Source organism: Ostrinia furnacalis, unplaced genomic scaffold (genome assembly GCF_004193835.3).
Source record: "Ostrinia furnacalis isolate ACB-3 unplaced genomic scaffold, ASM419383v2 OfSCF7244, whole genome shotgun sequence".
Taxonomy (NCBI): domain Eukaryota; kingdom Metazoa; phylum Arthropoda; class Insecta; order Lepidoptera; family Crambidae; genus Ostrinia; species Ostrinia furnacalis.
The window spans coordinates 162,000-222,062 of NW_021137483.1; the positions used below are offsets into that span (position 1 = coordinate 162,000).

General features: G+C 37.1%; 4 protein-coding genes across 7 annotated transcripts in view; 2 read left to right on the forward strand and 2 right to left on the reverse strand.

Moving 5' to 3' along the window:
• The window catches only part of Hpr1 (THO complex 1-like protein Hpr1), a 20,513-nt gene extending 15,461 nt beyond the window's left edge, over positions 1–5,052 (forward strand). The window contains exons 6-10 of the mRNA XM_028319532.1: positions 192–277; positions 1,150–1,307; positions 2,418–2,516; positions 4,708–4,744; positions 4,856–5,052. Coding sequence (XP_028175333.1) covers positions 192–277; positions 1,150–1,307; positions 2,418–2,516; positions 4,708–4,744; positions 4,856–5,052 — 577 coding nt within the window. The remainder of the gene's footprint in view (positions 1–191; positions 278–1,149; positions 1,308–2,417; positions 2,517–4,707; positions 4,745–4,855) is intronic.
• A 13,948-nt stretch (positions 5,053–19,000) lies between these two features.
• On the reverse strand, positions 19,001–41,757 carry Tmep (Transmembrane endosomal protein). Of its 3 annotated transcripts, XM_028319527.1 has the most exons (9): positions 41,486–41,757; positions 39,514–39,673; positions 32,659–32,824; positions 30,092–30,231; positions 29,832–29,918; positions 25,477–25,678; positions 24,357–24,592; positions 22,839–22,923; positions 20,365–22,117 (listed from the first exon to the last, which is right to left on the reverse strand). In XM_028319527.1, the coding sequence occupies exons 2-9, from the start codon at positions 39,670–39,672 to the stop codon at positions 22,083–22,085; spliced, it is 1,110 nt and encodes a 369-aa protein (XP_028175328.1). In that variant the 5' UTR covers position 39,673; positions 41,486–41,757; the 3' UTR covers positions 20,365–22,082. The 3 variants fall into 3 exon arrangements, with proteins under 3 accessions (XP_028175329.1, XP_028175328.1, XP_028175327.1); XM_028319528.1 differs by lacking the exons at positions 20,365–22,117; positions 29,832–29,918 and adding an exon at positions 19,001–19,193 and having other exon boundaries at positions 30,005–30,231; XM_028319526.1 differs by lacking the exon at positions 29,832–29,918 and having other exon boundaries at positions 30,005–30,231.
• A 3,940-nt stretch (positions 41,758–45,697) lies between these two features.
• On the forward strand, positions 45,698–52,139 carry Cdc27 (cell division cycle protein 27). The gene is made up of 4 exons (XM_028319522.1): positions 45,698–45,886; positions 45,979–46,054; positions 46,225–46,372; positions 48,046–52,139. The coding sequence occupies exons 1-4, from the start codon at positions 45,863–45,865 to the stop codon at positions 49,919–49,921; spliced, it is 2,124 nt and encodes a 707-aa protein (XP_028175323.1). The 5' UTR covers positions 45,698–45,862; the 3' UTR covers positions 49,922–52,139.
• A 361-nt stretch (positions 52,140–52,500) lies between these two features.
• Neos (nuclear receptor coactivator protein neosin) lies at positions 52,501–59,639 on the reverse strand. Of its 2 annotated transcripts, none has more exons than XM_028319523.1 (9): positions 59,536–59,639; positions 58,989–59,271; positions 58,475–58,590; positions 57,399–57,560; positions 56,962–57,067; positions 55,110–55,309; positions 54,257–54,429; positions 52,862–53,108; positions 52,501–52,649 (listed from the first exon to the last, which is right to left on the reverse strand). In XM_028319523.1, the coding sequence occupies exons 1-8, from the start codon at positions 59,540–59,542 to the stop codon at positions 52,863–52,865; spliced, it is 1,293 nt and encodes a 430-aa protein (XP_028175324.1). In that variant the 5' UTR covers positions 59,543–59,639; the 3' UTR covers positions 52,501–52,649; position 52,862. The 2 variants fall into 2 exon arrangements, with proteins under 2 accessions (XP_028175324.1, XP_028175326.1); XM_028319525.1 differs by lacking the exon at positions 52,501–52,649 and adding an exon at positions 53,647–53,760 and having other exon boundaries at positions 52,769–53,108; positions 54,371–54,429.
• Positions 59,640–60,063: the final 424 nt, after the last annotated feature.

The window sequence follows — 60,063 nt, forward strand, 5'->3', positions numbered from 1 at the left end:
AAAAGTATGAAGATTTTAGTTCTTTAAAGTAGCCACTAGGGGCGCTGTACAATTTGTCATGCATGTAATGTTTTTTTTTTACGCAGTCACTAGTGAGCACACCTAACGTAAACAGAACTCATGGTAAGCACACTGCTCAAAATTGATGAGAGAATATACAGAGGCAATAAAATAAAATGTTTTCTTTCCAGCAATGAACTTACAAAGCTGTGGAATCTATGCCCAGATAACTTATCCGCCTGTCGCACCAAAGAAAGAGACTTCATGCCGTCATTAGGTGAGTTGATTTTTTTTTAAGTTTCCATTCTCCAATAATTCTAAAGCACAACTTTTTTAAGAAGACACTTCTTTCTTGTCCTAAGAACTTAATTCATTTTTAATTACCTGTAAATTAGGATTTTTGTTTGCATTTTAATTGAAAAAAGTAGTTTCATTGAGCTGACAAAATTGTGACGTCACATGCTAGTATTGCCGTACAAAATCTATGGGAGAGTCTCGTTTTGACCGTTATAAAAAGTACGTCAATTGATTGGTGGTGTCAAATACCCTATTACGTTCTTCCTTAGAGTCCTACATGCTAAGTGGAGCTGGTACGGGCGGCAAGCGAACTAACAGCGGCGGGTGGCGCCGCTCGCTGCACTTCTTTATTTACTTATATTAGTGTAATCTGTGTGATGACAGACAGAGACAAAAAGATCGAACTCTTTTCTCTGTCGCGGCGCGAACCGCCGCCTTAGTATCGCGTTTAAGTCTGCACTGCACAAGCATGAACCTAAACGGACAGCCCCGGCTCGATTGATGCAGACCGTCCTATTTGCATTCGGTCCCATATGATCTACATCAAGCCGGCCCCGACTAATGACCTAATAATGATGGTGGTGAAGACGATAATGATGATGGTTTCTCCTTCCTTCGAGTCGTACATGCTAAGTGGAGCCGGGATGGGCGGCAAGCGTACTGCGGCGGGTGGGGCTGGCCCGCCGCTCGCCACACTTCTTTATTTACTTGTCCTAGTGGAATCTGTGTTAATTTCAGTCTTTTGTCTATCGCGACGCGAACCGCCGCCATAAGTGTCTCAGGCTTAAGTCTCTTCAGAAGCATATCGGCCGGGCCCGGCTAGTGATGATTCTTCTTTCCTTTCTTCCTTAGAGTCGTATATGCTAAGTGGAGCGGGCACTGGCGGTAAACGAACTAACTGCGGCGGGTGGGGCTGGCGCGCGCTTCGTCTACTGGCGCGTCGCTCGCCGCACTTCTTCGTGCACACAAACAACCCTATTGGACGCCTGCCCGACTATCTGGATGACATGGTGAGTGTTACAGAGACGTACAGGGAGCTTAGTGCGAGTTTACATCGAACTTACTCAGTAGTGAGCGCGTTAGCAAAATGTATTAAAAATTTCAGTTCTTGGACGTTGCCGCTAGGGGCGCTGTATAATCCGTCATACATTTAATGTCTTTTACGCGCTCGCTAGTGAGGACGTTTCATGTAAACTCACACTCAGCCCACTGGAGCCTTAGGCGAATATCACACTGCACCGCGCTCCGCCGCGGTCCGCGTGGCGACATATAACGAATCCCGCGCGCAAACGCGTTGTCAGTGTGTTGTGCCGCGCGTGTTTTCTATACAAACTGAGGTACTTGCATATAATGATTAAATCTGTCGTCCCGCGTACCGCGGCGGAGCGCGGTGTAGTGTGATAATCGCCTTAGTGCGAGTTTACATCAAACGTCTTCGCTAGCGACTACGTAAAAAATTACATTCAATGTATGACGGATTACAGCGTCTCTAGCGGAGAAGAAGACTTTTAGGAATTAAAATATTCATAGATTTTTGACGTACTCGCTAGTGACGACGTTCAATGCAAACTCGCACTAAGCACCGAGCGAAATAGTGATGGGAAGCGCAGTTGCAGGCTGTATCTGTTCATAGACGCGGAGCCAAGCAAGAAAGTATGCGGAGTGGAACGAAAAATAATGCGAAGTGATTTAAAAAGTATGCGGAGCAGGTGTTTGGACTGTTTTTTCCATACCGGAGCTAAGCCGCGAGCACGCTACGAGTCATTTGATTTTCCCACTTGTATCTCCGCTCCGCTTCCTGATTTCAATTTTTGAACTAACACGCAATTTCGCTCATCGCTCCGCTTCCGTGAACCGGTAGCCTAATGAGAGCTAGCACTTACGAGTTGGCGCCACTGCTGAGTTACAAAACTTGACTCTACAATGCGCCACCCTAGTAAATGCAAAATGCAATAGTCCCCTTATACACCGCTTTGGCGCTAATCAATTGACTAGACTCCAGTCCATTTGCGATTGACATAACTTACTTTACATGCCTACTTTACCTCTTACATTTCTATCCTGGCCACGGGCGATTGACAAATCCTTACTTTACATATCTAATTATTAATTGTTTCAAGGTGGACCGCGTGACGCGAGAAGTGGCAGCGAATGCCGCAGCAGCGAACAGCACCAACGGCGACTCGTCAAGTCTCTCCAGCGACAAGAATGCCAAACAGGTATGCGAGTAAATAGAATAGAATGGATTTATGTATCAGAAAACAGTTGTAATATACCTACCATCACAAAATAGTAAAAGTAGGCTAGATGACAAAATTTCAATTATTTGTCCGTCACAGACATTTAGAAAATATTACTCATATTTAATTATTTTCTTTCATAATTAAATAATAACAGTGCTACATCGAGTTGTTATGACGCGATACGTCACGCTTGAGTAGATTTTTTACTCAAAAGTGACGTCACGCGACATTTCAACTCAATATAATACCAGGCCTGTTCATCTCCGTGAGTTTACATCGAAAACAAAACACGCACGATGGCCCACCTACAGGATACTATTCGACAAGGCCTCACATACGAGCGAACATTGACTCACGCACGCGTATTCTTGTGTATGATGGAAGAAAATAAAGAAAATGGTGTACTAAATACTGTGCAGTATTTTACTGCCTAAATAATAATAAAAACACAGACACATTTTTTTCTTTTAAGTTGCCTCAAGATACTGAGAGGTAAATATAAGTAGTTAATATTATTCATGATAATTCATGCTAAATCATGTATTTCCTCCGCCATTTTCCGCAGTTTGGCACCTCACGTAACATCATTTTACCGAAGTCAGACCTATAGCTTCGGCGCAGTGCCGATCACTGACGTTTGTCAACAAAATGGTGCTTGACTCTTGAGACAAGCTAAATTACANTGCGTAATATGGATAACCTTGAAGTGTCATACGGATCATCTTACGTGAAAAAGACTATAATGTATTTTTCGAATAGAAATACTAAGGGTTCGGACAATATTTTCATTGATTAATGTTTCCGACAAAGGTTGTCAAATTGACTGACATGTTTATCGTATGGTACAGTCCACTATGAAAATTAGCTGTAGTCTGTTTCAACTACCTATTTTAAAGTTTTTTGTTACTTTCTAAGTTTTGAATTTTATGGAATTGGGAANTACAATCACACACCAAACGAAATAACAACCCAAGAGGTGTACCTAATTGTATATTTTAGGCTTCCTATTTTTAGGCCCGAGTTGACGGAGTCCAAATACAAAGTTGAAGGTATCGAAAATCCGTTACTTTTATATTTAGATTATATTAATAGGTAGCACTTTGTATTCTAACTTTTAATTCTTCAGTCGACATCTGTTTTAGCTTCCTGATGAATGTACCAATATATTGTCCGTAGCTTTAATTTGGCAGCATCCATTGGAAAGATACTAATTGCCTCTGTAGCCTTTGTTGCGGTACGACGCGGGACGCTTTATTTGACCTAAGTCCAAACAAGCCGGGAAGAAAATAAACTGCCAGTTAGGATGAAATAGTGTGCTAGTGCAGTTAATTGCATTGTCTTTGCAGCCTAATTTTGTGAGCCTAATACTGACGTCATCACTTTAAAACTAGTATTATTCTGTGGTTTAACCTAGGTAGATTACCGTACCTGAAAAGCCCATGCTTAAAAAATACATAATAAGTAGGTAAGTAATAGTATTACTTACTTGATAACGTTTAAGACTTCTCCTTCGTACTACTAATTTTATTCCGTACTTCAGTATCAGTCTGTATCAGCGTAGTCTGACCTAGATCTACGTATTGAATTTTATATTTTAAACTGATGAAAGTCGAAGGGTCATCACTTACCTACAGAATGTAGAAATAACGAAAGTAGTCCGTGAAAAGTCTTCAGCTTAGTAAAACTGGCTTTTTACGAGTGCCGGCCGTGTTTCATTTAGGTTGAGTGACGGCAGTCAATTGTAACGGCTGTTTTACCAGTTTTTAGCACGCTTTTAGATCGTTTCCCTACTGCGTATTGCGGTATCAACATCCAAATACTGACTGGAAACAGATAAGTGTACTCGTATGTTAGAAAATATCATGGTAATAACCTAAACCGTCTGCCCATTAATGTGTGAGACAGTTGAAGATCAGCGCAATGCGATCTGTTCAATCGATTTGATGTGAGATTGACGTGACATTTTCAGTGTGACGTCACAACCAAGACGCATAATAAACGGCTGGTTTTTGTCGAACCATTTAGTTTCTATCCTATAGATCAGCAACCACCAATGGAACTTCGGTCTATTCAGTTCTATTTTATGAGGTTCCGCTAAAACTCACGCGGGTCTATATCAAAAATATATGAGTAGCACATGCGTGACATGCGTGTGACGTGTTTCCAGTTTTCCACGCACGCGGCGGGAGGAGCGCGCACGCCTCGTAAGGGAATTCCCACATAACATCTGTGAGCATTCCCATGCATCAATATAAGGCGGGTTTTGCACCCGCGCAAGATTTAGCGTAGGCTCTTAATCTTTCATTGTCTTCCAGCTCCATCTCGACCGTCCCGTTCTGCGTCTGGGCTAAGCGTGACCCGGGTGACGGACCCGATCGGCGGCGGCACAGCAATGGCCGTCGGCGGCACGGAATACTCCCGGCGGCGCGCCGCCTCTGCGCCGGCCACGCCGGCTCTTTCGCCCGCCTCCTCGCCACCTGGGTCACCGCATAGAGGACCACACAATAGGTAGGTCACTTTTTGATGGGATCTCAAACTCAAGGCATTTAATTAGGCACCCGGCAGAGTAGGGACCTAGAAGGTAACACAAGGAAGAGGTCCACAGAATAGGTAGGTAATTTTTAGATGGAATCTTGGACTTTGATGGCATTGACTTAGAAGGTTACACAAGGAAGGCACATGTTCGTGCAAAGCTCATATCTGGACAAAAAAGGCACATGTCCGCTTAAAGGAAAATGACATCCAGAAGGACCTTACGGCACATAAATACTTGTTGTTTTCACCACGCGATATGAAGAAAGCTTCGATGCCAAGGTACCTACACACGATATCACATCAAACTAAACACAAAGGCATTTTATACCTAAGTTGTGATAGGGCTTGCTACAAAATTTTAATAGTCTTGTGTTGTCGACTGTACCTAATTATAAATTGCACTCACTTACCGTACTTATTTTAGCTAAGTAGGTACTTCAGTTAGAACGTAATGTCCCAAACCTGCTCGCCACAGTTATTTCCCTAATTTTCCAACCATACTGCGCTATTAGAAGGTTAAATAGTCTCATTTACTGGCTGGATAAAAACATCGTTAGTGAGTGAATTGCAACATAAAAAAGGGATTTTATTTTGCAGTCTCCCGAGATTAGTACGGTCCCATTAATTAAATTGACCCTCCTGCATTGAATGAGAAATTCCGACGTTAACCTTTTTACCGAAATAAATTCTTCGTGATAAAAATTAACTCAGGCTGGTTCCAGACAATTTCACAACAATTTTTTTTTCTTTTAATATGTAGGTTAGGTCGATCTTTAGTATTCAGATTTGATGACGTTGCATTATTTTTTGTTTGTAGCTTGCGGATTGATCACAAAAATAAAATCTATAACGATAAACCGATTCTAATATAAGGTATCGAATGTTTAGTTCTATATCCACTGTAGAGCATGGTAACCATTGACCATGGGAACTATTGTAGGTACGTATCTATAAGTTGACATTCAATTTTATATTCGGGTGTGGCGAACAAAATTAATGGTCATTTACGGCTCGCAACTAAATATTTTGGGCACGCCCCAATAAGTACGAGTCCCTATTTGTCACATACTTGCTACACTGCAACAATGAAAGTCACTAAACATTAGTGCTTAGTGTTACAAGTTATGACTGATACTGTAAAATAATTTTAATTAAAACATTTTTCTGGAAAAGATGGCGTTGATACCTACTTATAAGCTAGCATGCTTGTATTACGGACTCCACTACTCTACATGCAATGCAAATCACTGATTAATTCATAAAACGCTTGTAAACCATTTTTAATCGATGCCATAGTTAGTTCATTATTTGTGCATGCTATAATAACCATTGTGTTACATTTTAATATTGTTTTAAACTTTCATGATTATGTAAACAATTGAATTAATTATCGGCCTTCAGTTGCTGAAATTTTGTTGCAATATTTAAAAAATATAAGTATAATTCTGGTATAATAATTAATTTAATTGTTTTAAATTTTTCATTATTCTCATGTTATATCACTGTTTTGTTTTATTTTATGTCACGTGATGGTTGCACACCGAAAGGTCGCTTAATGTAAAAATGTAAAGGTCACATGTCGTAATAATGCAACAATGACGTAAAGCTTAAAGTTGAACCTTGCATTCTTTATTGTCGACAAATACATTGTTATATTACAACGACCCTTGCCGATGAGTGACCGTAGGCCTAGGATGCGCGCCACGATAAACTCTTATCGCGGCATTTTATCGATTTGTCCCGATAAAACCATACATTTGTCGTCAAAAACCGTCGATAAGATTTTATCACGGCGCGCGTCTTATCCTGTGACCACTTTTCCTTTATTTTCTGTTTCTGTAGAGGCGGGTGCGCGTGGGTAATCCCGACAGTGGAGTGGCACCCCGACTCCCTGTAATCTGCGCTGCCATAATCGCCACTTCACCCCAGGTTACCGCACTTTTTGTTTCGTAACACCACATACTGCTTTAAGCGCCTCTGCGGTATTGTAATGGAGATGCTTTATTTCATTACACAAATCATTCCGTTTGTTTTTGCCAGTTTTTTTTTTCAGGATAATAATACTTATAGCCAGTTGTGTTTTAATTTAGGAAATGCATGAAAAAATTGACTGTATGTCTAACAAACATCCTTCCATCGATTCCTCGTGAAATATCATAAAACCGACTTTTTGCTATGGAACAAAGAAGATAGTGTTTAATATCTCCCCTGAGATTTTCCTGCTATTATTAAATGCTCGTTTGGTTTTACCGGTAATTTACGTAAGTAGTAACACAAAAATATGGTGCGCAGCGATTCACCGTAATTATCTAGGTAGCTAATCCTACATGTTTGCCACAAATAGTTTCTTACTTGCATATCAGAAAGTATGTAGCTGAGCGATGTAACGCATTTTCCAAGATATTTTCCACTAATCTGATACAAACTTAGCTACTTATCAGGAAGTATCCAGCTAGACCGATGTAGCGCAGTTCCTAAGATCCCTCTTTGTCCACTAATCCGCTACATTTGCAGCGCTGCGTGTTTCCGTTCCCGCGCGCGAGATAAAGGGTACTGTCATCGTTAAAAATCTTCTGTATTTCTAACGTGTTCTTCTAATTATTTGTTAAACTAAGTAGTGCCAAGTACATAATAATAAAGCCAACATCGCCAAATCGATTAACTGGAAAAGTAACACTATTCAAACTTTTGCAAGTGAAATGTTTTTACCCGACTGCGCCAGAAGGAGGGTTATTGTTGTTATTTTTTTATCAAACATTGACGAGCTTCTTTATGAAAGACAAATTGTAAATATTGATTTCCATGTAAATTCTAAAGAAAACATTGCGTTAATTTAAAAGTCGCTACGTTTGAAGTTTAAACAAAATATCCTGAAACTTAACTGAATCATAATAATAATTATACATATTTTTTCCTAAGTATTTTGAGGCCGACTGTACATAAGCCGCAAGCGGCCTTGCGTTCTAGCCTAGACACTTTTCAAATAGCTCCAAGATGGCTTAAGCTTCTGCCTCCTGAAAGATTCACGTGTAGTTTGTAACAGAATTGATTCAGCCAATAAAAATAAAAGGCAGTTGAATTTATGTCGGTGTTTTGGGTTACCAGGCTATTTCTTGTAATTTAAGTAGGTTACACTGTAAGTATTATAACTCTTTCAAATCTACAACATGATTCTAGTTTTCAAATGGACAGAGTTTTTGAATGGGACCAGAAAATACAAAAACACAACTACTAATAAAGACCGGTGTTATGTTATAATTTTCAGGAGTCAGTATTTAAATATCTCATAACAAAAGGTTCGCTTTTGTTTCTTTGCACGACGAAAAGAAAAAGATAATAAGAATAAGAACATATTTTTATCAGCATAGATAAAAATACAGTACATACATACTTATAACATTAAACTATGATCCATCTGGCCGATTTCGGCCATGGCGACCACTCCGACTCCTAGCTGTCTTGGCGGCGCGGCGCTGGTGTGCCTGAAGATTAAACTATCTATATAAATAAAAGAAAGTCGTGTTAGTTACTCCACTTATAATTCAAGAACGGCTGAACCGATTTAGCTGAAAATTGTCAGGGAGGTAGTTTAGAGCCAGGAGAAGGACATAGGATACTTTTTGTCCCGTTCGAAATTTAAAAAAAAGTCTGCTTATTTATTGCCATTAAGGCGGAACAAAGTTCGCCGGGTTAGCTAGTAAAGTAATAAAATATATTAAAAATTAATTATTCGTACCTTAATTTCCAGATCCCGCCCAGTCCAGAGGTGTTCGTAGCAGAGATGCCTCCGGCAGGCGCCCGCCCGCCCAGACTCGCCTCGGCACCACGTGACCACATAGCACGTAGCTACAGCTGTTGCTACGAAGAAATCTTGACTATTACCCCCGCTAGGTGGCGACACTGTGAGCGGTCCAAGGAGTAAGCCTGGATGACGCGCGTCAGATTGAAAGTGACTTGTTCGTTACCAGATGGATGGATGATATTATGGACAAATCATAAGTGCCCGCGCCCAGAATGCTACGTTTTGGGCGCCCTGTAACATTGTGTTAATTTCTATGCAACGAATCACATCAAGTGCTGCACTACATAACCATTTTATAGGGCACCCGAGGCGCAGTGTTCTGGGTGTATAGTTCAGGCGCCTGTTATGGCTAGTCCCGAGGGTTGATTATCTTGTGCGTGAAGCTGGAACTTGACAGATTGTCGTTGTTGAATCGCTTTGCTCTGTCAAAAGCTGTTACGCCATATGTACAGTCAAAAGTTTTTTTTGAGTCACGTATACCTGAAACTGTACTATACTCACTGAAAGTCAGAACCCAGTTAATGTCTTGTATGGGCATGGACCAGCCGGCCATGGTGTAGGTAAGGTTATGGCCGCAACAGCCGTCCGACATTTCGCGGCTACGGAGTACGGAAGCATTTTGGTGTAATTAATATTTACACGAGAATAACCACCTATAAGTGAATATTTTTCGTGAAGTGACTTTTCAGTGCTTTATGTGTTCGACCACTTTTTTTTCGTGTCTGAGGACGGGAAATAAGTTAACTGTAGTCACGTTGATGTTGTTCCGAAGATCAAATAAGTTGACTGACCATCTGGAATTCAGGTCCGTATAAGATCGGTGGTGTTGACATAGTAAAATATGAAATGTAAAACATCTTTATGGCAACGGGCTTCTATCACTTGAACGGATCGCACAGTTGTGCGGTTAAAATGAAATATGTAGATAAATATTGTCGTGAAAAAGGCCATATACTTCAGTCGTTTATTACAGCGGGACGCTATTAAACCGAACCCGATCGGCACAAGTCAAACATTTGTAGGTAATAATTCTTCGGGTCGGTTTTTCTATTCAATAAACACTGCCTGACCGACCCTTATACATTTAGGTAAAACACTCGTACACAAACACGTTTACGAGCGCAAACTCTACATGTAGGTATACCTACTTTTACCTTTACGACTACGACCCAGTGTATCTAATTAGAAATTGTACTGTAACTATCTACTACTTAGGTACTTATACGTTTTAGTAGTTACAAACCTGTGCTGTATGTAATTAATAGATTACTTTAAATAAAAAGGCTCAAGATGTTTTACATTTCTTTTTACTATGTTATTCGACAGTGAGACTTTGACGTCACTTTGTATAAAATGATCAAATAATGTTAACTTTCTGAGTAAGTACTGGCTTCAATTTTAGCACAAGCACAAAATTATTTGGTGGAAAATATCAACCAACAACATTGACCAGAATGCACAGAAGCTGCGCTTTTCTTTTGCTAGCGCATCAAGCTATTAGATGTTATAAAAATGTACTTAAAAACTTATTTGTAAGTAGTTGTTGAAAATTAAAAACTTGTGTGGTGGACTAGAAAAGGATATAAGTAAAGCAATAGATTTGGATGGGAACATTTTAGAAAGGGATATTTATTGTGAATTGTTAAATATTATAAAGGTACTTGCAATAACGTCATTGGTTGCAAAACACAGCCTTAAGCTTACGGGTACCTACCTAGTAGGTATCTTAGTGGCAGAGTGTCTGCTCGATAGACAGACAATATTATGTTAAATTGAACCTATTTAGTAACCATAGTTATTTCTTTCCCCTATGTAAAACTTTAGGAGGATATTGTACACACACATCGAGTACGTAGTTTTATTGTTTATTGTAAGTACCTTTAAAAGCTTTAACTAAAGGTTGATTAATTGAAAGAGTGATCAAATTTAATGAGTGTGTAATAAACTGAGAAACAGCAATTTTTCTATGAAAATCGTTGGAAAATTTACATTATTTGAGATAGTTGAGTAAGTTTAAGTATTGCTTTTAATGGTTACCGAGAAATGTCTTATTAATGTATTTAAAGTCCATGTCGATTTCACTTACCAACGATTAATTAGTATAGGAGTTAATTACAACTTGATTTCCTGAAACTGCAGGTAAAGGTGGCTGTGATATATTGTGATTTTTCAGAAGTCACCGTCACTTTACAGGTAGGTGTGTTTGTGATGCCGATCACGGACATGTGTTAAGATGTGTGTGATGTTTGTACAAATGTTTTACTCTTAGCAATTAATTTCGTAAATAAATAGATACTTGTTTCCGGAACAGTTTTTGCAAAGATATAGCGCACATAATGGATGACAGATTCATTGATTAGAAACATAAACAAAATATTTTCCAATAACTTACCGTAGTTGTTGCTCATCTTTGCAACCATCTTGTCACATTTCTGTGACCGGTATTATAAGACTTATAAGGTGATCGTAATCGTTCGTAGGTTTTATTGTTTGGTCTTTTGGAAGCGATAGTACAATGTGCGAATATCTAAATTGTGTAGAGAATTTTAATAATAATAGAAGATGAAAAATATATGATCGAAAGAGTAGGTAAGGATAGATTTAATTTATTTATAGAATGCGATCTGGCTGGTACAGATACGTAACTTTCTACTTTCAATATTGTGTAGCTCAGATTTTTCATATTTAAATCTATCGTAGCAAATCTTATCGTATACCTGAAAAACGAGAAGGGAATTTAGATGGAAATTGTGCTGTAAGCCAACCAGGGTATCGTACTTCGTCTTCTATAAAATAGATATTATATCTAAACATTAATTTCAACTCCGAATATAAGGTAAGGTAGAGTCATAGTGATCCCAGTCGCATTTTCTTAAAATTTAATAAAAATACTTAACGCATTTTACGCAGCTGTTGGTTTGAAAGTTTGTCCAAACTTCCCAGCGTAAGTAGGTACCTACATACCTCTACAAGCAGAACTGTTCAAAATAAAGTGCAGTGTAAATGTAACTGTTATTAATATATTTGTAAACGTGGCGATTGGATCATTATGGTGCTATACCATTACACTCACTTGTCTCACCCACATCTAACATCCTAATTTAATTGACATATTTCCAACTCTTCGATGGCAACGCAAATTAGTTGTAAGAATTTTCTGTGCTATGTTGACTAGCCAGTGGTGTTAAAAACAATATTAGAGAAATGTAACAAAAAATATGAAAAAGAAAATTCTTACTTACGACTATCTTCATTAACCTACTGACTGATGGTCAAATAGCACATTTAGTAGTAATTAAGTATAAGGCTGGCCCTTGGCGTTTCGCGCTTGGGTTTTGGATGTGCGCCTGTGTGCGAAAAGTAAAAGTGCGATTGGAGAAACGCGATATTTTTACATTTTGTCACGACCCTAGATTACAAATTATGTGTAAAATTTGCTCAAACGAACAAAATCCGTTCCTAGCACAGCACAATTTTATTTTAGCTACGCACTTGTAGTACCTATTTACTTCTACGCTCACTTCGTTTTGTGAATCCACTCTAAGGTTGAACTATGTTGTGAAATTTTGCATATCTTCGTCTCTTTCTCATTCTTACGAGGCTTAGCCTGATTAGATTGTGATTTAGATGCCTTTGGCACGGTGGCATACATAAGTAGATTAGTATACGTGCAGCTTGATTGGTAGGCCCGAAAGTAATCCAATAGTTACAATTTAAATCTTCTTAGTACTGTTCCAATTCATGATATTATTATTTCAGAACATCAGTGGGTATTAAAACAGATTTAAAAGTCAAATAAATACTAAGTTTGCACTATAAAATACCTAACAAAGTAAGTTAAAACATACTTGCCATATCAAGCTGTAAATAATACTTTACTCATAAGTTGTATATAAAATGCTGCCACTGTAGCTTTGTTATAAAATTCTCTATTCTAAATAAATAAGTCTGTATATGATATTTTAGTTATAAGGAACATCGAAATGACATGACAAAATCTATCCTGTGAATCATTTTTCAAGTAAAATCTTTGAACGCATACTTCCCTACTTAATTTAAAACTACTGTGAGTGATTCAATCTGTTGCACTGAGCGAGATAAAGTTACCCTCTTTTTACTGTCGGGTAAAAAATATTAAGAAATCTTAAGGCCACAACTTTTTATATGAATTTCAAAATTATCTTGTCATAAAACAACCTAGATCTAATATCCCTTCAAATAATACCTACCTGTGATCGAACATTTTCGGGTAATATTTTATCCCTTCAATTGTAAAATAATTTATGTTCATTTATGTCGAAGTCTTAACTTGTTTTATTTAATTCAATGAAATGTTACAACTTTTACCTATTGAAGTCCTTAGCACACAAATCGATCCATCACAAATGACAATATTTTATTAAATATTTAAAGAGCACTATTTTTGTCAATTGTTGAAATTATTTTGTGTGTAACATTTTATAACGTAGAATAACAAGTTGGTCTTATTTCAATACATATAGTTACGAAATATTTCAATATTGATGGTTATTATCGAATGAAGCACATATTGCCGTGTTATTTATATGCATAGTTTGAAAAATGTTTTTTGTATTATGTTGGACTGGGTCATACAATACTCGAAATTGTTTTAAGGAAACTTTTAGTAGTAGTTTCACGTAAATTATTAATTACAGACAGTTCTGTTATAATCTTACTAGAACTATATAGAAGCGGTATTAATGTTGGCGCCCAACGTGGTGTAACGAAATTCCAGGACAACCAGTATACATTTAAAATATCCTCTAAAAATTGCGTGTTATCCCGTGTCATATAGTAATTAATTATCCTCGAAGACGATTATTGTATGTCTCAAAGTTCATTAAAGCGTGATATTTTGTTAAAAATGATAATTGTAAATGAAAGCAATAAATAAAATGGAGTCTACTTAAAGGATCGCAATAGAAAAATGACGAATAGGGTTATGTACTGTATATTTTTAATAAAAAGGTATTTAATATTTGTTGTCTCATTTCGAAACCTTCAAATAAATGAAACACGATAATATTATGTCAATAGTATTATGTTTTTATTTATGTCGTACTTAAAAACTTGGAGCTAAAACATTTTGATTAAAATCTAACTTTGTTTTATATCCTCATAATCCATTTCAACAAGTCTGGCGAAACTGTCCTATTACGCTTTACATTTTCTATTATCATTACAAAAATAATTTTATTTATAATCGGGAGTTATAACCAAAATCTTACATTTCTACATTACAGGCTTTGGTTTGATAAAATGCCGTTTGCCTGAGGAATCAGGTTTTTGGACCTATTAAATCTAGGCTAAGAGCATTTATTCTGCTACGCTTTGGTGACTATCTGTTTTTGATTTGAACAAAATCGAGACCGAAAATTAGAAACGTACGATTGTTGTGCGAGATTCATCATAAAACAAGTCATTTGTAAGTATTAATTTAATGAAAAACAACGTGTTAAAAACAGATATTAACATTAATTTATGTATTGAAATTAGTTCTCGAACATCGCAACGTTAAATTCAGTAGGTAACTAAAAATTCCATTACATCTTTTTTCATGAATCTTACATGTCATGTAAGATTCATGAAAACGTTGCTCATTTCAAATAATTTATTTTTTCCGGTCCCGATTTTGCCAGTAATTGACTAAAATGTTAACAAAATAGGCGATACTCTACCATATCCCTATGTTCAACAAAAACAACAATACACAAGATGCATAAAATGCTAGAAAGCAATGCTGAAGGCGCATTTCTTCATTTAGTGAAATATAATAAAATGTAATTTAACTAAACATAAGTTCCACATTAAAGTTAAGACATAAATCGATTAATTACCCTTAATCTAAATTGTAATAAAGAATACATTACTAAATGCAATATTAGATGCAACACATAAAATGATTACATTTTTTAAGCGTACGTTAACGAATAAATAATGTTAGTTATTATACTTAATAGTTAGGCAAAACCTAAAAAAATAACGCAAACATACCACATTCATACCGTTAATTTTAACTGGCAAAATGGTAAAACATTTTTTCTATCTTGAAAAGAATTTATTTGATACATTTTACGAAACTCCTTCGTGCCAGTCAATTGTTATAATTAATCAGATATACTAAAATAGTCTGGGGTTTTGAGTAAGTTATATAATTATTTCAACTTTAGATTTATATAAATAATAAACTTAGTCGAGCTTTCCAGCTCAAGCTAACGTTATTTTGGAATTAAGTCTGTATTTTTTTCCTTAAGTGGTATTTTGGCAAGTGTTCAACTCAACTGTATGCACAAACAGATTCAACTGAATCTTACAAGTAAAACCTATACAAAGGTACATTACACGTAATTTTCATACTGAAAGTTTAAGCTACGAATATTGGGGAGGGTTTTATACATTTGGGAATTATACATCAAAATATCCGCCATATTTATATGAAAAATTATAAATTTGGACGGCGAAGCAGCTGCGAAGCTTCTTGTGTAGGCTAAAAATGCGTGTGAACAGCTTCAAATTGGTCATCCACTTGAGGAACACACTGAATCGTTGATCTTAGGAAAGATTCAAAATTTTAAACTTTAAATTACCTAGATTATGGTTCAAATTACAACTGATTTAGTGCGACTCAAGTCTTAATGATTAGGCAGTGTCTTTGTGCAATGGAGAAAAATAAGTAAGTAATTTTTAATTAAAATTTTATAAATAATCGTTTGTAAATGTTTATGCTGTCACTTGCTATTTCACGTCGTATTTTATTGGAATATTTTAACTCAAGTAAGGTTCTATTTCTTACGTTATAAATAGAAGGTACATACAATCACAATCTAACTTTAGATGTCTATAATAAAAAAAAGTAATTACTTGCACATTAAACTGAACGTCGCCATTGAATACATTATAGTAACGTTAAACTAGATATATATTAATTAATAGATAATTCCTCTTTTTCTGTACATTTTGTTGACTGTCCGTCATTTTTCTTTTATGTTATATTTATATATCTAACTATACAATCCTTAAAAACCGAGCCAAAGTCATCGTGATATAACATGCAGATTATATCTATATTAGTAATTTTGTCTGCACTAATATGAACGTTAGTTGTTTCATTCTTTTTTCCTAGCCCTAAAATTGTACGCGCCCGCTTATTAGATTAAAACCATAAGAATAACTATTGGTGGTATAGAAAAACAACTCGATCCTATTTACTATTATCGACAGAAGTGAAACTTAGGAATCATCATCCAGACCGAAATGCGTGAAAGTTTTTTTTCTTTACCATCATTATTTATTCTTATGACGTAACATAGCAGAGAATAACTGAGCAGAAGTCAAATAGCATTAAGCAGTTGAAATATTCACTGTATGCTTACGACATTCAGAGCTCATTAGCTTAATAGAACTTAACTTTTCTGCACTGTATTCTGCTAAAGTTCGCCCTCATATTATCACCTATTACTGCGATATAACATTAATTTGGTTAGTTACAAGATGACAAATAGCACAGTAGATAAATTAAACAGTACGGAAGCTTCATACAAACGCTCGAAATCAGACTCACGCACACAGACGCACGCTTTACACGGGCTCTAAGCGAACCTCGCAGTCCATCCGTCGCGAGTGTCGCGCGCGTTGTGTTTTTAATAATAATTTTATTGCATGCACTGTCCGCTGTATTTTTTAAAACATGCCACGAGTGTATTGCGTAGTATACGGCTGCTTGAACTCGGCATCTTCAAAACCAGAACTATCATTTTTAATAATTCTGAATTGTAAAAATGATTAAATTTTACTTTTTAAATAAAGTGCTTACATCTGATTTTGTAATAGTCCTTTTTAAATTACGTAATTACGCTTATTAACAATTTATGTGTTCTATTTGATAAGTAATTTGCTCCGCACGCTTTTGTACTAAGTGATGAACTGTATTTAAAATGAGGCAATAGGTATGTGAAAGTAAGTATCCGGTATTTTATTTATGAGAATAGATCTTCTACCGGCCTCTAATAATACTTAATCAATTTATTCGATTATGTAATCGATCATTATAGAACCTAATTAACGTTTTATTTTTTTGTTAACTACTTAGTCAATTAATTTATTCCATTAGGTATTTGATAATTAAAAAACCTAAATAAACGTTTTAATAAATAAGTAAGTACGAACCTTATTATTTTATAAAGATTAAGAGTGCCAACCCTAACACTCAGTTGAAGTGTAGGTATATAACTCGCCGAAAGGGCTAAGTTTCCGTACTGCTTTAGCTCATATATATACTGTGCAAATAGTCTACAACCCGATAGAGCTAACTGCGCAGCTAGCTGAATGCCCCTCCCACTTACCCGCACATCTCCCCGTTCGTACCAGAGCGTCGATGTGACGTCACAGACGCCAGGTACGCGTTAGTTCAACCGGCTTGTATAGAAACATTAATGTCACGTCACATTAACAGGTGAAATCATATTTTCCAATCATTCAACATTCGGTCATTAGCTTTAAAATAGTCAAACTACACATCGAAAGGCAAGATTTGATTTGGTATTTTTACAGATATTGGCAATTTGTCATAAAATGTATTTTTATAAACTGAATAACCGTAATAAACCTTCAAATTTATGGTTACCACATATACAGGTTGATCGAACAAGTGACGTTCTATATTTTATGAATAGAAGTCACTTTTTATTCGGCCATCCTGTATATCTTAGTATAATTTATATTCTAAACCGCAGTAGAGGCATAAAAAGGAACCTTGCATTCGCAATTCACTAGGTACCTAGTATATTTTATATTTTTACAACATAGTTATTTAGATACTATTGGTAAATAAATTATATCGGAAAACATTGTGGTTTAAGTTTTGGAGATATTTTTTATCACAGCGCAGCCGTTGACGTCTTCAATGTAAAATTATTTAAAACAACAAATTAATTAACTAACATTAATAACATAAAACATGACACTTATATTAACAATAACATAGCCAACATAATTATAATAAAAACTAAATTAATCAGATAATTAACATATTACATTCAAGAGGTCGACAACTTAGCTACATTTTGAAAAACTAAAGATGTGCCCTTAGGATTCATAAACTCAAATAATATCGCATCGTAACTCAACTACCGTATTTTCTCTTGATACTTTTTGATAATTAGTATTTGAATACCAAGGGAGCATCTACAGTATTCGAGAACCAGAATTTAAGTAGGTATACTCACATAATCCATTGTATACGTAAGTCGTGCGATAGTATGAGACTGCAGATGCCCAAGCATGCACTGGCTCATACAAAACTCGTACGCAATTGTAACCATGCAATACTAATATGAGTGTGTCACGTCCGCCTTACTATAGAGTAGTTGGTAAGGGACAAAAGCTTCCGGACAACCTATGAATTCAATTGAAAATGGAGTCAAATATCCATCAGCTGTTTTATGGAAATCACAATATTGCAAGGCGAAAACGACATGGAAACCTAAACTCCAGTTTGAGCCAGTAAATTGACATTGGAACTGTTTTGCGACTTCGTACGCGTGGATCCCGTTTTACCCCCTTAGGGGTTGAGTTTCGTAAAATCCTTTCTTAGCGGATGCCTACGTCATAACATCTACCTGCATGCCAAATTTCAGCCCGATCCGTCCAGTGGTTGGGGCTGTGCGTTGATAGTTCACTATGTCAGTCAGTCAGTCACCTTTGAGTTTTATTTAATTAGATTAAAATACCAATCAACGATTCCTCTTGGTTGTTGTTTTAATGATTTTAATGTCAATTTACTGGCACGAGGCTGAGCGTAAGTTCTGATGCAGATAAGGTAGACGACGCATTGCAAGTTTTTTACAAATGAAGTTCATATTTCATATCTCTTGAGAATAAGGTGCATTAATGGTATTATATCGACGGTTAAGTCCTATGTCATTTAGAAGGTATTGACGATGCATGATGAAGCTCAAAACTCAAGAACAGATTCAAGTTCGACTTGAAATATTTTTTTCACGAGTAAGTAGTCTCATCGTTTTATTGTAAGCGCACCGACGATAACTCAACCGAAAAAAGCACCTTAACCTCAACGTAATAAGGACCTCATTTGCCTTACGCTCAACGCAAACTGAAGTCTAGCTCTGCTGAATAACCTGATCTTCACTGGAACTCGTCATCAGAGCTGAGCAGCGTGGTCTTCTCATGGTAGTTGGTGGCTTGGCTGATGGTGGCGACTCGCTGCGGCGGCGGGCGCGGCGCTAGGGCTGTGCCCTCCTCCGCCCGCTTCCCCGTCCCTGCCCCCGCTCGCATCACTAGGTCGAAAGAGGGTGTGAGTCTATGGTCCTCGCACTAGTGTTTTTAATCTATGATTTGCCTAACTGTGGACTAAAGGTCATAGCAGACTTATCAACATTTCGCGTGCTGTCAATCGCGAGGCGAGGCGTTTACGTTACGGTGCGGATAAGTGTGCGTTGCAGTATGGAGTTTCAGGCTGGATTCATTAGTGTCACGCGAACCGTCAGTGCGGATCTCTCCGCGCAGCCGATCTGTATGAACTGCTTAGAGAGCGAGCAGTTCCTGCGGACCGCATTACTCTAAAACGCTCCCTAGAAGTTTATACAGATCGGCTTTGTGGAGCGGATCCGCACTGGACGGTCAGAATATCTACTGACCGCCTCGAGTTGATACGGTTACGATCCTTATGCTACGTCCTTTAAACGTCGGTACTGCGTTGTTGATTAATATTTTAGTTCACAGTTAGGCTTATCGTAGATTGAAGAAATGCATCGAATACGTTTCAACTCCAGTTTTTCGTGTGTCAGTTAAAGTTTAACCTAAGAAGTTTGATTACGATGAAAGATAATTCGATAATTATAATTTTAAATAAACTGACGCACAAGAAACTGGAGTAATAAATGTATTGTGACTTGTGTAGTTGTATGTAAAGGTGCTCTGTGTGCGTATTTGAACGATTTAGAGCCTACAATATTCCAATCGTCAGACATTTATCTGTCTTATTATTTGACGAATCTTGTTAAATCGACCTTTTAGTGTGGATGAGTGATACTGTGTAGTTAGATTTTTTTTCATTCATGAAATCTTGATTGCAGAAGGATCTGTATTGAAAACTTTATGAGAGGTGCCCAATCAATGTGTTGTGTAATCCCAGGCATACGGAAGTCGCCTGGATTTTGATGTATATCAAATTGTCGCCGTGTCCAATATAGCAGAAATAAAATCACTTCAGTGCTTACTTATCACTAACATACTATGATAATACATAATGACACATGAAACATGCCAGCAAAGAAAAGATAAAAAGCGTTCATTCCACACATTCTAGAACTTACCTAAGAAAAATTTCAGTCGCCTTTGAAGCCAACCTACTTATTGAACTCAAAAATAAAAGTAGTTAAATTATAAGTAAACTCGTTTATTGATCAATGAGAGGCCAAGTACAATGTTTCTATTTAATTGGTTCTAGGATTTTAAATTGCTATTCCAACTTAACTTAATCAAAACAGGTAAACAAAGTATTTCGTTAATGTAGGTGTATTTTATATTTTATAATTATCTTAAAAATATAATTAATATTATGATATAAAAAGGAAACTAAAATGTATATTTAACAGTTATTTTTTATATTTAATCATGTATTAAATTGTTATTTCCCTTTAATATTGTTAATATAAACGCCCCAATATATTGTTTGGAAATTCTGTTTTAGTATTCGAAAATGCCATTCTTTGGTCTGGCAACTAATTGGCATAACGTTGTTAATCATTGAGGCGAGTATTTAATGCTTATGTAATAATAACTCATAAATACCTGATGTTAAAAATTACACTTATGCAACTTTTAACACAAGCCTAGCTCCAACTAAGAGGATTTCATCCATTAGCTTATAAGAAATGTAACAAAAAAAATATACAAAAGAAAATTAAATCACAGAAAACGAAACATTTACATAGGTACTAAAACTTTATATGCTACACCTAGATTGGGATACGGTCACCAATACAAAAATAATATCTTTCACTCTTGCGTATGTATAGAAATCCAACTACGTTAAGTACATGTGTTTAGTTAATACTCCGGTTTTTAACTATATCTCCATTTACCTTATTCGGTCAAAACGTATTTTAAAATTACGATTATAAACTAATAAGAGCTAAAATGGAATAAAATGAAAATAGCGACAGAAGAAACCACATTTAAAAATAATACATTTAATTTTACCGAAGTATCAACTACTAGTTAATTTCGAATAAAACTGATCAATCTTCTACAAAATGACTAAAATACTTACCGCTTACAAAACACTAATCACCCTTAGCTATTTAAAATAAAACTTTAAATGAATACTGATAAAACTCAAAATGCAAGAAATATTGAAACAGTTGACGATTTATGTAGAATCTTTGTGCTGAATTAAATGCATTTTTTTATTTCGTTCGTTCAGTAAATAAAAATGTTATGCTTTATTCGTCTCGTTGAACTGTTTTTGATAGTCAAGTTAAAATAATTGCGGCAGGAATTCTACTATCATCACTTGTTACCTACTTCATTGTCTATTTAGAAATAAAAAAAACTTATTCATAAATCTCAGTAAAATCTTCTATACATACGCTCATGAACCGTGGGACATCTAGGTAAGAATAAAATACTAACGACATGGCAATGATTAGTCCGAATTTTTAATTATTTACTATTTTATTTTAAGCATTATTCAAGGGAAAACACAATTCGCATTAAATGTTGTTATACATACATCTTTATGTAAATTCGTTATGCATTCGGACTAGTCAAGTACCTTTATATAAATTACATAAAATAAAATAAAACACCTTAACACATAAATGTAACGGTTCCGCAGCCGAGCACCGAAAACAACTATTCGTTAAATAACGACTTTTTGACCTTTTTAAAGATATTTTGCATTTTTTTGTTCAGTCAATTTATTAATAAGTGAAATAATTTTCAAATAAAATTGAAAAATATTTGATTTACTATTCAGCAATTGGTTTTTTTTCTGGTAAGGGTATTTTCAGGTTTGTTTGAGGTATTTTTTAATGCAGTCAGTAAGTCCTTAGAAATGCACGAGTTAGTTATGTTTCCATGCTCGGGCGTTAGATAATGGTATTCAATAGTAAACGAACAGACATCAATGCGCGTCATGCAGAGCACAGCTATGGCAGAGCTTATAGTTTCTCATAAGGCAGGTGAGAAGTGACATCTGAAAGAAAATAAAACAAAATAAGGCCTAGCCTACACTTCAAATCTGTGGGGCTACTCTGAAAAACGTAATCTGAAGTTTCGAATGTTGCCATCCCTCTCACGCACAGCGAGATGTCAGCATGAGCGACGGTGATAGATAGACCCGAAACTACGTAAGCAGCGTTTCGGAGAAGCCCTGCTGCAACCTCTAACCTACGTCTATTTTTGAAGCTTTTACTCATGCCTAGAAGAACGAATTGTCATCGGTGACTTTTAGTATCTATCTGTCTCTTTCTGATTACGTTGATTACAAATAGAACAGAGAGCAATATCAAAATTTTGATAACTGCTTTTTTATTTTTACTATTCCAGTGTTACCAGCCGCAATAACTTTGACAATACGATTAAATTACTTTTTGATAACTGGTAAAGATTTAAAGACAATTTGTCACCACGAGAATGAAGAAGAAACTTGAGAAAAAAAAACAAAAAAAAAAGAAAATGAATAAAATCATAAGTCAACAAAAAATACTCTTGATATTTAAAAACTCTCGGTTTGATGTACCAGTTTCTGTCACTTTCAAATGAACCCTCAAATGAGCGATGAGAAATCCCAAACTCATTTCAAACATGAACACTAACGCTATAACCACAAGGTTAACTTCGGAGTGCGCAAATAAAACAGATACAGGCGAGAATGAGATGTCATGCGCGTTCTAACAAGCGGCTAAGTTACTCACCGGAGCTGTACTGAGTGTATTGCTGGTACTGCGGGTGGAAGTTGTGGAATGCATCCGTCATTATGTCCTTCGGGTTCATTGTCTCCTGGAATTAGACAAATCAGTTTTTCAGACTATGTCATAACTAGGTAGGTGGTAGGGTTAATACTGGGACGTGTAAAAGTGCTTTTTTAAAGCCTATTTACAGAAATCAATGAGTTTTATGAGTTTTAGGATTTGATTTGGAAGGCAGCTAACTGTGGAATCTGGATAGGCATAATATAACATATTATGTGCAGCCAAAAGCTAAGTAGCAAATCGAGTTAAATACACGGATCAGATGAAACTATAAACGCTTTAAGAATCCCTGAAGAGCGGTTTCGCACTACATCTCATCCGAATTCATCAAAATACAGTAGATACGGTAGTTTTTTATACGCACAAAAGTTAGCTAGTTAGTTTTCGAGATCCATATTTTGACAGACATGGATTGGACATAGTGTAAAACCGCTCTAAAAGTTGCATGAGGGCCATGAGGCGCGGCCTCAAAATTTTATGCTCCCTTAAAAGTCATCTAAATCGATATTAGTATTCTTCTTTTCGGGTTAGTAGTAGTTTCGCACAATTTTCCTTCGCAAGAACGTGCGAAACATCCTCTTTCAATAATTTTTTTTTAGTAGGCGTTTCGCCCGGATGTATTAAAAGTATTAAAAACGGGTGCGAATCGACCCCTTTGAGAACTAGTAATCGCATACTAGTTCAAAAAAAAGAGTCATTCGTGCGAAGGAAAATCGTGCAAAACTACTACTAACCCTTCTTTTCGTGTCGATGTTACGGTTAATGTGATAAATTGAAAATTATTAATAATAACCGGTTATTATGAATAATTACCGACAGTCGCGATAAAAGTGATAAATTAATCACATTTAACAGTGATTATTTAGTAATTCAACCTTAGTACTAACAAATTTCATAAAAGAGAACAACATCTTGTGTACATGCTCCTGTACAGCCAAACTTTTGAACGTTTTCATATCATATATTAATATAATTTGGCATAATAAGTTTGGAATGTTTTTTGCATAATATTACTTTTCCATGATGCCTATAACATAATGTTTTGATTTAAAGTGAAAAATAGGTTAAGGTGCGGCGGGGGTGGCCCTTGGGCCACCCCTAAGCCGCCTATTTAGTTTTATANTTGCATAATATTACTTTTCCATGATGCCTATAACATAATGTTTTGATTTAAAGTGAAAAATAGGTTAAGGTGCGGCGGGGGGGGGCCTTGGGCCCCCCTAAGCCGCCTATTTAGTTTTATACACACATAAATGACCTCATATTAATCACATTTACCAAATCATGCGGTAATTATTCATAATAACCGGCGATTATTCATAATTTTCACATTTATCACTTTGACCGTAACATCGACAACAAACCTACAGTGTTGTATTTAGCATCGCATTTTCGCGGTAGTGTCATACTGACGTCACGGCGGGGGAAGGGTAGCGTGACGTCACGAAGCTGCAAGCGTACCTTAAGGCTGCTGGAGATAGACTGCATGGTGACGGAGCGGTGCGGGTCGCGGTGCGCGCGCGCATACACAGCGGCTGGGAACGCATAGCGTAGCGCTATGCCTGCTGCGAGCATCTCGATGCAGATGAGGAAGTTCTGGTAGCCCGCCGACACGGTACCGGCGGTGGTGGGAATGCCGTTTGCGTCCATTATCGGGGATATCACGTTCGCCTTCTCGAGTATGGCGAGGCCTACACCTGGAATTGGATATGGTATATTAGTATGACATCATCATCAATCAACCTCAATCTTATGCTAAGAGAAAACATATAAAAAGAAAATCGAAAACGAACGAACGAATGCTATTGCGATATAATTTTACACAGTGTTTCCTGAGACCTCAAAATTGAATTAAAAACTAAGCGATATTGAAACACGGGAGTTTTACTCTTGCATTTGTAATATTTAACTCTTTCTAATTATTTAAAAAAAGGGGGATGTCCAATTTTGAGGTCTCAGGAAACACTGTGCAATGTGACAACCAAACAATACGAATGAGGTCAGTTACATTAAAATAGTTCAAGTATTTATGTGTTTGTGCGAATATTTCGATCCACCCTCGTATTTTGTGGTAAGTTGATATGTTAACTATCAGACACTAGATTTGGACCATAAAACCCATGCTCACGGAGAAGTTGTCACGACCGTGATGTAGATCAAAACAAGACACGTACCTTGCCAGAACGAGAAGAAGATCACGGCTTTCACGGTGAAGAACTTCAGCATCGGGTCGAAGGGCTTGAGCACCACTCTGGTGGCGCCCAGGAACAGGAACAGCCCGTATAAAGCCAAGCTCACGGAGAAGTCGTCACGACCGTGATCTAGATCAGGGTTTCCCCATTTTTTTTTTGCCAAGGAACCCTAATTGATTATACTTTTCCCAGCGGAACCCCCGTACTACTCCGCCCGCACGCCCTGCCCCTCCCTTGTGCGTAAACAAGTCGGTGCGAGCGAACAACGTCGGTCACGAAACGTGGGATAATATTTTTTACGGAACCCTTGCGGCCTTTCCACGGAACCCCAGGGTTCCGCGGACCACCATTCGGGAACCGCTAATCTAGATCAATATAGAGACACGTACCTTGCCAGAACGAGAGGAAGATCACGGCTTTCACGGTGAAGAACTTCAGCATCGGGTCGAAGGGCTTGAGCATCTCCCTGGTGGCTCCCAGGAACAGGAACAGCCCATATAAAGCCAAGCTCACGGAGAAGTTGTACACGATCGTGATGTAGATGTAACCGCCGTTGGGGCTCCAGTCACCATCGTGGTAGTGGCCTGCGGACTGGAGAAAAAAAGAATTTGAATCCCAACTATATAATATTATAAATGCGAAAGTAACTCTGTCTGTCTGTCTGTCTGTTACGCTTTCCCGCTTAAACCTCGCAACCGATTTTGATGAAATTTGGCATAGAGACAGTTTGAGTCCCGGGAAAGAACATAGTTTTTATCCCGGTTTTTGAAACAGGGACGCGCGCGATAAAGTTTTTCTGTGACAGACAAAATTCCACGCGGGCGAAGCCGCGGGCGGAAAGCTAGTAAAATATAAATCCTGGTCTAGAATATGTGGTTTTAGCATAGAAGGATATAGGATTATACTCTCACTGACGTATTCACAAACAATGCTTGCTTAAATGAAGCAGCAAATCGAGCGCACAGCGTTGAATAGAGCTCTGTGATTGGTTCATGTGTCACCCTGTGCGTCCACGCGCATTGTGAGACCTCACAGTAATGTTTGTGAATACGGGTGTCAATCGATGTCGAGGATGTCGAAAGAGGCGACTAAGGGACAAAAACGTGAACATTATTCCTCCCCAACCCATCTGACCAGCTCTGAAAATGTAGGCCATATCCTCAATTTGCCTCTGGTAAATTAGAAAAGCTCGTGCTCTTGGAGACCATTTTAAGAGTATACAACGATGATAATGAGGAGGTATCTTCCTTGTGTTTACAAATGAGAACCCATTTTTGACGGCGTATTTGTTTACCCAAACACATTTTCTTGAAGACTGCGTCACCGGATTATACAAATCCATGAATCATAATACATTGAAAGTATTTACGTGAGACAAACACTACCATTGAGTATTGTGTGTTACAACAATGGCATAATAGAACAAAAATGTTTAAAAAATGTTAACTTTCCTTTCAAATTGTTACGAACGTTAGCTTCGTTGGGTGTAATTACTAACTAAACAGTAACTCCACTTTCTCGGGAATACCGTAGTTATCCATTGTGAAGAGACTTCTTAGAATAGGCATGATGTTTTTTCAGATATACGTTATATTAGCAAATAATTATCGGTGCGGTAGGTACATAAAACAAAATCGTTTTGCAAATAATTATCGCTGCGGTACATAAAACAAAATTAAGTGGATTATCATCATAGGTTGTGTGTTACACATAAGGTAAGTGGTACAGTCGATAGCACATCTGACTATACACTTTTATTGCAAAATAGCATCTATCAGCGTCAAATAGTGACACCCAAAGTGGCCAAAAAGTTGACACAACCTTATTCCAATTATAACAAAGACGTGTTACGAACTTTTTGGCTACTGTAGGTGTCACGGACTATTTGACGCTGCCTGTACAACAAAATAGGAAGTGTTAGGTTTGATGTGATGTCGTCAGAACAGTATGTTGAACCTGTCAGAAAACATGCACATTATATCCTGCTCAGCGGGGCAACTACCTCACATTGTTTCCGTGTATCCGTCGCTATTACTCATACAGTCATCTCGTTATGAGTGGCAAAGAGGGAAAATCTAAAAATACGGATAAAGCCTGCATGTTAATAATAACTAAGTTTATAAACTGCGCTTGTTAAAAGTGTTTTGCCAGTAATGTATTTGGTATTATCAAACAATTAATGCTTGATAATTATTCACTTGCTACCGATAGCGCCCGCACTTCATGTTAAGGCTTGGTATTTCTTCTAAAGTAGGTATTTCGCGCTGTCAAAATCTGCGCGCGCAATTCTTCGCCGAAAACAGCGCGTCAAAGAGCTCCCGTCACAATTTCCAGCTACACAGTATAGAAATACGCAGTTGGTTAGGTTAGGTTGACTTCCTTCCCTTCAAGCGTCACACTCACAACACTTTCTAATAGAAATCATATCCAAGTGATACAAATTAAAACACCTTTCAGACTTTTTGGGAATATATTCTAGAATCGAATAAATATAAAATATAACTGCAGAAGTAAACACGGTTCAAAGTGGCCGTGGCGTCGCCCGACCTTCTGGAAGTTCTGCGCCGGCTTAAGAATTTCAAGATTACGTCGAGCGATTGGAATTTTTTTTATGATAAGTTACTCTTAGTAGCGATTATTTAGAGCTTGGATAATAAATTTAATTATAGTTGTTGCAATTCACGAAGCTTTGCATTTGGTTAATAACATTAATCAGTATAGGTACGCATCAATTTTGTTCAGTCTCTTTGTTTATTAATAAATAAAAATATCATACTAAAATTGCAGAAACATATTTGTTTGTATTGGTCTGGGTGTTTTCTTTCTATGGCCAAAAAACTGGCACGCGTCCGTCCTCCGTAAGCGCCACCGCGCGACTGATTGAGATTGTCCAAGCCGTCATGGGCGATTTTTTCCACATTTTTTAACATAGTAACTAAATAAGACGCAATATAAAAATTTCATCCGTTAAAAGCCCTCAAGTTATTTCTGAACTTTAGTTTAGTAAAAGATTCAGAATCTCAAATCGCTTATTTTAAAAATAAAACCATAATTAGAAAACGAATAGAGGTAACTTTGGGAATTTATTCTATCGAGTCAACTTCATCAAATCGTGTTTCCATCCGTTAATAGCCCTAGAAAATATCCTCAACTATGCCCAAAAAAAATCTTAGCCTTTTATTTTACTGTTTAGTACCTCAAAAATGAAAAATGAAAACCTCATTTTCGCCATTTTCTCTGATACCCGGCCTTAAGTTGAAAAGGCGATGAACAACACTGCAATAATGGCAGCGAGGGACTTCCAACAACGGAAAACAAGTAGTTTTACCATAAGTGTACATGAAAGACATCGCTAGCGAGTGTGTCAAAATAATGTATGAAGATTTTAGTGCTTCAAAGTCATCGCTAAGGGCGTTTACAATCTGTCACACATTTCATGTAATTATTTCCACAGTCGCTAGCGAGCACACCTAATGAAAACTCATGGTAAGCACAAACATCATAAATGGATAGACCCTTTCAGGTATAATGTATTTTACTGGGTATAAATATTAATAATAGGTAGGGCTGGGTTGCACCGTCTTACTTTGACTTAAACAAATGTCAAAAATATGTCAAACTACATACAAAAAACACTGGTTATCGTTATAGTTACAGTCAAACTTAGGTGATGCCACTCAGCCTAAATATTTTTTAATGTGACGAAGGTCATAGTCATCTGCTAGACTGGCCTGAAGTGGAGAGTGAGAGAGATTAAAATTATGCTGCAATAAGTTTTATAATTGCTCCATAAAAATACCCATTATACTATTATTTCAATAACTATAGCTTGGACGTCACGTCTCGATATGCGAGAATCGAACAGCTGTTCAAATTGACGGTAGAGGTCACATAGACAATGTAAAGTAAATAAAATAACAAAAGTACTAAGCTGAAAACAAAAGAATTAAAATATTGGTTAACTCAAGTCTAGCTCTTGTTTTATTTGAAGAAAATGAGAAAAGCTAAACATAATTCATGATTTTAAATTTATTTTCTTTTTATCAAAAGGATCTAGAAATAAATGAGATTCTTTAAAATAGTTGATAGACTTGTATTATTTTACGTATGAATAAGCTGCAGATAACGCGAATAATATTAGATAAGATAACCCAAGTGGTTGATAAAATTAATACCATGAGAACTAATTCGACTATAATGAAGGCCAACGATTAATATACTTACAACAATGTGATGTTAGTATGGGTAACATATTGTCTATTAGGGGCGATGGCCTATTTTGATAACACATAGCATCGTTCTATCGTCCATTGTGCGGGTTATACTTAGTATCAGGTAAGCCCCCATGGACGTAAATGGCTTAATACTAATAGTGTTTCATTTGGAATCTGCGCCACAAGAAGCAATTGGCTATAGCAGATCGCCTTATTCTTAGCTAACATTGCCACCTTTGTTCAATCTTATAGCTGCTGCGCACCTAGTAGAAATATCACAATTGCAACGTCCCAGGCAGCCGTGAAACATTAGACACCTGTCCATTTGTGAACAACAGACATCTTTGCTGCTTACCTGCAGGAATAATGATCAAACCTTTGTGCGCAAAGGTTTGATCAGGCAGAACTGCAGCGTGGCATGTTTGCAGAGCGCAGGAAGCCGATGGTGTAGGTGGCGCCTGAGAGGCAGCACATGCCTATTTTAGAACTCACACATCTGGCATTTCACCTCTCATTCTTTTGCTACATACCTGGAGGAATATAATGATGAAAGCGCACAAAGGTTTGATCAGGCAGAACTGCAGCGTGGCCTGCTTGCAGAAGCGCAGGAAGCCGATTTTGTAGGTGGCGCCTGAGAGGCAGCACGTGTACATTTGAAAATACACTCATCTAGCATCTCACCTTTCATCCTTTTGCTACATACCTGGAGGAATATAATGATGAATGCGCACAGTGGCTTGATCAGACAGAACTGCAGCGTGGCCTGCTTGCAGAAGCGCAGGAAGCCGATGGTGTAGGTGGCGCCTGAGAGGCAGCAGGTGCCGTTCATGCAAGACGCGCGCACCGGCCGCCCGCGGAGCTCCGACATTATGTTTCCTTCGCCGCCGAGGTACTCGTAGCATAGCGACAGGAAACTGTAGATCACGAATGCTGCGGAACAAAATGTAGTATTATATGTAGATTTATTGCTTAACTGAGACAGTACTTGAGGTATGGCAGCGGCACGGGAGAGGTGATTTTGACATAAATATGACGTGACAGAGCATACAAATATAAATGACCCACGCTGAACTGTCCCGCCAAACTCAATGACAGGGGGGCGCTACCATCGTTCAACTATATGGTTTCCAACATGGCAAAAATCTGAACCAGCGATCCGGTATTGACGGTGGCGCCCCACTGTCAATGTCATCGACAGGACAGACCAGTATTTTGGAACTATATGAAGTCTCGCTGACGTTTAACCGTCACAAAACAACCCTCCCGTGCCGCTCCCATATCTCAGGCACTGACTAACTAGCGCATAACTCGACCTATTAATTTAAAGCTATCTAGACCTATAGCAGTAAGTATTCATATTCATACAAGTGACAGTGATAAAAATTGGATTTGCATTTTGTTATTTTACCAAGGTTAAACAACTGACTGCTACAACTTATGAAGGAGATATTTACATGAAGCAATATGTAGATATTTACTGACTAATTCTTGTCAAAAAGGGACGCGACGCGCTAACCACATAAGTATAGGAATGGTGTGTTGTTTTAGAGATAAATAATTAGCATATAAAACAAACAACATAGACCTTGTTTAACAATGGTTATCTAATCTAAACAGTGGCAAACTGACAATTCGCAAAGGGCGGTTATGTCATTGAACCACAGTTACCACGGTGAGTCAGTGGCACGGGAACTTATTTAGGCTAATGGCCACCCAACCTAATTGTGAGTGTTCTGCGATCCGCGTTAAAAAACTATAGGTGACAATAAGCGCCGATTTCGTTGTTTTCATCACGCTTTTATCTAATTAGTCGGTATTTTAAATGCTAACAAGCGACAAGATAAGACAGCGAGTCTTTTTGTTAGTTATTTCGAACATTTTTAACGAAATTTTAGTTTGAGACTTGTGCATACAGTGAGCGTTACAGTTCGTGACACCCAAAGTGACAAAAAGTTGACAACACAACCTTATTTCCATAGTAATAAAGACGTGTTGCGGACTTTTTGGCTACTTTGGGTGTCACGAACTATTTGACGCTGACTGTACAATAAAAAAATATTTACACACATAATTAAAACGGATTTTTACACTTTCGAAATTAAGAAAATCGGTTTTCAATATACATTAATTAATTTATTACCAATCATCCGTAGTAATTTTCAATTACTTCATTATAAAAATGCATAAAATGTATCGAAATAACGGAAACTGTAACAATTAAATAATTTGTAAGAATACAAATTTATTAATCATAATCCGAATTCGACCTTACAAAAATACTCGGCTATTGACCGACCTGTTTCGATTCTGTCTGAGGCTATAATATCTTTACATTATTAATTCAGACTAGTTAGCAATGGACACAAATAGTATTAAAGTGAAAGTATAGTGATCTATATTTTAGGGAAATAAGTGACATGTATGTAAACAGTAACTTTATAACTGTAACTTTTTCGTGTAAGCAAATCTCTTACATTTTTAACGCAATTTACAGCAATGGCAAACAATTTTAGTAGGGGAGACCAAGGTGATTTGTAACAGAGGAGAGTTGTGACATTGTATGTGGATCTTATTAAGTACTAGCCAGCTCAAACAGTGGGCGTTTTAGTTCAAGTCTTGAGCTACCAAATGCGCGGTGTTGCGAGCTCGCTGATAGTTAATGGATTCCCAAAAATCGACAATGTTACAACTCTCCTCGGTTACAACTCACCTCAGTCTCCCCTAAGTATGCATTGTCTATAGAAAATTGAATAAAGCACTACCATCCATCACCAATAACCATCGTGAAGCAAATCAATTATGCTATGTCATACGCTAACAATGCGTTTACTTGAAATATGTGTGAATGGTAGCATCTGTCGTAGAAATCAAGCTGTATCTAATATGAATGAACTGCAGAACTCAGCATTAATAATTATCTTGATAGTTTTTTTAGCTTTAAAAAAAAGTGTTCAAAGTTGCACTTTTTAAAATTAACTCTTCGATGCAAGGTGCCAAGGGCGTCACTAAGCTTCCACTGACCATCAATCAGCTCGTCTAAGGCTGGTTTTGGAATCGCTGACCGCTCGCTGATCATCGGCGCTGATAGATCATTATGTATATCATTAAAGAAAACGTTCCTTTTCTTTGAAACATCCCACCCACACGTCCTACACGCCGTATTATTTTATATCTCTATTTAAAGACTAATCTTCTGATTATTTCGTTGCGGGTCCTATGACAGTTAAACTTTCCCCCGGGACAAACTTGACCTTCACTGGTTGGCGGTCAAGCTATAGATCTTGGCTACGCAGGAGTTGCAGCTGTGGGAAAGAGGTGAGAATAGTCCCGAGCATTTAAAGACTAACTATTCCTTACCTTCATAACAATCCCTGACGGTGAAGAAGTAGATGTAGTACGAGTCGCTGTTGAAGAACAGCAGCGATATCCAGCTGTAGCATCCATAGATGGGCACGATGAACAGGATGCGCACGATCCAGCGCTGCTCCGACGGGTTCGTGTACCAGCGCAGGTGCTGGTAGATCTGAATCAGAACATTTTAGAATTACAAATTGAAACTACAACCCGGTTGAGTTAACTGTGCACGTGGCGGCCGTGACGTCACTTCGACGCTCTGGTACAGGCAGCGTCAAATAATTCGTGATACCTAATGTGGCAAAAAAGTTGTCAACACAACGAACAAAGACACACACAAAGACGTGTTGCGAACTTTTTGCCTACTTTGAGTATCACGAATTATTTGACGCTGACTGTAGGTACGGACGGGGCGAACACTAAGCGGGAGGGAGAGTCGCATTCTAGCGAGGTGCGCAAGTAGCTCAACCTCCCATTACTTATTAAAAATGGGATTTACATAATAAATGTCACATTTTGAGACCCGAATGTTCTCAATTTTCATTAATATTCAAACCGACAGATGAATTTTATTCTATTTATTATAATTGAGTTTTCCCGATATGCCCCAGTTCTACAGTAATTAGTTTTGTTATAGGATAAGGAGGTTTCCTAATATTTTCATCGCGAAACACGATTTCGTACATAGTAATCACCCTCATTTCCTATCGTATCGAAGAAGCCAACAGGTATCGAAAAAAGTTAATTAGGTGCTGAATCTTTTAACACAAGTTTTAGCATTGTTGGGACACCTAAGGACTTCCCTGTAATGAATTTGAAGTCTACCCATCAAGAAATTTCTGAGAAAACTGACTGCGACAGACACTTGTGGAGTGGAGCCTTAGTACGTTGTTTTGTAGAGTTCAGTATTTTGTAAAGTTTACGGAATCATAAAATGGAATACGTACTTATTTAAAACAGGCTTCGTCGAAACATGCTAACAATTAAACATTATTACTTCAATGTCGATAACAATAAAGTTATTATCATCGACATAAACTATATTAGGATGAAAATCCTATTCCATTGAAACACTCGCATCTTGAATGAGGTTGTACTACTGTAATCAAAATTAAGGTCAGAGAACTCCATTGTCTTCCGAAATAGTAACTCGTAAATGCTGAGAAAGACGCTTCGAATCGGGTCGAATGGTTTCAAATTGCTGCCTGATTTACGGTCCGATGCCCTTCATTTAGATCACAAGTACCTACTCCGAACCATGGCAAATAAATATTGGAAACGAAAACTCACGCCCGTATTCACAAACACTCGCTTGCTTAATCCTTCAAGCTCCGCGAATCTAGACACAATAGATAATCAATTGTTATGACATTAATTAATGCCGTCTGGGACTCAATCGGTTAAGTGAAGCAGCAAATCGAACGCACAGCGTTGAATAGAGCTCTGTGATTGGTTCGTGTGTCACCCTGTGCGTCTACGCGCACTGTGAGACCTCACAGTAATATTTGGAAATACGGACGTCAATCGCAATGGACAGAGACAATAAATACAAATTGCGGGCAAATGTTTCTAAAGATGGTCTCAGTAACCACTGAAGTAAGATAATATTCTCACTACACTCTCGTGTGTTGAAACCTCATTCGTTATGCAAGACAACTTAAGTCAAGGGCCATCAGTCAGCTATATGAGAGTGGAACACGTAGACACGTGCTCATTATCCTAAAATGGCAAACTAATTATAATTACATTTTTTTGCAAATGGCCAGGACTTACTCTGTCGTCATATTAGTATTCTTAACTATGATGGTCACGCTTTCTCATGCTAGATTTCAGTATGGGTGAAAGAGATAAATAGAAGTAAAGAGCTGATATCGTCTCTACGAATAGCCCCGTTTTCAATGAATGCACAATACGTAAGGCACTTAGCAACGAGTCACCGGCCATAGAGAACGATGCATAACATAACACCTTTTCACACTATTTGGAAATTAAAACTGTTTAGTTCACGTAATTACGGCAATCGGTTACTGGGTTCTTGCAATATGCGAATTTTCTGGCTCTTATGTGAACTGCGTAAGTTTTTTCTGAAATCTTACAATAACATAGTAAGACTGGCTATGTAATCTGCTTAACCACATCAGTAAGTAGGTACTAGGTTTTCTTTACGATTAGCAAATGGCCACTATTTGTTTTTTTCTACGTTCATTAACAATCCAGGCATAAAATTATAGACATATTTTTGAATATGAATTACAATTCGCTTACGAAAGCGGAAATATCGTATACGATTCTATTCATCATTTTTATTTATCTTCTAGGTTTCTAGATCACACATAATTATATTATCGTTGAACCTGCTACTGGCAAAACTTACTGTCATCATAATAGTTGATTAATGGGTTTATTAAGTGTCAATTTCAGCAAACATTTATTTTGATTGTACAGCAACCTGTACCCCGTAGAAGATTCTGAGAGAAGAGTAAACTCTACAATCTCCACATAATACAGTTACATAGCAAGGATTTCGGTGGTACATACAAAAACCCTGGTACAATAATAAAAATTAAGCAATGGTCTATAAATAAAAGGTCAAAGATGCGTGTTTTTCCTTGTTCCAGATGTTGGAGTGCTTCGAGTACAAAACAATACTCATACTACAGTACGAAGTGTATTGTAATAATCAATTTGTATTCACAACGAGTTCTGTTCTATTTAATTAGAAAACATAACAATTGGTTCTAAGAACGTCGATTGCCGTCGGTCAGTTTTTAATGTGGAACTTATTCTCTTAACGAAGGACCACTGTAGGCTACTTTAGAAGGCAGGCATTGTTATAAAAAATAGAATATAAAGAAACCATAGTTGCCAAAAAACGAGACACAGCATCGCAATGCCACTCCCATCCATATCTACTATGCCAAAATTTTTCAAAAGTGTTTCAGCGGCATATGGCGCGAAATGTAATAAGACTTACTATCGCATTTATAAGGAATACGAACAGAATGGAAATCCAACTATGGAAGTCCGTCAAACAAGTCGTATATCAAGAGCATTGCGTGGAAATGAGCGTGACGCAATATTTCTAGTGATTCCGTTATCTTTACGTAGACTAGGTGTGATTAGTCACATATTTGTAGCAGGTGAAAATGCGATAAGTATTTCTTTAATAAACATATTGATAAATGGTTAAATCTTTATAATTTGACAATACTGCGTCTGATAGAATATAGAAATTCTTTTTCAATTTCCAAAGAAGAAGACACCTTGAAGTTTGTAAACATACAATTAAAAATGCATTTTCTCTAACTTAATTAAACATATAGATCATAATTAGCACCTATCAAATCAAAAGCAAATTATTGCGTGTTTATTTGCTGAATTACCTAACCATGTCTTGTTTCTGTTGCTAATTTTTGATTAATTGATCATAAAACATTGATGATGGATGACTCAATCATGCGATACAGTAAGGAAGGCCCCAAGTCTTCACCTAATGCCTGCCTACACCTACATGATGTAGTAAATGATCGCATAGTTATTTTTGTATTTGGATTATCCTTTTGTATTTCCATGTTGATGACCACGGTGCACACTGCCTTGATCTCACCTGTTATCTACGCTCTAAAATGTTGCCAGGGGATCCCATACTAGGGATATTTTTGAATGGAGTAAAGTTCGCCTGAAATTCGGTTTCTAGTGATATCGGATATGATATTTTCAATTCACATGGTCAGCGGTCACCCAGCGATGTGTAATCAGATTTGCACTAATAAAAGTACGAACTTTTTCTGTTCTTATATGATTTATAGTCTGCCATTCTACCAAAGTAAGTAAGTACATCAAACGCCATGCTTGTGTCACGCGTGGCACCTAACGTGGTTTTAGGATGTCTTTACTTTCTCGTAAGGTTATCGTGGCGATTCGTTTGACTTTTCGAAATGACGGTACAAACAAACAAAACTGGAATGGCCTACAAGTGGCGATAACGCGGCGCTGATAAAGAAACAAAAGAATTACTAATAACACCGCGCTGAATTTACGACTACACCGCGCTATATGCGAAACTATAATTTGCATTTTGCATACATTTGAATTAATTAATTATTATTACGTAATTAATTTTTGTAATCGGTAACAATTGGTCATAATAATCATTAATGGAAATAAAACAACTACTGCAATATTTTCGTCATGAGAACCCTGAAAACGACGAAAAATTATGAGAATAGCCTAAATAATTATACTTCTAATTTAATGTGGTAAAAAGTGGGTTTATTTTGACTGGAACTTGGGATGAGTAAAAGCTCAGCTGTTCATTAAAAATAGGTCGACCTAGTTTCATATTAATTTTATAGTCTTTGGTGCGCAGTAGTATTCAATAGCTGTTACTAAAATATGGGCATGTGCATATTATTATCTCTACTCTATGAAGCGCATTCTAGAAGTGCATTATAAAATTCTTATCGCCAGATAAGTCTTGAAACTTTACACCGACACGACACCGTGTAAGTATGCAATGCATGACGAACGTGGTTAGGTTTATCCAAACCAGCCAACCTATCTAAAATATCATATTACACTGCAAACGTGCGAAGAAAGTTGTGGACAATCAGATATGCCCACTTACTCGGCGAAACTGTAAAAGCAAGTTTCTAATTTGTAAAGAAGTCGACACATCGAGACATGTAAAATGTCAAATTGGCGCAACGGAATGACGCCCGTATTCACAAACGATGCTTGCTTAATAAGATAATAGAGCTCTGTGATTTGTTCTTGTGTCACCCTGTGCGTCCACGCGCATTGTGAGACCTCATAGTAATGTTTCTGAATACGGGCGTAGTGTGCGAGTACAGTTGAGTAGTTTCCTCAACGTTAATTTGTAACGTTAATTTGAACGTCACGGAATTTCCTGTTAATACCTACCTAATACAAATATGTGGTAATAGCATGGCGGGGAAATCAACTAATTATTCAATTTTTCCCCAAAGAAAGGTCTTTCTGTTCGCATTTTTAGGGATAGACTGAAATAATTAATGTTATTACAGAAATATTCTCGCAAAATACTTACAGGAATTTCAGAGTTTATCCTCTACAAATATTCAAGTATTCAAGCAATGCATAAAATAAAGAGGGATATTTTGTATTGGTCAAAGAGTTAAGAGACAATAAGTATTGCTGGATTTAAAATAATGATTTCGAATTTTATTTCGATTAAAAATAGTAAACCAATTAAAAAAAATGTCTTAATAAATAAACTAGCAAACCAGAATCAATCTCATGGTCGAATGTTTCGTAAAGGCGATTCGTGAGTTCGCAAATCCTTGATGAGGATGACCATGACGTGTTCATTACTCATTCATGCTTGCCACAAGGCGGACTCGAACTGATGACGTATGCCAAAATGTGAGAGAACTGTGACAAAAGTGCTATTTGTTTACTCCAAATGTACAGTCGATAGCACTTCAGACTAAATTTTTGTTGCAAAACAGCCTGTATTACTTCGAGATAAGATTCCACTGTGTTTAGCATGATGTGCTGTCGTCCATACATAATTTTTATAAGAGAATAAAGTTAATATTCGTTTGATAAAATAATTTATTGGTATCGCAAAACAACATATGAACTCTATAGAGTACATACAGTCTTCATCTAGAAATAATATCTCCAATATTCTTGGACAATTCTGATATTGACGTCATAATCGTCGACACGTTTCTCCAGACTCCAGTCTCAATTATAGTCTTCAACAACCCTACGTACACTCCCTGTAGAGAATATCGAATAACATGAACGGTCATTGGCTCATGTAATTTGCAGAGTAACGTTATTAATAAATAATAAATAACGTTACCAGGCGGGTAAACGTAATAAGATGGCTCGTTGCTACCTGGTCGCACCCTGAATGTGCGTTCTCTAGTATCAACTTAGTATCGATTCGACCGTAGGCGTAGTTTATTAACTCGACGTAAACAGCGACAAGCAACGGAAAGATACGCACCTACACTTTCTTTCTACTATGAGTGAATGTGAAAACAGGCAGAAAAACCCGGCAGTCTAAATAGGGTTGTCAGATGGAAGGTGGATTTTTTCTTGGAAATGAAATATCTGTTTGTGCTAATTGCAAACAGGTTTTCGTGCTGACTGTTACTTTAAAATTAGCGCTTAAAGCTCAAGCCTTGCGATAATGACGCACGGTCAATGAAACATGGAAAAACGACTCAAATACGTATCGTCCTTTCAATAACGTATTGTATCAACGCTGCCGTTACGACACGAATATTATGTGCTTTAAATAAATGTGCATTAAAAGGCCTATTTTCCCAAATATCGGACTAACTAACTGCCTAGTAGTAACCTTGACACCACTGGAGTGGTAATGTCGTGGACGGCTGATTTAGATTCGCACAAAATGGTCTGAATTCATTTAATTAAATCTGCTTTTCAATAACAATTATAAATTACACAAGTATTAATTATAAAACCATTTTCATAACCAGTTTTGCTGCTTCTAAATACAGAAATAAGTATGCTGTAGCCTGTAGGTAATAACATCATGTAGGAATTCAAAAAGTTTTATAAACTTGACAAGGAAATAATATAATGTCGTTTTTGCGCATGTCGATATTTGACTGTCGATTGTCAGTTCATTGTGCATCTCGAAAGAAAATATACCAAAGTTATTTTTACGTTATATTGACTTCCAAACTATTAAAAATAATTCAATTTTAAACTTTTTTTCCTTTGCAATTTGGAGTGAAATGGCCACCCAAACACCAGAGGAGTAAATTCGGAATTACACAATGATATTAATGATAAGCAACATGAGCAAAAATATCAACAAACTAATTTTGCACCCACCTGTTGGCAAGTAATGAAGAGGGCTGTCCATACAAATATTCCTGCGATGACCTGGGCAGCTAGGGTCTGCAGGAATGGCTCCTGTGAGCGTTCGAAAATTTTGTGCACCACTTCAGAAATCGGCTGTGGCGCCAAAGTGACGGTGTCCGTCGAATTCATTCTAGAACAAAAATTAAATTTATTACCTATTTCAAGTATAAAAACAACGAAACAAGAAACCATAAATAAACATGTGTAACGATTTTACAAATTAAATTAATAATCAACATAATTTTTAATTTAATTTCTAAAGGTGCTTACTTGCTAATGAATATTAATATAATCTGAAAATAATGAAACACTCCAACTTAATACATGTGATGCAATAATACGACTTTTTCTTTAGCAATTATAAGTTTTGTATAATGGATTAGCTCTAGCTGCCTTGAGATTTAAGAACAATATTAATACATCAATTCACTTGGCATTATTTTTATAAAATTCTTAAAGTAAATCACTATTACTATCACAATTAATATTTCAAAAGTCAATGGGCCTGAAGTGCATTTCTGAAGGCAGTCAAGCGTCAAAACAATAGAATTCAATAGACACATTGTGTAACTAATGTAGAAATATTACTGTATCACACCCAAATGTTATTTGTTTGAATAGGAGTTATTTAGAAAACATCTTACTCATCTAATTACACAGCAAACTATTGTGTAATTAAGTGTTGGCTTTCACAAGCAATAAAGAAGAGCCAGCGTTTTGCTAAATTGTAATCAATTAAACTTTTATTTTAAGACAAATAGCAATTTTATGTTTAGATCTAGGCCCAATTATTTTTACAAAAATTTATTAATTAACAGTATGGTCATGAATTTAAAATTATTTCAGATGAGAAGCAGTGTGCAAGAGACTAATTAATAAATGCAACGGTGTGCAACTCTTATTTTTTTTTCAAAGACTTAGCAACAATATAATATAACCAATTAATTGGCTAGGCAGGGAAATTGTAAACAGGAATGTTTTAAAACAACATTAATCACATATAGGCACGTACACCCAGCTCAAAATTTATGGTATGAAGCCTAATCTCATGTATAGTATGTCCCACTTAGCTATAAGAGACAAGGTCTTTTAGCTAAGGTCAAGATATCTTATTTTTTATATTTTTGTATTGTTAACAGAAAACAAATTCTTCAGATTCATTTGCAATTTAAATGCATAATGTCCCACATATTATGACATGGTGTCAAGGTGTATTTCTACATTTTATTTCTTTAATAGACTGCTTATTACATAAATAAACAGTTCAAAATAGGTAAATAGGTTTAATACTTTCTATTTCTCAGTATATTACAAAAAGCAACCAAAGATTTTGAATTATTTTTATATTCCCACGTTATTACCTTGACAACAACATGCACTATCTGTTAAAGTCCATAGAAATTCACTTCATATTATGACATAGTACTGAGTGAATGTTTTGTAATATTACATTCAAAGTAGGTATATGCTTAAAATTTCAGTACATATGTACAATCTTAAACTTGATTTATAGCATAAAACATTTTGAGATAACAGGAATACAAATAAAGAATTTGTTATCAGAAGAGCACAAGCTATGTCTGTATCAATATGCTCATCTTAATTTGTGGAGCAATTGGTTTCTCAATAGGCATCTCATACACAGTAGCAATTAAGATGTTCAATCACCATTTCACTTCACCTACATGCTAAATAGAACATTTATAGCGAGGGTTCGCAATTGTATCGTTTATTTGTAATATTATAATCCAAGAACTAGATCAAAGCCACAAAACAATCACGGAACAAGTAAATTGGAGGTCACACATCTTGACATTTTCTTGTTTGGGTACCTGTGCTAGTGAAGGGCAGTGCTTTTGTTGATGACGCGTAAATACCCATTAAAAACCATCATCGTAACAAGTAATTAATAAATTCTTAACGTTATCATCAATTTGTTTACCTGAAATATGACTATGTTCGTCCTAGAGCTACTGTTTTCCTTTTGTTAGCAGATGTCATTCGTAATCAACACTGTGCACATATTGCTTACACCACTATTATACACAATATCTTCGTATTCCTCCACATAAATCTTGTCACAGTATCACAAGAATAACAAAAACAATCCAACGAAACACAAATAAAAACTAAATATCTATTATTTTCTTTCCCATCAGTGTACAAGTCGCGATTTCGTGACGATTCTGCAATTTTGAACCATAGACTACTTCTCACTACTTCTAAAGTGTAGCACATTTTTTTAATATTCACAGCTGTTTTTTATATTATTTTGTTGGACTGCACTTCTTCCATAGTCATCATTAACCCTTTTTTTGACCCTTTCCTAAACCCTTTCAATAATATTATCAAGAAAATTATGCGATTTAAACTAAAATTCACAAAATAATTAAAAGTTCACACGCTAATTTGCTAAACTTATAACCTGCTCGCATTAGTCGAATAATTTAGTCAATTATGCGTAAGTAACCAATGCGAGTGTTAAAAATCCACTTGAACAAATTCAATGAAAAAAGTCGCATCTGTTCACCTGGGTGAATTAATTCCAGGTGAACAAAAGCGACCACTTTACTTTATTTAGTCTGGGTGAAATGGTTCCGAGATGAAATAAGAACCGTACTTCTTGGCGGGAATCTGAAGCGTCATGTTAGCGGTTTTGTTTTATTTCCTCAAATTCGTGTGTGGGCGACTATTAATGTGTATAGCCTGACCAGGAACATAAAAACCCTCGCCATGTTGCGGAAAACTAATGGTACTAATTTCTTTTAATGGCAACAGTAACTGAAAACTTCATTGACATGTCACCTTGCATGTCAGTCTATTGTTGTCAACACAGATATGGATTAGAGTAGATGCAGCAAGTTGCTCGTCAAAGCGTGCCATTCCGATATGTCCAAATGGACATACATGGTCGAGTGATGTTCATGTAATCCGATTACAACAATCGGTTACGATGATTTTACGAGGACAGTAGTACGAACACAGTAGAAAGAAGAAATTATTTACGGATTGAGAATTGTAATTAACAGCACAAGTCTATATATATAAAAATGAAACCCATTTCGCGTTGTCACGGCATCACGTGTGAACGGCTGAACCGATTTCGATAATTCTTTTTTTTAAATGTTTGTGGAAGTCCAAGGATGGTTCTTACGGAAAAAAATATTAAGAAAATCTCTACGCTAAGGCGGTACGAAGTTCGCCGGGTCAGCTAGTAACAAATAAATCAAGAAGTTAGGTCTGTGATCGCAGTAGGTATACGTCTATGTATATGACGGCACTGGATTTTGTCGTTTAGAAATATCTTCAAAACTAGGTACCTGACTTAGCTTTATATGAATGAAAACGTATTGGCAAAAGGACAATGACCAAAAATGTATGGAGTGTGGTCCAAATGTCCACCACTAACGAGACCTATGTAGTAAAATAGTCTACTAAATACTGATTCATTATATAACCAAACCGCAATCAAAAATATGCTGTCAGTAAAAAGTTATGACTGAATGAAAAGTCATGTTTTTTACCTTTTTATCCGAAAAATGTTCTTAAAATCATTCTATCCATCGCACATTTTGGGTTGATCTATGCATGTTATGTCATGTCGCTTAGTGTGCCGTGTTAGATTCTCGCTAAAAGAAAAAAAAATAAGCTCAGAAAGACAACAATATTGGAATTATGGTCGGGTGGTCGCTGCTCCGCCCCTATTGGTTATAGGGTGATGTTATATAATCTAAAACCATCCTTGATAAATATCAAATCCATAACAAAAATAATTTTTCAAATCGGACCAGTAGTTCCTGAGATTAGCGCGTAAACTACTACAATTTTTCATACGGTCATAACTTTTTACTGACGGCTTATTTTTTTTTCGTCCCATACTGAAAGTTAATCTCTATTGAATGGACTATAAGCCAATATAGGTCTAATTAGCGGTGGACATTTGGACCACTTTTGGTCATTGTCCTTTAGCAAAATATCAGTTTTATCGGAATTAATTAATTTTCGAATCGATTCATACGATATCTTTCGATGACTTTGCGAATGCAGTACGATGATACGATTACTTTTACGTTGCGGCAATCACTAAAATTCGCTAAAATGACACTAATGACGTTTAAAAAGTGGCACGCTCGGCTTCATACAATTTTTGACACATGCTGCATCTATCCATATCTGTGGTTGTCAAAGTGTAAACAAACTTTATTTTAAATGTGTGCAATTGATTTTGTGAATTAAATTGCTAAAATATTTTTATAGTCGTGAAAGAAAAGTGGTTCACGATGTGTTATAGTCTTTTTCACCTAAGATGATCCGTATGACGTTTCGAGTTTGAAAGATTTAGAGATGTCACATAACTAAACCATAGCGATTTATCTATCGATTTTTTTCGAAGAGTTAGTAAAACCTACTTTTAGAGAAATATTTTGTATAGGTGTTATTTAACAAAAAACATGTTTTTTTTAATTACAAATATTATTGTAACAATTTATTGATAATATTCAAATTTCATGGTTCGTGTTCAAAAAAACGATTCCTAAAAAGTACTGGTTCTGTTTCTTTAAATTAAAAACTATTAATTTATTTTCAATGCGTTTATTACAGTCAATAATCGAAAAATATAGTTGATTTTTGTGATATTTTTAATAACTAAGTATTCACTGCAATCGATTAATGAACCACGGAAATAATCGATTTTATTATACAAGAAATACCCCAGCACTAAATCTATTCCGTTTCACACATTGCGTACATTAAATAAAAAACATTTTTACATCGTATTTAATTAAAATATAATCAATAGACTCAGATTTTACTATATATTTCAAGACAAGTAGTTATTTTTTATTTATTTTATTGCTAATAAAATACAAACATTTTTTCAAAAATATTCTGCATATGTAGTATGCGTAATATGGATAACCTTGAAGTGTCATACGGATCATCTTACGTGAAAAAGACTATAATGTATTTTTCGAATAGAAATACTAAGGGTTCGGACAATATTTTCATTGATTAATGTTTCCGACAAAGGTTGTCAAATTGACTGACATGTTTATCGTATGGTACAGTCCACTATGAAAATTAGCTGTAGTCTGTTTCAACTACCTATTTTAAAGTTTTTTGTTACTTTCTAAGTTTTGAATTTTATGGAATTGGGAAAGAAGTACCGAGTTTGAAGCGTTCATGAGCAGACATTGCAGTTGAATATTCATGTTCTGAATTTGATTATTGATGAATAATAAAATAAATCCTACTAGCTCGATTGATGGTTTCATTTAATTTATTTAAACCAGGTTATCTTTAATAATATTTTTCGTTAATTTATGAAAATATCAAATTAGCCCGTAATCCTGAATCCTGAAACATAAATTTAGCCTATTAATTTAACACATGTACGACTGTACTCAGTGTTGCACTATCAAATGCAATTGAAGCGCCTCTGTGCCAGGGTTTTTATGTTCCTGGTCAGGCTATAATAATGGTGGATTATTAACCATTGAGTGTTCGTGAACGTGCATGGGTGTGGGCAAGTGGTTAATAAACTCTTAATGGTTAAGTACTTAATGGTTAATAAACTCGACTAAATTACTCGACTAGTGCGACGTATAGTTCCAAAATACTGAACTGTCCTATGCATGACATTGACAGTGGGGCGCCACCGTCCATACCGGATCGCTGGTTCCGATTTTTGCCATGTTGGAAACCATATAGTCGAACGATGGTAGCGCCCCCCTGTCATTGAGTTTGGTGGGACAGTTCAGCGTGGGTCATCTATATTAGTATTTGGCAGCTACATTTTAGCAGGGTACGGAAACTTCCATACTACGATCAAACTTGCTTCCAAACAGCGACTTCAGTCGATAAATTCCAATACTTTTTTTTTTTTTTCTTTATGGCTCTCGCGGATTGCGTTTAGCCACGACAGGGTTCTTGATTTTTGCGTTCAGTTTTGCCATAAGTTTTGCGGACATTGCGTTTAGACTGGGTGGGATTGGGTTAAAGTTAAAAGGTAGGGAAACGAATCAATTACGGATGGAAACGGAACAAAGGATGGTTTTCATAGGATCAATTTAGGTGTGATATAATTACAAAATAATAAAAATAANTTACTTTTCTCTATGCATTTTAGTTCAGGCAACACTCACCACTGCTTTCGTAACATTCATCCGCCATAGACAATCAACAAACTGAAAATGAAAATGTCCGTCGTAAAAGATACGTTCTAATTTACTTTGTGAATGTGTAATTAATTATCGTAGCTTGCGATGTGAAATATTTTATAGTATTTACAATCCTACAAGTGTTAAATAGTTTCAAGATGATTGTTCAAGAACCCATACAGGTGATCACCAACCCCTACTCGACGAACTGTCAGTGATTGATTTGGGTTTTTGCTAGAGTTTTGTCTAAATTATGCATTTATTTTCCCTACAGGTTATCGTTTGGGATTGTCTCAATAATTATGAGTTCGACAATGCTATATTTTTGGCTGAGAGATTACATGCTGAAGGTAATAAATAATTCGATTTCTTACCCTCAAAGTATCAAGGTGATGATTGTTACCACCTGTGATTGAGCTGTTATTGATTTTTCCGTGGTTTTCTCTAAAATAATTTCGCTTTGATGTAATTCTTATTTAGCTCTGTTCGTTGTCTAATGTGTCGATTTGTTAAATTCCAGTGGCATCAGAGGAAACATCATTCTTGTTGGGAACATGCTACTATAGAGCTGGACGTGTGAATGAGGCCCATCATTTGCTACAAAACACATCATTGTCATTACCACAATCTAGGTTTTTGCTAGCCAAATGTTCAATAGACTTAAAATCGTAAGTATTTCACATGACTATGCCAAAATTATTTATTTATAGTTTGCACTGTATGTTTTAATATTCTTCATCTTTTCTTACATTCATAATGATTGTTATAGATATTTGTTTTAGAAAATCAGTTTCGAACAAAATATTCTAGTAATTACAACATGCAACTTGAAAACTTGTTGATTCTCTTCTAAATGTGTGTGGGGGTGTGTAAATATAAAAAGGCAATAGGTACAATTCTAGTCTTGATAAGTTGCATAAAAACAAGTTATGTGTAAAACTGGTCTTGTCTTATTGTATTATGTGTAAAATTCGTATCGAGCAGTCTGGAATGCATTCTCTCAGTGGTCACAGGTTTCTTACAGTTGGCCTGCGCCCCCTTTTAAAGGTCTTTGCGCCCCCCACTTTGGGAACCAATACATTAAGTTATCATCCATTACTAATGCTTAGGGGTAATGCATGTGTTGTTGTACTGCAGTACTCTCATTATTTTTTAAGAAGGATGATTACAAACAAAAATAATTAGTACCTTAGTAGCAGGCCTAGCTTTCCTCTATAACTATGAAACGTATATCACCTACATCTATCATCACCTAGTGACCTATCACATCATCTATCTATCACCCCATGGCAACCCTTTTAAAACGTTTAACTTATAATAAAAACTTAAGTTGTTTTAACCCGGCGCCAATGACGTGAAAATAATTGCAAAGACGATGACCCCGGGTCATATTGACCCACATTTTATCGATCATTTTTTAGGATTTTGTACAAGTAAGCTTAATTTTAATTACTGTCTATATTTATAGGGTTCTTTACTGAGCTAATAAAACAAAAATAAAACGAATGCATGAAATAAATATTTTTTTATGAATTTTTAAACAAAACATGAAAAAAACATGTTTGAAACACATTTGAGTCTATTTTTTTTGTTTTTGGTAAAGATTTTTAGTATTAATAGGAATCAACAATGTTATATAGTGAAAAAGAGATAAAATCAACTTTTTATATGCAGATACTTTGAGATCAGTCTTCTACTTCATCATTCAGAGCCATGGAACTGCTGCAACTGGTGCAGTATGTAATCATATGGTCTGGGCATGTAAATGTGGCATGACGCACTTGCCGGTGTCGTACTAATGCAAGTTCGAGATTATCCGAACACTGAGTCCCCATTATTTGCGTCTTTTTCACATTCGTTGCCATTTCTAAGTTCTGGCTATTACAGCCTGAAATTCTTCAATCTCGGAATCCGACTCTTCCAGCAACGCTACATTCTTGCTGGGTCATTTAACAAAGACATTTTGACTAAAACTTAAAAAAGAACAACATAAGCTAGCACTAAACACAAAATAAGCGAATAAAAGTAAGTGACAAAATCACCGCGCCACCGATGACGCCGGGTCATAATGACCCGTTTTAATTTGAAGCCTGTGTATCTCGCTACGCAAGCGGAGTCACAATACGTTAACTAACGGAATGGATTTAGGGAGGTTCTATCTCCAGCTATACGAACGCTCGAACCACAAAATGGACGCAAAAAAAAATTATGAACGTTTGAAAATGCCTCGGGTCAATATGACCCAGCGTCATTGACGCCGGGTTAAATGAAATAAAATATTTAGTTCTGTGAATATGGTTCTTAAAATTTAACTTGTAACAATATTTTATTTTTGTTTCAGGTACAAAGATGCTGAAGTTGCATTAGGAACAAATCTAGACATTGTCGCTTCAGAATTCGGTGACCAAGCACCATATGCTCTGCAGCTTCTAGCTAAGGTATACAACATCACAGAACGGCGGAGTAAAGCAGCTGAAGCGCACCGGAAAGCACTATCACTCAATCCATTCATGTGGAAATCATTCGCCCAACTATGTAACATGGGTGAAAAAGTTGATACAAATCAAGTGTTTCATTTAAGTAACACTGAATTCACATTTGGTGTATCAACATTAGTGAATCTAGTCAGCAACTCTGAAAATATTTCATTCGTCAACACTAACATTCCTAATAATAATTCTAATTTGAATGCCAATGTCACACCAAATAATGTGGCTCCTAGGACGCCAATGACTATGTCATCAAGTATTACTCCAGAGACTCAAGCACCTGTAAAACGAATGCATAGCGTTTTCAGTGGTATGGCGCCCATACCATTCTCTCCCTCATTTGGCATGTTGCCAATGGAAGAATCTCCTGTATTATATACGCCAACACTCACCGATTCTAATGAGCAAAAAGCTATACCGAAGATAGTTAATTCATTACGAGCACAAATGGGCCAACTCAAAGACGCAGTATTCAGTCCTGCTCCTAGGTGTACTCTTGGACCAGCTCCTCGCCGGTCGTCCAGGCTGTTTAGTAATAATAATAGCAGTTACTCGGTAAAGGAGAACAACAAATCGCCCAGCAGAAAGTTTGTGGCTCCCAAAAGCCCATCTAGAAAAAATAAACAAAGGACTGCCAAAAACATGAAAACAAATTCAGTTGACTCAAACGATAGGAATAAAAGCATGGATGTCACTCCTACACTTACGCCAAAGAATTCCAATGGTGTAGCGTTATTGAATGTATTGAAGGAATTAGGTGACGCATATAAAGCACTTGCTTTTCTTGATTGTAAAAGTGCTATCAAATTGTTCCAAGACGCGACGCCTAAACAGTTGGCTTCGCCGTGGGTGCAGACGATGATCGCGCGCGCTCATTACGAACTAGCGCAGTATGAAGCAGCTGCAAAAATATTCTCTGAAATACGGAAACAATACCCATGTCGCACAGAGGGAATGGACATTTACAGTACCTGTTTATGGCACTTACAGCGAGAGGCACAACTTTCAGCTTTAGCTCAAGAATTAGTAGAATTGAATAGAACTGACCCCATTGCTTGGTTAGCAGCTGGCAATTGTTTTTCACTTCACAAAGAACGCGAAACGGCGCTCAAATTCTTCAAGAGAGCTGTTCAGATCGATGGGGACGCGGCGTATGCGCATGCGTTGTTGGGACACGAGTATGCAGTAGCTGAAGAGACTGATAAAGCTTTGGCAAGCTTCCGGACTGCGGTCAGCATTGATCCTCGGAATTACGTGGCCTGGTTCGGTATAGCCACGGTTTACGCGCGGCAGGAGCGCTGGAAACAATCTGAAGTGCACATACGTCGTGCGCTTAGCATACACCCGCATTCTGGAGTATTGAGGTGTCAGCTTGGTTTGGCGCAAGCCGCTCTGGACAAAACCGACCGTGCTCTGGCTACCCTCGAACGAGCTGTCGCATTAGACACGGAGAATCCACTCTGCCGATTCCATCGAGCATCGGTCCTTCTACGGGCGGGCAGGCCGCAGGATGCATTAGCTGATCTTCATTATTTGAAAGACATCGCTCCAAGAGAATCATTAGTTTATTATTTACTTGGCAAAGTTCACAATAAATTAGGCAATACACACTTAGCTTTGATGCACTTCAGTTGGGCCACAGACTTGGACCCCAAGGGCACGGGTGGACACATCAAAGAAGGTTTCGACCCCTCGAAGCAAGAGGACCCTTCGGAAAGATCATCGTAATGTTGCTGACGAATTTTAAAGGATTGTAAGCGCGCCTGCAGTGTGCCGGCGGTGTAGTCATGGTTGACTGATCCCTTGTAAATATCGCGCTCACCTATCGAACTCTCGATTGACACCAAATTCTTCCAAATAGATAGCTTTATGGAGTCCGATGGGTGTGTGGTGGCATTTAGTCGCTGTAGTAGTAAGGGCGTTGTGGAAATGTTTATATAGAGTAAGATGTGGATATTCCTAATATTATCCTAGTTTATTATATATCTTGTATAGCTAATAACTTCTAGAATGGTAAATAGGGATTTTTAAAGAGAAGCTTTGAAAATCTAAGACGCAGGGCCTTGATCTCATTGGGAAGTTCTGAATTGAATATTCAATATTATAAATCATTGACGTTAAAAGTATTGTATGCCATAGAAATTCGTGATAAATGTCATTCTACTAGGCTGGATATTTGGTTCGTAGTACATACAGTTATATTTTTATATAAAGGGACTTTAGTGATCTCCCGCAAATCGGTAGGTACATAAGCTCTCCACCGCTGGCGGTGTACCAATGACAGCTTTATTTTGTCAACAATCATGTAGTATCCTATTATATTTTATATTAAAGATAAGAATTTTAAGACACCTTCAAATCAATTTGCATGTAGACATATTTTGATTCTCATAAAGTGACGAAAAAAAATATTTTTCCGCTTTGAATGTTGTAGAGACCCCATAAATAATAATCAGTAACTTCAGATATAAGTGATCCAACTCTGACATTGTGTACAGTATACAAGAATGTTAGTTTTTAGTACTTGTGAAATTACTTTCGTGTGTGTACATAAAAAAATAAAAAAACTAAATAGCACTGTTTGTCATTTCACATCACCAATGAATTGCTCGCTCTGCTGAGACTTAGACCACCTCTAATTAAATGTATGAACTTATTGAATAAAACTGAATATGTATTTGCTAGTTTTTTATTTTTACTTATTAGAAATCAATGCATACATCCTTGTACGACATAGGTCTCTATTGAAATTTATCTTACAGCTAAATAAATGGAGTAGTTAATTTTGACACCATTTCGTATTGAACAATTTTTATATTTATAAGGGTTTCAGACTTGTGAATTGGAAGCTTTTTTTTTTCATATTGCTTAGTATAACTGCTATACCTAATATAGGTACATGAAGTTTTATTGAGGCACAACATCTTACGATTCTATTGTTATCAATCATTTATCAATATTCTAAATGCTAAAAATAATGGTGTCACAAAATTAACTAAATAGGGCGAATTTTACTTTCTAAATTGAGTCTATTAAACAATGCAAGAGACCTAATACTACACTCGCGAGCAAAAGTATGGAATCATCCTATTTGTTCCGAATGATCGTAAGAACTAAATGACTAATAGAAGATAAAAATAGTAGCATTTTAAAGGTAATATTATATACTTTAAATTGATACAGATACATGCATAGGCATTCAGTTCTTAGATTGCTCGAAACAAAACGTATGTGGGTGATTCCATACTTTTGCTCGTAATTATAGTTCACATTTCATATTCTTTCTTTCGGAGACTCATGAATGATGATCGACTTCAACATTCGTACTGGAGTACGCACATTTAATCTTTATCAAGTCAATACTAGTGATTCTTTCCCATATGAAGTTATTGCTCTGGGTCACAGAATCACTGTAAATTACCTTAACATTTATCTTCTTAACAGAGTCAGTCAGTAATTGATTATTCGAATCGCACAGCTCCAACAAAGTCAGTGACGTAAAATAGTGTACCTTTTTTTGACTAATACATAATATACATTGTAACAAAAGTTCTACTTTCTTCACCCAAGTGAACAAAGAGGAATATTCCACATTTGGAACATTATTTAGACATTTTCTTTCTACTTCATAACTTATAATAAATTTATGTATTTGCTGCCTGCTATTTGACATCGGTGGGCTTATCTGATTCAAATATCAAATTACTGACTCAAAATAATTATACTAACTACTTACGAACTAAACTTAAATAAGATACATGGCCACATACCTATATTGAAGTACATACATTGCGTGTCGAATCAGATTAATAAAATTTTGAATGGTAAATTGACCAATATTCATAAAATATACATTAAACAGTGCACTAATAAACCTTGGCAAACGTGCATTAGGTCAACTGACATTGATTGATATTTGGCCCTAGCAATTTGAATTGAATAAATTTTAAGATTTCTAGGACAGTTCAGTCTATTTCAGTCGTTTTTTAATTGCACTAAACTGCAAAAGTTCATTGGTCTTATATTCCACAAAAAAAAAACAAAATTTTTGATAAACCATAGACAAAAAGGATGACTTCACCTCTTAGTTCTTGTTTATGGTTCATCACATTCACGGCCATCAGGAATCGCCAGAAATACAGTTTAAATATTTCACACAAGTATTCCCGGGATCCCGATCACATCCCCAAGCAGGCTCTGGATTGGAAGTATTGAAACCCAAAGGAAAACGCAAACGTGGTCGCCCCAGGCAAATTTGGCGGCGCACTGTGGCAGACGAGGCGAAGAAGATCGGCAAGACTTGGAGCGAGATCAAACGCGAAGCTCAAGACCGAACGCGATGGAGGACTGTTGTGGACGCCCTCTGCCCCATCTAGGGGACATAGGACCTTAAGTCAAGTAAGTCATTAAACGAGAACTGGGTTACTCCAATATAGGTTTGTGTACATGGCTTACAATGAGGGCTATCGTTTTTATACTTAACAGTTGGCACCCCTGGCGATTGACAGGACCTTACTCTACAGTGGCGCCATCTTGATGAGTGCAAATGCGATAGTCCTCCTACCACTTTAGCGCTCACAAGTTGGCGCCACTGTCTTCGCGACTAGCAAGTGACAGGACCTTACTCTACAGTGGCGCCAACTGGTGAGCGCTAAAACGATAGCCCTCATTACGTGAACTTTTGCAGTATGGATTCTAATGCCTTTTTGACGGTCGGGTCGCTGAGTAGTTTGTTATCAGCGGGGGCGGCGGGCGCGGCGGGCGGCGGGGTCGGCGGCGTGACGGCGGGAAGCACCTTCTTATCGTTGAGGATACTGAGGATTCTTTGCTGGAGGTCCACTGACGCTTTGTTTTGCGTCGGCGCTGGGGTTGTTGGCTCGCCTAACTCGATTTTCACTTGCTGCGCACGACGCTCCTGTGGAATGTTATTTATTACAAAAGGCGGTAAAAGACTGAATCTGAACCGATCAAGGCTATGGTTGATCTTAATTTTGAAATTCAATCGGTTACATTTGAATCTGTGTTCGAGTTAGAACCGAGTTTCAAGTTTTAAATACGAGCCTGAATTTAGGTAATTCACTTACGTTAGGTAGGGCAAACAAATTACAATAAAAATCTGCAAGTTAACTTCCACCTATCTAGTACCACTCTCACTCTTCTGGTCTGGTCTTCTTAATCCGTCTTGACAGCGTGAGGATTTAGGCCAAATCCCTTTTGCAGAGGCAACTTAACCTAACCAGAGTGTGAGGGTCGCCCCCTGATGATGATGATTAACTATAACTAACCTGCAACCTTGTCTCACTCCCCGCTGCACCTCTTGGAAGTTACGGGAGACGATCCCAGTGTAAAACCTTGATTATATTACTAGAGTCCTAGGCTACACTTCTTATAAAACACCAGCTGAAGCGCGTCTTCTATCAGCATGTTATGGTCTGATGATGACTATAACGCACCTGCAAGTACTCGATGACCTTGTCGTACTGCATGACGGTGAGCGCGCGGCCGTCGGCCAGCTGTCCTAGCAGCGCGTACACCGCCTCGCGCCCGGCCGGCCCGCCGCGCTGCACCTCTTGGAAGTTGCGAGACGGTCTCAGTGTAGAGCCTTGGGGAATCCTTGATTATACTACTAGTTCCAGTGTACAGCCCTGGAGTAGACCACTTTGTAGCTCTTGAAAACTGCGTGACACTAGCTGAAGCGCGCGCGATACGGTCTCAGTATAGAGCCTTGGGGAACCCTTGATTACACTACTAGTTCCAGTGTACAGCCCTAGAGGACCCCTAAGCTGCACCTCTTGGAAGTTGCGCGATACTAGCTGGAGCGCGTCTTCTAACATCTAACTAAGGAGAGTTGATGATGATGTTGACTACAACAACATACCTGGAAGTTGTGCGAGATGGTAGCAGTGTAGAGCCTTGGGGAACCCTTGATTACACTACTAGTTCCAGTGTACTGCCTTGGAGGACCCCTAAGCTACGCCTCTTGAAGAAACACGCGCGACACTAGCTGCATCTATCTCTCTATGACTATCAGCATGTTATGGCCTGATGATGGCTACAACGCACCTGCAAGTACTCGATGACCTTGTCGTACTGCATGACGGTGAGCGCGCGGCCGTCGGCCAGCTGTCCTAGCAGCGCGTACACCGCCTCGCGCCCGGCCGGCCCGCCGCGCTGCACCTCTTGGAAGTTGCGAGAGACCAGCTGGAGAGCGTCTTCTATTGGCATGTTGCGATGTTCTGAGGAATGATTAATATACTTTATTGTTAGAGATAGATTTTGCCACGAAGGTAGTAGGTTATTTTCACCTAAGTGAAGAAGAGACGTGAGCTGTGCAATGATTATACTTTATTGTTAGAGAGAGATTGTGCTACGAAGATAGAGGTTATTTTCACCAAAGTAAAGAAGAGATGTCAGCTGTGCATAGCGAAGATATTGTGAGCTGTGAGAGCTCCAAATAACGTTTTCGGGTATACAAGGTGCTGCGAAAAGTTAGCGGATAATGGGATGGTGCACGAAAACGACGGTCGCTCCACCGGACCTATCTCTCTCGGCACATCTTTCCGCTCGATACATTTCCAGCGAAGCTGGCCGGAGAGGAAATTGAAATAGCGAAATCTGATTAGTTTTTCAAAACACATCTCTCCTTTCAACCTTGGTGGAAACCGGGCCAAATTAAGTTCGACATCAAGTTATCGCCTTCTGGCTAAGTTTGATGTCGTAGACACTGTAAAGCGCCACTAGGTGTCGAAGGCGTGCTGCCATCTTTTTGAAAATCGAGCTGTTTGAGATTTGACTTCTCTTGTGGTCAATGATGGATTTTAGTTATTTACTACACTCAAAAACATACAGAGCAAAGAGATGAATAAATAAATACAAGTTCAACATGAGTAAAAGAGTAAGAGCATGCATGTTTTACCTTGCGGTAACCCGTGTAGTATGGTCAAGGTCATTGATCTGTGCTCCTGATTCTGCGGCATGACTAGTATGGCGTAGAGGCAGCCTCTCGACGCTATGTTGCCTAGTACCTTCCCGATGGGGACATCTTCCATCGGGAACAGGAGGTCGACTACGATGCCTAGATGCTTTAGCCGACCTTCGATGTATTCCGCGTATTCGCTGTAAAAGAATTATTCTTATTAGGTATCTAACTAATGACACACAAGCTGAAACATTTCTGCATCTTACGCATTTGTAATACGAGCTATTTTTATTAAATGTAAAGTCTGATATCACTAAATACAGTCAAATGTCAAATAGTTCGTCACACCCGAATTACCCAAAAGATCGCAACACTTCTTTGTTATCAATCGGAATACGGTTGTGTTGTCAACTTTTTGGTCACTTTGGTTGTCACAAACAATTTGACGCTGACTGTATCTATTGCGCGTCAATGCCAACTCTTTGTTAACTTTTAATACGAGGGGAGGCTGAAAAGTTTTGAGCCTAGGGTATTAAAAATGCCGATAGGAGAGTGTAAAAAATTTATTTTTCTATTTAATATCCCTCTACTACAACGGACTTCTTACATTTGCGTAAAAGAGCTTTTAACCCACTGAAAAAAAATTCGCAATCTTTGCCTTCGAAATGGGCCTTTAACGCCGCCTTCCTTTCTTTGTCACTCAAAAATCTTCGTTCCTGGAGGTCTTTTTTCCAATTTGAGAATTAGACAAAATAGCTAGAGAATCGGACTAAACTGTGTGGTGGGTGATTAATTTCTTAAAATACAGTTTTACCCGGGGTAAGCCATGCAACATGCGCGGTGTGCGCGGTTGAATTGTCTTGCAGTAACAGATTTCCTTTCGCCAGTTTGCCTCTTAATATTTCAACAACCACTTGACGCACTCCTATCAACAGTACAGCATAATAATCCCCGTTTATTGTAGTTTTTTTTAAGTAGGTAGTCAATGAATAAAATTCCTCCACAATCCCAAAAATAGTGGCTATGAGCTTGGGTGTCGATCGCTCCACTTTGAATTTCCGCGGCGGCGTTTTCCCTTTTGAATCCATTGCAGTGACTCTTATTTTGACTCTAGATCGTACTGCCGGATCTATTATTTATTAATAGTGATAATGTGAGAAAAAATTTTGTTAGGATTATGGTCAAAGATGTCCTAAAACTCCTGCGAAGTTGTGACTCGACGCTGGTTGTCGAGCGGCGAGAGCATTTTTGGCACCCATCGCGCGCACCCCTATTTCATGTGCAAATGAGTATGAAAAATATCGCCGTTACGTTCTTTGTTAATGCCTATGGCTTCAGCTATCTGTCACAACTTAATTCGCTGATCTCTAAAGCAAGATTTTTTAAGTTTTCATTATTTTATTCGTTAATGGCGAAATCTGGCCGCCCTGACTTGCGGTCATCTTTTAGAGACTCCCTGCCATGCTTGAACTATCGGATCCAATATTTCATGATGGCAAATGAAGGCCCAGACTCCCCATAAACTGTAGACATCTCTTCAAATGTTACCGTCAGCGTTTTGTTCCTCTTTTTGAGGAGTTTTATGACAACTGTGTACTTCGATTTCGTACATTGCGCGGATGACTGAGACATGATGATGTTTACTGATTAATTACTAAAAGCGTGATGACGCTAATGAAATGAAACTTTGTTCATATACTAAGGAGGTTATTGGCAAATTAAATAAATTTAAAGCGAGTCAATAATAGCACTTGAAGATACTTAGGCTCAAAACTTTTCAGCCGCCCCTCGTAGGTATATCTAAAAACATTAAATACATATTTAATTTTTTTAAATAAAAAGAACTTACGTTAGAGCTTTTGACACCACAATGATTTCACAGTCATTTCTCTCCGACACAGGCACAGCTCTGGGGTAGTCAGGCAGTTTCTGAGGGTACCGGTCGAAGCCGCGATCTATTGTAAAAGAAATTTAAATTTTACATTTGATAAAACAAAGAAGTTTGTCATTATATGTATAACTTTCAGGAACAAACTGAACTTAAATCGAAGTTCTATAACATTGAATCTACATGCAAAACCCGTTGACTCGCCGACATGAGTCGCCTGTAGTAACTTATTCAGAAATCAACGCGGGAAGAAGTCACCTTTATGATTCGTCATATTCTAATTCGTAATTTCTCCATGCAAAATTTGAGACTCCTAGTACATGTGGTTTCCTCGATTTTTTGATGAGTGAGTGAGTCAGTCAGTGACCTTTCACTTTTATAGATATAAATTCCATTACCTCTGCCGGATATTGGGGAGCGATCTCTAAAGCCGGGCGGAGCGCCCCTGCCTCTCATGCCGCGCCCACGGCCTCTGAGCATCCCGCGGCCCCGACCTCGGGCATCCTTCCAGCCCATACCGGGTCCATATCCTGGACTTTCTTCATATTCTTCTTGGTAATCTAAGTGAAAGAACAGTAGGTAGTAAACATAAAGTTGAACAAAATAAAGTTCGGAAATATTTTACACCACACAAGAAAAGAAAAGAAAGATATACAAATAATACAAAAGATATGACACAATGTGGCATATCTTTTGTATAAGTGGTGGTCTTATCGCTTTAAAGTGATCTCTTCTAGACAACTAGCTAGAAACCAGTTGTTTTCTAAGTGTTGTTTAGATAACTTTGCACTTAAACATTCTACAAATAGTAAGAGATCACACATTCTTTATTTCTTAAAAACAAGATTTAAATATTTTAAAAAATAAAATACATATTACATACTGTTACTATCTGACTTTGGGGAAGTTCTCCTAGATTGGCCAGAGCAGTCTAGCATTGACGATTCTAAGGCTGGGTTGCACCATCTTACCAATACTGTGATCTTACTTTAACAAACATCAAAAATCTGTCAAACTCCATACAAAAAACACCGGTAATCATTAAATAAATAAATAATAATAAATAAATAAATATCCTTGGACATTTCACACTGCGCCTCTAGTCCCAAACTAAGCAAAGCTTGTACTATGGGTACTAGACGACGGATATAAACATACTTAAATACTTTTTTTTTTTTTGTAAATACATACATATTATACATAGAAAACACCCAGTCCAATACAAACAAATATGTTCATGCACACAAATGTTTGTACTGTGCGGGAATCGAACCCGCAACCTCCGGAACAGTAGTCCGTTTCGAACCACTACACCAAACGGCCGACAAATATTTAGGCCGATTATAGTTACGGTCAAAGTTAGGTGGTGCAACTCAGCCTTAGTCTACCGGTGATCATCTGCATTGCTGGTACATTTAGAATCGTCAACGGGTACTGCTGCTGGAGTAATAAAATCACTACAAAAAAAACTCACTTGGATCTCCACCAATATAGTTTCCGTAGCTGTCATATTCCTCAGCTGCGTCTTCCTCCCCTGCTACATTTTCTCCTGCTGCAGCTGGAGGCAATTCTGCTGGGGCCTCTTCACGTCTGTTTAATAAAAATTGTAAACAAAAGGCCAAGTTATAAAACAAATAAGTATGAAATACATATAACTTTAAATAGAGTATAGACTGCTTAAGAAGTTCAAAGGAAAGGTGGACAAAAAGTTGTTTGAAATACCCATTTACTGATCACCAGACCAATCCTGAATTCACTTACAAGCAAATATTACAAATAACTTATTTATCATGAGGTGACTTGTAATAGGTCACTATAGTAGTGTCAGACTTAATGAAAAGGGTGTTGGGAGCAAAGCATATTTGCATTAATTTAGATAAAAAGTAGCATAAATTGCTTATGAACTTCTTTTAGTGGCCATATTATTGATGCTTCTATTTTGATCATTGGAACTTACCTGCAATAGCCTTATTTTACTAAATAATTACCTTTTATCTGGATTAGCTTGTGCTGTTCTCACACTAAGAGTTTTCCCTTGAAACACACTTCCATCAGCCTTAGCAATAGCAGCTTGGGCATGAGACTCTTCCTCAAACTGTACGAACCCAAAGTTTCTGTTCACTACTATACCATTTATCTGGCCGAATTGGTTGAAATGGTCAAATAACGCTTCAGCAGTAGCCTGCTCAGTTAAACCACCAACATATATTCGTAGATGAGATGTGGCTCTATTTTTCATATCATGTCGGTCAAGTGGAAGGTTGAGTTTATCTGAAACAATATTGTGAATAAAATAAAATACGTGTAGGACTAAAGTTAATATTTTGTGCAGTATACGCTGCAGTAGAGTTTTATTGCTAGATCAGCTAGTTATTTAGAGACGTAAGTATTCAAATATTTTAGATTTAAATTACGAAGTTTAGACGCCGATTTCATCCCGAAACTAGTACAACCTTAAAATATTTCATTTTCTTTAAATTATTACAAAAAGTGCATAGGATTGATAAAAGATACTTTAATAGTAATATTACTTACCGGACATTGTGATTTTTATGAGAATTCATACACAAAATAAAAATTGCAACCACAAAAAGATGCTTTTTTACGTCAAACGAATGACAATTGACTGACAAGTGACAACTGACTAGCGATGGGCGTTATTCGTTATCACGGGTTATTAAACGAGTGATCAGCCTGACCAGTGATCACTCGTTATCCAGAAACGCCTAAACTAGTTTTTTTCTTAACGTCATACAACGTTAGAATCTCTTCGTTATTCAACACGATTGTTTCCACAACGCTCTAAAGCTAAACTGAATTCACTCTTAAGCAAACAACATAAGGTAGATATTTGGTTGACATAAAAAATAACGTGTTTCCCGCTTCGTTATGACAGATTTGAGGACAACGTCGTACATTGACGATTATTAAACATATTTTTTGTAACCTAAAGGAGTAAAGCGAGTAATGTATGGTGTCCAATTAATAAGGATCGTAACGAAACGAGTGCGTGTGCGAATGAGAAAGCCATAGGACGTTAACATAAGTGTGGATGAAATAGGT

Bases quoted from the DNA above. Each gene is read 5' to 3' on its own strand.
- Tmep (XM_028319528.1), bottom strand. From the start codon at position 39,672: ATGAATTCGACGGACACCGTCACTTTGGCGCCACAGCCGATTTCTGAA. The intron at 32,825-39,513 runs GTGGGTGCAAAA...GTTCTGATTCAG, and splicing joins TCTTCATTACTTGCCAACAG to ATCTACCAGCACCTGCGCTG. The intron at 19,194-22,838 runs GTGAGTAACTTA...CTTTCGACCTAG, and splicing joins ATACACTCAGTACAGCTCCG to TGATGCGAGCGGGGGCAGGG.
- Cdc27 (XM_028319522.1), top strand. From the start codon at position 45,863: ATGATTGTTCAAGAACCCATACAG. The intron at 46,055-46,224 runs GTAATAAATAAT...GTTAAATTCCAG, and splicing joins TGAGAGATTACATGCTGAAG to TGGCATCAGAGGAAACATCA. The intron at 46,373-48,045 runs GTAAGTATTTCA...TTTTTGTTTCAG, and splicing joins TGTTCAATAGACTTAAAATC to GTACAAAGATGCTGAAGTTG.
- Neos (XM_028319523.1), bottom strand. The intron at 58,591-58,988 runs GTAATTATTTAG...TTTATTAAACAG, and splicing joins CAAGCTAATCCAGATAAAAG to ACGTGAAGAGGCCCCAGCAG. The intron at 54,430-55,109 runs GTAAAACATGCA...ATCATTCCTCAG, and splicing joins ACTACACGGGTTACCGCAAG to AACATCGCAACATGCCAATA.